This window comes from Tenrec ecaudatus, chromosome X, assembly GCF_050624435.1.
Source record: "Tenrec ecaudatus isolate mTenEca1 chromosome X, mTenEca1.hap1, whole genome shotgun sequence".
Classification (NCBI taxonomy): domain Eukaryota; kingdom Metazoa; phylum Chordata; class Mammalia; order Afrosoricida; family Tenrecidae; genus Tenrec; species Tenrec ecaudatus.
In genome coordinates, this window is record NC_134548.1 from 112727378 (window position 1) to 112799466 (window position 72089).

At 40.6% G+C, this 72089-nt stretch overlaps 1 protein-coding gene across 2 annotated transcripts; it reads left to right on the plus strand.

Moving 5' to 3' along the window:
• Positions 1–371: 371 nt before the first annotated feature.
• On the plus strand, positions 372–26801 carry FAM199X (family with sequence similarity 199, X-linked). Of its 2 annotated transcripts, none has more exons than XM_075539618.1 (6): positions 372–864; positions 5654–5873; positions 15782–15931; positions 16305–16466; positions 18018–18155; positions 19861–26801. In XM_075539618.1, the coding sequence occupies exons 1-6, from the start codon at positions 665–667 to the stop codon at positions 20029–20031; spliced, it is 1041 nt and encodes a 346-aa protein (XP_075395733.1). In that variant the 5' UTR covers positions 372–664; the 3' UTR covers positions 20032–26801. The 2 variants fall into 2 exon arrangements, with proteins under 2 accessions (XP_075395733.1, XP_075395732.1); XM_075539617.1 differs by having other exon boundaries at positions 373–864; positions 18018–18284.
• The last annotated feature ends 45288 nt before the right edge of the window (positions 26802–72089 follow it).

Here is a 72089-nt window from a genome sequence, read left to right on the forward strand (position 1 = left end):
CTCAAGTATGCTGGCAGCCAGGGCATCAGGATTGTTTCTCCCACACCCGCAGTGTGACCTTGACTACGTCCCTTTTCTCCTGGCTTCGGCTTTCTGCTTCGTAATTAAGCGCGGGTGGAACGGCGGAGCAGAAGCTGGGCCAGAAGCGACGGGCCCTTCCAGCGCCCAGAAAGTCAGCTTTGAGGCTTGGAAGGCTTGGAAGCGCGGGCGGGGAGGCCGGCTCAGGGCCGTGGAAGGTTCAGTTCCTCCTCCGCTCCGGCAGGGGGCAGGGGGTGCGGCTCCCCGCTGCCCTTCCGCTCCCGGCGGGCGCCCGCTGGACTGCAGCCTCGGAAAGCGGCGAGCGCAGTGGGCGGGGCGGGCCGGGCCAGATGGCTGCGGCGCTGTGCGGACTGGGCTGGGCCAGGCACTGTGGGAGGCGGCACGGTGGCGGTGGCCGTCTAGGCAGCTGCTGAGGCCACTGGGGCGCCGACTGGGGAGCCGGCGGGTCGTGGTGGCCTGGAGCAGTGTCCTCCTCGGCCCGCACTCTCTAGGCAGCGGCGGGCAGCCTGCCGGTGAGCTGCTGCGGGCACACCCGGCCGCCGCGGACAGGTTGGAGTGGGGGCAGGGACCAGCGCGAGTGCCTCTCCGAGCCACAGAGCAAACCGGGGCCAGGCTCTCTGCAGCCATGTCCGACGAGGCGTCGGCCACCACTTCGTACGAGAAGTTCCTCACCCCCGAAGAGCCCTTCCAGCTCCTGGGACCCCCTCGCGGGGTGGGCACCTGCCTGAGCGAGGAGCCCGGCTGCCTGGACATCATCAGTGACTTCGGCTGCCAGCTGTCCTCCTGCCATCGCACCGACCCACTCCACCGCTTCCACACCAACAGGTACCAGCCGCTGCCAGGTCAGGGATGGATTTCCTTCCCACAGCCCGGCTTCGAGCCAGAGAACTCCGGGACCTCCCAGATCCTGGTCACCGGCGTCCATTACCCCCCTCCCCCACCTTTCTCCGACCGTCGCTCCTTTCCGGGCTCCTTCCCGGTCCCTGGCCTGCTCCCCACCCCCTCCAGTTCATGTTCACCCATGCCCTCCGATTTTCCTTTCAACCGGCATTTTACCTTGGCGCTTTTCTCTATTCATCTTTTTGGCTAAAGTGATTCTTCCTTTCGCTGCTTCCTCGCCTCACCCCTGCCGCCATGGGTACCCTGCAAGGCCCAAACCCCCCGCCCTGGAGTTTTAGATGCTGCCCTGTTTCCATACAGTCTCCTGTTTCCATTCCGTCCCTAAAGTTTAACCCCTTCTGTTTCCAGTACCCTAGCTAGTAGATTTCGTACAGATCAAAATCCAGCCGGGGATCGTTTGAAAGGTGACTTTGAAATTTAGGACTTCTAATTTTCCCCAATCCACAGCCGTATTTTCTCCCTCACCTACCCAAGCCCCTTTCTTATTTCTTTATTTTTTCGTGCAGCTCTAGGAAACCAGACGATTTACACACACACACACACACACACACACACACACACACACACACACACACACACCCCACAACCCCTCACCCCCTTTCTTTCCCCTTTATGAACTTAGTTCTACAGATCCTTCCAAAATGGATAAGCTTCATTGGATCTGGATGCTTCCTCTAGCATTCCCTTGCTTTGCTGCCCCAGTGGAGGAAAGGTGGAGGTGGCGGGTGGTGGAGTGACGCTAGGGTGGACTCATACAACGGGGCTTCAGAAAGGTTCGTGAAGAAATGAAAAGAGAATGGAATTTTTCCACCAAATTTTTAAAGGCGCTTGGTACAAATTTATTCGGAGGTGCAGCTCTTGCTGGCTGATATTATTGGCAGATAGAGCGTCCTGGAGAATTCGCTCATGCCAGCCTTGAAGTGTTAGTATGTAGGGTTGTGGAAGATTTTAAGCTGTTTTAGATGCAACCCTTACCTAGGTGGAGATTTGAGATATGGACACAAAAGACTGGGGCGGGGTGTGGGGTTGAGAAAAGATGGAAAAATCCTGGTGGGTGGAGGACAATGGCAGGAGGTCAGTTTTGGAGAATTTTGGTGGTCAATTATTTTTTCTTGTTCTGATTTCTGATCCACATTGTTGCTGTGAACTCTTTGAAGGCTTTAGCTCCTACCCAGGTATGAGAGAATATAAAACACAATCCTTACTGAAAGGGAAGTTGTAGTCTATGGAAAGCGTGGCCTCATAGTTAAATAATCACATGGAGCAGAAGTGTTAAGATGTTTCCAACGGACATGGTTGTACTGTTCCTAATTCTCCTGGTATAAGTGAGGAAACTGAAACATGGAAGAAAAAGGCTGAGTTGAAGGTCATCAAACTTAGGCAAAGCCAAGCCATTGGAGTCCCTGATAAAACTTTAAACTGATATTAGAAATGGTCCTTATCATTTTGCAGACCATCTCAGAAAAGCCTATTTATATTTAACCCTCACATAGCTGAAGTACAGAGCCCTAGTGGCACAGTGGTTATGCATTGGGCTGCTACCCATAAGGTCAGCAGTTTAAAACCTCCAGCCGCACTGAGGGAAAAGGATAGGGCTTTCTATTAGGATTAACAGTTCATCTCGGAAACTCAGCAGGGGCAGTTCTCCCCTGTCCTGCAGGGTCGCTATGAGTTGGCATCAACTCGATTGGCAGTGAGTTCAGGTTTTTTTCATTATAGATGAAGTACTCATGTGCTCAAGTGTGCTCTGGATGTTTTGCATGCTAAAATTATGTAGAAGCCTACTTTTGTACGTATTTGGTCTTTGGTGCTTTGCAGCAAAGCCAACCGCACACGCAGGAAAGCACAGTGATTTCAAAATCCACCTTCCTCAGATGATGGCGGCTAGAGGAAAGGACTGACCATACCAGTGTAGGAGATTGAGTGGGTGTTACGTTTCTTCGCGATTGTTCTGTTTCTCCTCCCCATTCCTTCCTTGTGTTTTGCCAGGACCCTTTCTTAGGAATCACAGTCAGGTCAAGGTTATATTCCAAAATGGGATAGTGAGGTGAGGCACAGGGACGTAGGTGGTTCCTGTGAAGTACCTGTTCTCCCATGTGAACCATTATATTTTCCTAGTTGCTATCTATCTGCTGGTTGGTTTTTTAAAGGTTCTAACCTACCCTGCCTTTTTTTTTCCTACCCTACTTTTTGCAAGACTTGGAATAGCAGTAGGGAGTCTCCTGTACCCTTTGTGGCAGAGATCAAGGGACACAAAATTAGGGAATAATTTTTGCAGATGTTCCTGTCGTCGACTAGCTTGCCTTTTTATTCCTGTCTGGGGTGTTTTCCCTTCCTACCTGTCTTCATGATGGCATTGCAGAGGACTATATACTTCTAGGCATTTTCTTTCCAGGGAGAAGCGAATGGCTAAAACATCTACATAGGCAAAAATGAGTTTAGGGGGTTGGGTCTTTTGTTTCTAATTTTAAGATTGTCCATATTGTGCATCCCCTCCCAGTTCATTGGCATTCACCAATTCTAGCAGCCTTCTAAAAATCAGATCTAAGTAGCCGAGATCGGCTTTCGCTTCAGTAACTGAAAACAAATTTCATGGAAAGTGGAGGTTTGTCAGTGGGTAGATATTTGCTTTACCAGCTTGATTTACCCATTTGCTTTCCTTTATCTTTTGCACCCTGCTTGATAGCTGACGAGAAGACTTTCGGAGGCTGTTCAAACAGTGCCTTCTGATGATGTCCACAGTTTTGTGTTTGCTCATGCTCATTCGCCTGAATCTGGGCCACATCGACAATCTCCAGTAACGAAACGAGTCAAATCACTAATACTTATGGCCTACGTGCCTTGTGAAAGGTTGGGTAGGAGAAAGGGAAGTATTTTTATTGAAAAACAAAAAGCAGATAGTAACTAGGGGAGAAATGCTTGCGTTGGGCAAAAACAGAGGATTGACAGTTTAATGCAGGCAGTGTTCAGATGAAAGACACTGGTGACTTCGGTTGGATGGTCACTAGGCTAGGTTCAGTGGACAATCAAATTACATGGACACAGCCAGTTTCCTAAGAATTCACACTGTCATAAGAGTGTCTTTTAGAATCTTAGAGCAGACTTAGAATTGTCCAGAATGATGAGAAAGTGAAAATGAAGAGACACAAAGAAATTTAAATAGGCAAAAAATAAAAGAAAAAAAAGAAATTTTAATAGGCTTGTAAACAAATGTTTAGAAAGCATAAGAAATACAGCACATTTTGAACTTGTTTTTGCTGGTTTGGGAGACAGGATTGTTCTGATGCAACATTCTCTCTCAGCTCTGTTTTTTGTACATCAACCATGTTAATCACCAGCCTGCCCTGCTAACCACCATAAACAGACAAACAAAACAAAATAAAACCATTGAACAAATTGAAAAAAGTGCATAATTATGGTAGGCTCAAGGATAAAATGACCAGGAGTTGAGGTCAAGGTCAGCCTGCTGCTCTTGGGGAGAAATGGGTATAATGAGGCTTTCTTCTCCCATAAAGTGTTCTAGTCTTGGCAACCCACAGGAGCAGTTCTGCTCTATCCTATAAGGTCACTATGAATCAGAATGGACTCATTGGCAGCGCATTTTGGTTGTAATAAAGGGATGAGATGAAGCAGGTTACTGCTGTCAGATGTGTTCTCATCGCCTTTCAGGAGTGCTTCAGTATCTTGACATTAAACAGTTGTGAAAAGTCTGTAGGAGGACAGTGTCTTTACTTTTTATACTCCCTATTTGGCAAGATATGAAATATACTATTGTATGAATCAATTACTCAGTGATGTGATTTGAAATCCCCATTTTCAATTACCATTAACTTAAAAAAAATCCAAGCCTATCATGTGTCTTTTAGAACCCTCTGACCCCCAATTTTCTTCTCTAGATTTCTAAATCAAATGTGTATGTATGCTGGCTGTGGATGGAAGTATCCCCTTCCTTGAAGAAAGGGTCCTTAGCAAAGTCAGGAGGGATTGGGGGACTGGTTGAGAATGGAATTAATCTTTGGAGAAATATCCAGGTTAGAAATGTAGATTTGGGCATAATCCTCCACTCCTATCATGCTTTTGGAAGCAGTATAGGGAATTCATCCTTAAAATAATGGTTCCGCCTTTCTGATACTAATAAGCTGCTGAAGTAATAACTTCCTGAAGAAAGCTTGTTATTTATTATTTAGTTGTTACTTATCCTTCATTAAATCCAGTTTTTCTCAATGTAGCCATTTAAAAAATTCCCCTCTTCTTTTACACAATTAGTTACTTTGTGCAGAGTACTTACTGTATTTTGTACTCATTACTCTTCATACAAAATGTGGGCTGCCTTAAACTGTTGATATCACCTTTTCCTTGCTGTGGGTGCAGTGATGATGAACAGACCATAAGATTGGTGGTTCAAACCCATCAGCCGCCCCACAGGAAAGATGAAGAGATGAGCCTGCCTGCTCCTTCAAAGATTTCCAATCCCTGGAACAGGCTTCACCTATACTTCTCCCCATTCCCAAACTGCCTTCCTTACTCTTTGAGCCAAATTCCAGATCTATTTCTTTCGTGTGTGTGTGTGTGTGTGTGTGTCATTAAAAGATAAGGACTCTTTAAAAATAATCACAACGTATCTTGGTCATATCTCAATATATAGACCTATTTCCCATTAATGTCTTAAAATTGTAGTTCCTCTTGTGATTTCTTTTGTGTTGTGTTTTGCCAGGTGGAACTTAACATCTTGTGGAACAAGTGTTGCCAGTTCAGAGTGCAGTGAGGAGCTGTTTTCATCCGTGTCTGTTGGAGACCAAGATGACTGCTATTCCTTGTTAGACGATCAAGACTTCACTTCTTTTGATTTATTCCCTGAAGGAAGTGTCTGCAGTGATGTCTCTTCTTCTATCAGCACTTACTGGGACTGGTCAGATAGTGAGTTTGAATGGCAGGTAGATATATATATATACATATATAAATGTTTTTTCTTTTATTGGCATCATTGCCACATAAATAGAAATATGTATTTGCATTTTAACATGTTCATCCCCAACCGCAAGCACATTGCTCCAGTGTTTATCCATTCCTGGTGATTTTTGGCAATGTGTTTGAAGGTTAAGAATTATAAGATGTAATATGGATCCTTGATTGTTGTTAATGTAGCTTTTAGGTTTTCCATATTACTGATGTCCTTTTGTAGCTTGTCGGGTAATTTAGTACTTGGATAATATTATTATTATTATATATATCATCCGGCTTCTCGGTGCAGGAAGCCAAGCAAATTTACTCGTCTACATCTGTGTCCTCATAGGCACAATGTACTCAGATCAGGGTCACTGTATCGAAGAACAGAAACCATGATTACCATAAATACATAATTTTTATTGCTCTTTGAAATAATGGTATAATTTTTCATTCTTTGTTCTCTTTGTACAGAGAGATGCTTTCCTTCTCTTAGTGCCCATAGTCCTGTGAAATGGCTTTGTGTTTGAAAATGGCAGATTGTTTGAAAATGCTGATTCATAATGACTGTAATCTTCCAGAAAATGTAGATTGTAGATTCAGCATGCATTTTCTGAATGGAAAAGACAGTAACATTTAAAGAAGCATTTCTAACACATAAAAAATGTCTTCCTTACCTTAACAGACATATGAGTGCCTACCTATTATGGTCAAAAGCCATCTGAATAGTCCAGGCTGTTTTGTTTAAAACCTTTTTATTATAAAATCCAAATAGCTCAGAATGACATAAAATTGATAAGAATAGTCTCCACGTTCCCCTTTGCCGCGGTTATCATGTTGAATGCTTGCACCCATAGAAGCCCATTTGCATATCATTGGCTGGGAGTCTTCTTCAACCCTTGGCGTTTTTCAACTTGTATATCTCATTCTTTTTGATTGCTGCATCATAATTTATTTCATCATTCCCTTAGTGACAGATATTTAGATGGGTCTCAGGGTTTTCCTTTGTTTTCTATTGTAATGTTGCACTGAAAATTAAGAGAAGTTTTAAAAGAAGTAAAAAATAACCTAGAGCCCCCTAGATTTTTCTAGTTTGTATTCCTTCAATTGTGCTTGTACTTGCCACACCATTTTATATTCCCACCAGCCTTGTATGAGGGTTCTAATTTCTAATTTCTTCACATCATTATCAACACTTGTCATAATCTGTGTTTTTTATTTTATCTACCTTCTGTAGTATGAAGTGGATTTGAATTGTTTCCCTAATGACCTGTGATATTAAGCATCTTTTCATGTAACACTTGGTCATTTGCTTAACTTCTGTGGAGAAATATTTATATTTTTAATTGGGTTATTTATCTTTATTGTTGACTTGTAAGGGCTAATTATATATTCTGGCTACTAGATTCCTATCAGATAGATGATTTGCTAATATTTTATCCCATTCTATGGTTTGTCTTCACCTTTTTCTTTCTTTCTGATGGTTTTATTGCCATATATTTCACATCATACAATTTAATCGTTCAATCATGTTAAGATTTGTGCAGTCATCACCACAATCAGGTTTAAAACATTTTTTCCTTGTATATATTGTTGTTAGCTCCTCATTTCCCTCCGATCTTTCCTTACCATGCCCCTGACAAATTATCAGTCCAGTTACTATCTCTAGTGATTTACCTATCCTGGGTTTCATATACAGAAAAATCATATAAAACACAAATAGGAAGCAAGCAAACAAACAAAATAAAACCACCAACAATGACTTGACAAAACAAAGAAAAACTTCAATCAAAAAGAAAGCATGAAATATTCAAAACTGATGGATTAAAACGATCAAGTGATAAGGGATTACCTTCTAACGTAACTACATCATCCACAATTGCTTTTACAACACATTCTATTGATAGCAAAGCTGTTCCCATCCTTTGACTGTGGTAAGAGAGGGTTCACCAGCGGCTTCATCCAGGTGCAAAACCTGCAGATAGATTTTGGGTTTCCTCTGTCATCTATAGCCTTATGCAAACCGGGTGTTCACCTCTGACTCACAGAAGTTTTACAGTTTTGATCAATCCCAATTTATCTATTTGTCTCTGATTGCTTAGGCTTTGAGTGTCATACTTAAAAATAATATCCAATCCAAGATCATGAAGATTACTTATATGAGGGACGATAAAAAAATTGATGAAAAAATCCCATTGTCTTCTAATTGATAGTTTTTCTATGACCTTTTTGAAGCACCCTGGTATTTTCTCCAAAGAATGTATCATTTTAGCTTAATTTAGGTCTTTGATCAGTGTTTACTCTTTTTCTTTATGGTGTGGGATCTGAGTCCAAATTCTGGTTTTTGCATGTGAATATCCAGGTATAATAACACCACTTGTGTTAGGCAGGGTTGTGTAGAGAAACAACGCCAGTGACACTCATATGTATGAGACAGAACTTTACATCAAGAAGTAATTTCTATCAAGAAGGCATTGCAGCCCAGTTTAAGGTAAGTCTGTGGATTTGATGCTCTCCGGAGCACTCTTCAGACTCATGTATCAGCAGGCTGATGACACAGAAAGGTGATGCAGGATCTAAGGAGATCACAGGTCAGTGGCTGCAGAGTTGTGAGGATCCACGGTCAGTGGAAATATGACAGGGTGCAGGCATCTCCCAGGTTTTTCCCAGGGCCTGGGAGCTGCCCACATGGGGCTGATCCTGGAGGCAGAGAGAGTCCCAGCAAGGATGAAGGTGAAGGGAGGCGGGCAAAGAGAGGATGGAGAAGTCCTCAATGTTTCTCTTATTAAAAGGCCACATCCCAAAAGGGGCATCTTCAGACTGTGACCTGATTGATAGGTTGGGCTCCACTGGTATACTTTCATATAGGTGGCAAGTTGATATAAAATTTAACTGCCACAACACTGTTCTTTCTCCATTAGATAGTCTTGGTATCCTCTTCAAAAATCAGACAAGTGTAAGTGTATGAGTTTATTTCTAAACTTGGTTCTATTCCATTGGTCTGTATTTCTGTTCTTGTGCTATTACCACACATTTTGCTTAGTACAGTTTTGTGGTAAGTTTTCAAATTGGCAAGTGTGAGTTTTTTCAGTTTGCTCTTTATCAAGATTGCTCTGGCTATTCTGGACTTTGCAATTCCATATAATATTTAGGACTAGTTTGTCTGTTTTTACAAAATAGAGGTAGTTCAAAATTTGATAGGCACCATGTACTACCTGAATATCACTTTGGGTAGTGTTTCCATCTTAACAACATTTAAGTTTTCCAATCCATGAACAGATGGTGTCTGTATCTATTTGGGTTTTGTAAATTTCTGTAACTGCAATGTCTTGTCATTTTCTGCTTATAACTCTTTCACCTCCTTGGTTTTTCATTCTTGCAGATGCTGTTGTAAATGGAATTGTTTTCTTAAGTTCTTTTTTAGCTTGCTCATTGAGAAACATTCATTTATTAGCTCCAGTACCTAATCTTGTAGAGTGTGAGATTTTCTAGATATGGGTTTATGTCATCTCTGAAAATAGTTTTGGGTCTTCCTTTCAGGCTGTGACCTGATTGATAGCTCACAGATGTCTTTTATTTATTTTATTAACACTTCCAGTAAAATGTTGAATGGCAGTGGTGGAAGCAGGCATCTTTGTGTCTTGTTCTTGAGCTTAGTGTAAAAGCCTTTGGTCTACCACCATGAGTTTCATGCTAGCTGTGAAGTTGATAATTAAGTTTTCCTCATTTACCATATAAACTCTTTCATGATCTTCACAATGCAATTTTTTAATGACTACCTCAGATTCCTGCTATTGGCTGTACAAGAACTTGTGGATAACTGTTTGAAGGTGGGGTGGCTCTTTTTCTATTACAAATGAGAATCTTTGCGTTTATCTTGGTATGCGCACAAAAAATCAGACAAGTACAAGTATATGAGTTTATTTTTGAATTTATTTCGGAGTTCATTTGATATTTAAAATCAGGCTACAAGGATTCTTAATAAAACATAATTACATGGAGTTGTAATTCCAAAATTATTTTGATGCATATTTCATGTGATTAATTTGGAGTCCTCATCATCCATAATGTTGTAAGGAAAAGGCACTTTGTTTTTAATTGCTCTCTTCTTCACTCATTTCATGAGTAGTTGGAGTGGAAAACTACCACCCAACCACTTACTGTTAATGTACATGAGTGACTAGAACATCGGAACAAAAATCAGGCCTGCCTCAGTAATGGGTTTTTCCACTTGTGAAATTGGAGTATGGGTACTCTGTTGCCATGGATATTTACTATTTAAATATGCTGAAAGCTTTAAAAATGCTCTCTTGTATTTGAGGGATCTCATAGTGACAAGCAGTAAATTATCGAAGAGGGTAATTATAGAGTATATGTTAGAATTAATATAAACTAAAAATCATTTACAATATTAAAAAAATATTTTTGTGGTAAAACAACATCTATTAAAGCCTTTTTAAAACTGATGTTTCTATTACTACAAAAATAAATATAGTTAAAAAAATAAATAAATAAAAATGATTTGTCGAATCTGGGAAGACAAATATTAACTACATGTAAGGCTGGAGTTTGATAGTTTTCTATGCCTGTAGTCCTTTTATTATTGATATGGCTGGCTAGTCTTGGAGCTTGAGATTTTTTTTCTCTGTTGTTGAGAAAGAAAGCACAGAAAATTTAAAGCCTGAGTAATTCAGCTGTCACAGTTGAAACCTAGAGGTACAATCTAAAATTATATATCAGCTGTTGATGAAATGAGCCTACTTGTAAAATTCTGCTGCATCCTGCAGAAAATATGGCAGAGGTTTGATTTAATCCCTCCTACTTGTCACAATTACTACTGATATTATAAACATGCCTAATAGTGTCCTGAAAAATGGGGGATAAGGGTTATGCAGCACTTTTTTTCTGAAATGTATTAGCAATTATGAAATGAGTAAATTGCTGGTCTAATAAATAGATAAAGAGCCTATGTAATTAATTCTTCTCTAATCCCATATCTCCAATTGACTACTTGACATTGCCACTTGGATGACCTTCTTATTTAATGCCAGCCTATTACCCACTGCAAGGAGCCCTGGTGGCACTGCCATGTATGCATTGAATCGGACTGCTAGATTTCTCATCCAAAAACCCAGCAGCTGCTCCCGGGAGAAAGATGAGGCTGTCTGCTCCCATACCCACTTACTGCCATCTATTTGATTTTGACCCCTTGTGACCCTATAGGAGTTTCTGAGACTCTTAACTCTTTATAGGAGTAGAAAGTTCCATCTTTCTCCTATGGAGCAGCTGGTGGTTTCAAACCACTGACCTTGAGGTTAGTAACCCAATGCATAATCACTCTGCCATGGTTTCTGAGTCAAAATTGACTAGATGGTAGGATTATGTTCTGCTGAGTCAGTCATTGATCAGTATTGAAATTTCCATTTACAGCAGTTTTACTTTTTGACTCACTCATTCACTGCCATTGATTCAATTCTGACTCCTAGTGATATCCCACAGGGCAAAGTAGAACTGCCCCCTTGTGTTTTCAAGGCTTTAAATCGTTATAGGAGCGGAAAACTTCATCTTTCTCCCAAGGAATGGCTGATAAGTTTGAACTGCTGACCTTGTGGGTAGCAGCCCAGTCCATAATCCAGTATGCATTTAGCATGTCTTCTAGGGTAGTAAAAATGACTGTTGTCTATTCAAAGGACACTTATGTTTGCTTCTGCCCAATATCCCCACAAACTCCCTTCTCCAAACTGATTCTTTTGGCATTCCAAACTTCCTGTATGACAAGACTGCATGACCTAGTTGAGAGCACTGGGTTGTGTCCTACTCTGAATTCTGTCAGACATCATTGTCCTTTGTAAAATGAGGGTGTTGGACTAGAAAATCTGTAACATTGCTTCAATTCTCTTGCTGTCAATATTGTGGATTAATTGTGTCATCCTGGGTGCATTGTATGACTGAAATGTCACAGGTGTTTTGGATTGTTTCTTTGTTCGTTGCTCATGATGTGTCTGACTCATATCCTTATTCATTCACTTATCAAGCAGCTTTGGAAATTTCTATTCCATAAAAACATTTCGGGAGCCTCGGGAACGCAGTGTTACACATTGCGCTGCTAACCACAAACAAGTTCAGCAATTCTGAAACCACCAGCCACTCTGTGGGAGAAAGAGTTAGTCTCAGAACCCCACAGAAGCTGTTCTACCCTGTCTTACAGGGTTGCTATGAGTCAGAACCAACTCGATGACTGTGAATTTGAGTTTGTGGGTTGAAGAATGTTTCATACCTGCTCCTATTTTTCTGAGCATTTTTGTTTATCGTAACCAACTGTTGTCCAGTCGATTCCAATTCATGGTGACCCATCCATAGTTATCAGAGTAGAACTGTGTGTTCTGTACTCTTTTCTTTTTGTTGTTGTTTTTTAATGGTTTTATTGACATGTAATTCACATGTCATACCATATCATAGGCTTTTCAATTATAGATTTTTTTAGAAGTATGAGGAGGTGTCAAAAAGTTCGTGGAAAATTTCCATTATGTTTTCCACCAACCTTTTAAAGCCCCTTTGTAGATAGCTAACCAGGAGGTCTGCCTTCCAAAGGGCCTCTGGGGTCTCAAATCTCCACCTTTCTGCCCCTCAGCTGGCCCCTGACCCATTTCCTCCTCCAGAGACTCCATCGTTCAGTTGACCCAAGGCAAAAATAGTTTCCCTCATTCCAAGGTCTTTTCCGCACTGCATTTTGCCTCAAGGACTTTTAAACTAATCTCACTTAAAATTTCATCAAGTTACTACTTCTACTTAGCATACTTAGCTTCTGATTCTTCTGTTCTGAGTATTCATTGGCTTGCCACAGAGTCTCCATTTTAATTTTATTGGTGTCTGTAACACCATTGTGTGCATTGGTTTGTCTACTGCTATATGTTTTTACTAAATTCTCACCTCAAGTCCCCTTTACCCTCTCCCCTGCTGCCATTCTTAAAGACTGCTTTGTGTGAAACCACCCAGTCACCCCAGTAACAAGTGGCATTGAGAACTTATAAAAATACTACCTTTTATAAAGAGTTTAAAACCATAGCAAGAGGTGGCAAAAAGAAAAAGCAGATCTACTTACTGAGCATCTCTTAAATGCCAGGCATGTCATTCCATTTAAAACTCTCAATATTCAGTAATCCTTTGAGATGATGGCATTACACATATTTAACAGAAGACACTAAAAGCTCAAACGGGAACTTACAGTGCTACTGAGAAAGGGAGTTGGGGTTTAAACTCTGGACTTCTCTCTTCTCTGAAAAAAATCGGCAAAGAATTGTTGCCCCTTTCCAACCCTGCCCCCACAAACAAACAATTCAAGGTCCACATTTATGTGCCTGGACAACTGTCAGAAAGTCACTGAAAGATTTTGATGAAATTTTACCGTAAACTTTGAAAGCATAGACATTTTGTGTTTTCCTTTGTCATTTATCAGTGGAACTCGAAGTGTAGGGGCAGCCTTGCATCTATTAATGGGAGTTTCATCTTGTTTTAGGAACTTGAGAGAGAAATTTTTATTAGTCATGTTGTAGTTTGAAGGCTTTCAATAGCCAAATTGCATCGCATTTTCTTTTGTTTGCCATTAAAGCCTGAAAAGCAATAGCTTTCACATCTGCATTCAGCAAAAATCCTTTCATTGCATCACCAAGGTCACTTTAGGGGAAAAACCCAAACCCACTACCATGGAGTCCTTCCAACTCATAACAATCCTAGAGTGTAAGACAGAGTAGAACTGCCCCACAGAATTTCCAAGGATGTAAATCTGTAGGGAGGCAGCTTGCCCCATCATTCTCCGACAAAGGTTCTCATGAGTTCGAAACACACATCTTTCAGTTGGCCACTGAACTCTTTCTTTAATCACTGCACCCCTAGGGCTCCAAGGTTAAGGCTAAGGAAACCATTCAAGTGGTGTTGGTTAATAGGAATATAAAGGAAGTCACACAAATTGATAGCAGTCACTTATGCAGTGGAATTTATCAATGACTGTCAAAGTGAAAATAGAAATTTTAAGCATCGTAGTTACTTATGGGGGTGGAAAAAAGCACATGCTTGCTCACTTTCACTCAAAATGCTCTGCGTCAATCTGGCATAGTGATCAGCCCCATTGTTATATCTTCATTCAACATTTCCATTTGCCTGAACCTCCACTTTGCCTGCCTGTTGTTCCCTTATAGCTTTCTCAAGCTTTGCTAGAAATTTCCATCGAAAACCTGCTATTTCAAACCTACCTTTTGTTATGTGCTATGTTGCTTAAACATATATCTGTGTTGCTGAGTCGAAAGTTCTTTGTAAGGACCATAACTTACACTCCATGTCCTCCTTATCTCTTTGAATGCTGTGTGTAAGGGTGAAGTCCAAATACACGTGGTGGCAATTGTTTTCATGCCTAAGGTAGCACTTCTGGTGGGGTAACTTCAAAAGCTTGGTTTCCCTTGCTACCTAAAAGTAGAGAATTTCTATCAAATCTGTTGTAAGCCAAAATGGTGTACAGAAAAGAAGTAGTTCCCATGAATTCACATGGGAAAAAATTTTTTGAGTGTTCCTAGGTCCAATATAACTTACCAAATCATGCTTTTTTTTTGAAAAGTGGTATTTCTTACAGAAGAAAAGGTTTCCTCTTTTTGTTGACACAAATACATTTATTTTAAGTTAATTCATTCTAATTGGTAACATTTATTCTTTTTAATAGGCACTATAGAATCACCACATATTTTTATTCATCTCACTTTAAAGTGATTTGATTTGCTAGACTTTTCCTTATGTACCACCTTTATTTACTTACATGCTGTCTTATTTTCAACTTTTTTCTTTCATAATATTTTTGGTCTGTGGAATGTTTTGCTATATGTTGACATCATCTTCAAATTAAAAATAAAAAGTGTGCTCTCAGTTTAGGTTCTCATTCAACAATTTCTACCCAACATTTTCAGTGACATTGGTTATAGTCTTCACAGTGTGTGAACATTCTCATAAGTTCCGTTCTGGTTGTTTCATTTTCATTAATCTAGTTTCGCTGACCCCTTCTCACCTTTGCCTCAGAACATCCATTGACTGCTGGGTCTCAGAAAGCTGATTTTTATTTTTTATTATCTTAAACAGATGATAATATTTCTTTTGGCAGACAGTCTGTTATTTAGCTAAAAGGTGACTCATTAAACTTTTGTCTTGATCTTGTTTATACAGACATGAGGACAAAGGACCACACTTTAGTTAGCTTTATATTGATGGTATGTAGCAGAGTTTGACAAAATTTCAGTTAGATCAGATCAATCAGATCCTCCTACGTTAGAAAATCAGAGCTCGTATTTGCATTACCAATGAAAAACTTAAAAAACCTCTCAATTTAGCATATTGTAACATATTTTTTGTGTGCTTCTGGAGAGTATGGTTAATTAGACGGAATGAATCTACAAAAAGATTATATTGACGTCGTTGCTTTGTGTAAAAAAGGCCTGGCTAGGAGCTATTGTTGTTGGGTGTCACTGAATTGACTCCAACTCATAGCAACTCTATGTATCAACAGAAGGAAACACCGGGCCCTGTGCCATCCTCACACATTTTAGGATTGAGCCCCTTGTGGCAGTCACTGTGCCAAGCCATCTCATTGAAGGCATTCCTCTTATTGGCTAACTTGCTGCTTTACTAAGCATGATGTCTTTCTCCAGGGACTGGTCTCTCTTGATACCATGATTGTTGTCCACATCCCTTAACAATTGGAACACAGATAAGAATTCATGCCATCAGATAAGAATATATTTGCCGTCAGTATTATTTTTAAAGTAATATATAACGAATGTAAAATATGCTACGGTCTTTGAAATGTATTAATGTTTTCTGCCTTCTCTACCCAATTCCCCCACTACCTTATCTTTACAAGCTACCAGGCAGTGACATTGCCAGTGGGAGTGACGCACTTTCTGATGCCATACCCAGTATTCCCAGTTCCCCCTGCCTGCTTCCAAAGAAGAAAAACAAGCACCGGAATTTGGATGAACTTCCTTGGAGTGCCATGACAAATGATGAACAGGTAGAAATCTTGTCATTTCTTTGTTTTGTTTTAAAACATTAATTTTTCTGAGTCCTCTTTATTTATTAAAATATTTTCTTGGTGGACTCTTGCAACTTTAAATCTTGTCATTCTCAACAAAAAGCATTATATGTGGTTGACATGGGAAGCTCACTGTTTTGCCCATTTAAAGTTACCAGACAAATATAAATTGCTTGGTAAATTGGAATTTGAGTTTTAATGAAATGCTTCACAGGGAACAAACATAAATATTAAATACTTCTGATAAGTAAACATTATAAATGGCATACTATAGGGTCAGAGGTGAATGGCATACTATAGGGTCAGAGGTGTTAGCATTGATCTTGTTTGTTGAAATTTATTTTATACACAGGTGGAATATATTGAGTATCTGAGTCGTAAAGTCAGTACTGAGATGGGTCTTCGGGAACAACTTGATATTATTAAAATCATTGATCCGTCTGCTCAAATCTCCCCTACAGACAGTGAGTTTATTATTGAACTTAACTGCCTCACAGATGAAAAACTGAAACAGGTATGTAAAAACAGCAATATCCGATTGTATTGTACAGCTATTGTGAATGCCACTGTCTTTAAAAACTATAGATTAAAATACACAATTAGGATCAAAAGCACCACTGTGAAATGTATAGTTAGACTGGAAAAAAAGAATGTTCCGGTTAGAGAACTCGGTATGGTTTTAAAAGGGTGTATATTTATCTTGTACCTGGCAGTTCTTTTCTGGGATCAGTGTAGGTCAAGAGCCTGCTCTTTTTGTTGTCTGTGAAACTTAATTTCACCATGTACAGGGTGGTCAGGCTAGGGTGGAGATTTATTCTAACACAACGTAAAAGAGAGACATCGAAGACATACTCAAAATAGTGAAGACATTATTACTGTGGCGACCATCTGAACTTTTGAATAGTCTTAGGAATAGAGTAAAGCTAAGCCTGGGTAGAGTAAAATGGGATGTCATCTGAAGTCTGCATTTCTGATGTCGTTTAAAAACAAGATATTTCTGATTTCTTTTCCTCTGGTAGACTTGGATGAATATTTATAGTCTTATATTCTACTTGTGCGGTTTGTTTTTGCATTTATTATTATTATTCACAAAAATTTGTTTCATTTCAGCATATCTTCCCAACAGACATAATACAGTGTTCTATGTTCCAGCCAATTTTCCATTAGTGTGGTAAGCGGATGTCCTGCATTTGCAGACAGGTTCCCTTGCTGCCCAGCTAAGATTGCTATAACCAGCAACTTATTCAAATCATCTTGAGTGGAGACTTTTGAAAATGTCGAACCTCATTCAGTTCGTTTTGTTATCAGCTTCTATTTCAGGGTGTTAATTTCTTATCATTCTAAAATCTAGAGACCACTAGCCTTTCATTTACACATTGTATTTTATATACTTAAAAAAATGAATTCTGCCTAAGAGTTTCCAGAATTTTGAACAAGGTCAATTTTGGGGGCACTTCTTTCTAAATTTACTGATTTCTTTTGCTCTTATCTTCTGCCTCTCTGCGCCTGCAGCCCTTTTTACGAAATAACTTAATTCATTTTTAGTGTTGAGAATGTATGTAGCAATACACTAATCTAGCAACTTCTATATGTATAATTCAGTGACACTTACTACGTTCTGTGAGTTGTACATCCTGCCTTTGCTGGGTCGCTCCTCTCCTCTTTACGGAAATTCCCTCCCCCTACATTTTCTGTCTAATTTTCCGAGTTGTTGTCAATTTCATCCCATGCCAATAGATCTTAAAAGAGCTCAGTGCGCAAGTTAACCTGTGTTTTGGTTTGAAGACAACATTAGGGGCTGTTTTCCGGTGTAATATTTGAAGATTAGCTCAGCAGTGGTTTCAGGGAGTCATCCAGCTTCCATAGCTATAAACTGTCTGGTTTCAGTTAGAATTTGAAACTCTGTTCTTCACTTTCTCCATTTTGATGAGAGTTCTGTTTCTGCAACACCGTTGACCATCTTGACATGGAAGTACAACACTTGTGTCCTTCTGTTGCCCTCCAGCATTGTGAAGCTAGAACATTGTGGTGTTCTACTAAGTACTTTTTGTCTGTGTGTTCCAAGGTCAGAAACTATATCAAGGAGCATAGCCCTCGCCAACGGCCTCCAAGAGAGGCCTGGAAGAGAAGCAACTTTAGTTGCCCAAGCACCAGTGGAGTGAGCGGTGCCAGTGCCAGTGCCAGCAGCAGCAGTGCCAGCATGGTCAGTTCTGCAAGCAGCAGTGGGTCCAGTTTTGGAAACTCTGCTTCAAACTCCAGTGCCAACATGAGTCGAGCACACAGTGACAGCAACCTGTCTGCAAGTGCAGCAGAGCGGATTCGGGATTCAAAAGTAAAACGTCTAATCAATACAAAATTTTACCTTTCCATATTTACATTAGTACTTCATATAAATTTCTTGAAGAGTTGAAATTTTTCTGCTATCTAGATGCCTGTGGGTTGGGGTTTTTAAATGAAGAAGCAGGATATGCTGCTGTTGAATGAAGCATTCGAAGTTGAATGCTTCGAGAGAAATGTGTGGACCCACAGGCATATTGTCTTTGATTTTTGATGTCTGTTTTAAGGGAGATATATTGCTGGAAATGATGAGTGATTCTCCAGATTGCAATATTGACTGCAACTCACAATTGAGTGACTCTCACTATGTTGCTGATGTTGCTGTCTAGTAGCTCCTATGAATGTTTTTTTGTATGCATGCTTTGTATGTGTGTTAAGCATTTTCCTAATGCTTTAATCCTAAATCCCTCTTCTTAGTTAATATAGAACCAATTACAGTGCTTTCTGTCATTTCTGTCTACTCTTTTCACAGTTGAAGATATTCTGTATAATATATTGCATCACTTAAGGGAAAACAAACCCCAAGATAATAGATGTATACGGAATGCCTAGCAATGTGTGTGTGTGTGTACACACGTGCACACATCTAGAACTTGGAAGTGGATTCTGATCCTTGTAGTGGCATCAAAATTTGGAACCAGTTAAAGAATGATCAAAGGACTTTCTAAGCTGTTTATTTATATAAATAATATGTACATTGTGTGGCTTTTTTGCAAAGCACACAAACCCCAATATGTTAATTTCCTACATGTGCTCTGTGTATGTGCATTATTTATGTGGGATCACTGGCAGTGCTGTGGTTATATGTTATGTGTTAAACTGCTAACTGCAATGTAAGCAGTTTGAAACCGCTAGCCACTCTGCAGGAGAAAGAGGAGGCTTTCTACTCCCGTAAAGAATTACAGTTTCGGAAATCTACACGGGTGGTGCTACCCACAATGACAGTGAGTTTGAGTACATGCACAAATTGAAAGTCTGATTTTGGAAACCCAGTGGTGACTTCCATATGCATAATGATTCCTTCCTTGGCTTACTGGAGCAGCCGAAACATAGCCAACATTAGGGATGGCCAAGGCATTTCTCGGGATCTGCCGTTAGCACTTCAGTAGTGACAAAAATGAGAGTACACACTAGGTTCCTAATAGCACTTTTAGGGGGTATTAAACTTTGATAAATATGAAAGAGGCATGATTCTTTGAGATTTCAGCCATGTTGTATGCATGCATATCCAATATTTTCCCTTTTATTGTGTTTGCTGTGCACTGATACTAGTGTCCCTTAATTTGATCAAAGTCTCCGAAAGAACTGGCTACACATAACTAGTCAAAGTGTCTCAGCCTTTCCTAATAAAAAGATTTGCTGATCAAAATACCATAAAAATATAATCTTGAGGAGTCGTTTTTCTCTCTGAGTCATTTGATTCACTTCCCGGAACAAAACGTGTGTTACTACAGCGGAATATGAACATCTCTTACAATTCCGAAGATGTAGACTTGGAAGCCCCAAAACACAATGGGGTGGATTTTCCCAGAACTTGAACCTCACTGATTTAGAACTCTTTATTTTGGCAGAAGCGTTCCAAGCAGCGGAAGTTACAGCAGAAGGCCTTACGCAAGAGGCAGCTGAAAGAGCAGAGGCAAGCTCGGAAGGAGAGGCTTAGTGGGCTCTTCCTTAATGAAGAGGTGCTATCCTTGAAAGTGACTGAGGAAGACCATGAAGCAGATGTAGATGTCTTGATGTAATAAGGGTGGGAAATTTCTCAGTGGTCTGCCTAAGCATTAACCCTTTCGTGACCCTGTCCTTTCCAGCTTTGAATTTTGTTGTTGTTGTTACCTGTGTTTTAATTGATGGAAGGCATGCAGAATCAAGGTGCAGTCCTGAAGTTCTATTACAAAATGGGGATTTTGTTGTATGGGACACATATGTCCCTTGGGACTCTATACACCACCTTTTTGAGTCTTTAACAGGTTATGTACAAGGTAGGGGCACCTGAAAATATGTCAGTTCATGACTATGAAACCATTGTGAGAAAGGCAACTTCCAGATAAAGCACAGGGACCCAACCCAGAAGTAACACTAGTAAGCCTTACCTGCTAGTAAAAAACCAAGAGACAAAAAGTTCTGCAATATCATACCTCCAGTATGCATCCCCATCATATAACACCCTATAAAAATAGTAATTTGTGACACATGCTCAATGTAGGTGAGTGCTCAGCATCCCATGGGTTACGAAAAGGCTACACTATCCTATCCATACTTATTTACATGCACCTTGACCAAAATTCTGATTAGGGTTGTGCTGATGTACCATTCATATAGGTCAGTGGTTCTCAGCAGGTGATTTCCAGGCCAGACCACCAGGATCACCTGGGCACTGGTAAGAAGTACAAATGACCAGCCTCACCCCCACCCCACCGCCTGACCTCATCGGGGAAGTACTCTGCATGATGTTTTAACTAGTGTTCCAGTTGATTCTGATACTAGTTTAAGAACCACTGATTTAGGTAAATGTTTTGACTATTTAAGCTTTATTGTAGTTAAATGGGCTTTTCCTGAGACTAGTGCTTTTGGAGTTTATAACCCTTTAAAGGTACCAACAGCAAGTAATTTTTGTCACTATATATACATGTGAAGAGATTATAATTCAATTCCCTTCTTAATGTTACAATTTTCTTTCGGTAGTGTTGGTTTACTTTTTCTGAAGGGCCATATAGTGTGATTCTTAGTTCCTAGTGGAAATCATTCTTTGAAGTGGGGAAGATGGCTTTGCATTTTATAAGTGCCTTCATTAGATTGGATTCTAGCTACTTTCATTCATTAGTAACTCAAAGGTCCAAGAATTGGCCCTAACATTTTCCCTGTCAGATGGTGTTTGTGTTTTTCCTTTTATGAAAACTCAACCTTTTCTGTCACTAGTGACTGCAGAGGAAACTGTGTTTCTAGGAGCATACTTTAGATGTGATGCTATGTGATTAATTTTCCATGGAGAAAGCAATTAGGCAAACCAAGCAATTCTGATTTCTCACTGCTTTCTGAAATTTTCCCAAAGGCACAATTTCTTGAAAGTCCTTCTTGTTGCCTCCCCCCCATGTATTTATTCAGCACAGCTCTAATTTTTAAATACTCGCTATAACATCTTTCGGCATGTAAACAAGTTCACATTCAACATTAACTGATGAAAACCCTTAAAATTCTGCTAAACGTCTCTATCAAGAGCTAGAAGTAGACCAAGCCATGGGTTATAGAAAACCCTCTAATGCATTGGTTATTAATAGAACTCTAGTGGAGTTGTTTTAAGTGTTTTCATAGAGAGTTTGTTATAATGAGTATTAGAAGTAGTATGTATGTTCTGCGCATCTTTGAACATTCACATGGGTTAAAGATGGAAACTGATTACTGACAATCAAACTGCTTTCTAATTTGCCTTTTTTGGGGGTAGGGGAATAACATTTTTGGGGAAATGATGCTTCTTTAGTAGGAGCTGTAATCACTGTCTTAAAATCCAGGAGCCCAGAGATTAATAAGATTTCTACCTTTTAAAAGAAAATTTTACCTTTTGATCTATCTAGTAGCTCATGAAGAAAAAACTGAAAGAAGACGAGGGTAGGGGTAGGAGTGGGGGTGGGGGGATTAATACCAAGGGCTCAGAAAAAAAGAGAAAAAGCTGAAAGACGCTACATTTTCAATTCATAGGAAAACTTCACTTAAGATTTAGAAGTTGTTTTTTTTTTTAATTTTACTTTAAATTTCACTTTCATCTTGGCTCCTTGAATGATCAATACTGGAAACCAAGGATGAAAACCCTATTTTACCTCTTTGCTGAGGTCTGTGGTATGCTTGTAACCTTTTAAAGACCACTAAATTCATACTTTAAAGTTCAAGTAAGAGAAAAGCATTAATATTTGTGTGGTTTTCAGTTTGAATACTTCTTCTGACTTTTCCTCCTACCCTGTTTGGTGCCCCCTTATTCACAAAGTTGGGGGTAAGATTCCACAATACTCTGAGGAAGGTTCCAGTTTGCTTTCCATGTGTAGGCAGAGTACATGGAGAGAAGAGTGAATGATATGGTGTGGTGGTTCCATGTTGGATTGCTAACCGGCGAACCCATCTCGTGGTCTTGGAAACCCACAGAGTTAGAACTGCTCTAGGGTTGCTATGAGTTAGAATCAACTCAATGGCAGCGAGTTTAGTTTTGGACCTTAGCAACAAGCAAAATATCAAGAGACTGATTAGCTAGTCTTTCCCTACTTTTCAAGGAAGAACAGCATTTATCTGTTAAATATTTGGAAGCATGTATTTGAGAATCATCAGTAGAAGAACATCCTGTATAGGACTGTGATGTAATATCCATTCTGCTTTCTCACACCAATCATGTAGTCTCATGACTTTAAGTTTAATTTCAGTCATCATAAACAGTTTTACCAAAGCACCACAAAGCCGATGTTGAAAGTTTCTAGGGGTTTGCGTGTTAATAGCTGTGTAAATCTGAATGACTCTGTCTATAGGGTACTATATGTTAGTAATAAGTACATAAGTTGATTTGGAGGAGATTTGAAATATCTTTTGATTAAAAGAAAAATAAATTAAGCCTATTTAGGCTTCCTTGTGATCCAAGTGGGAGATTGAGTTTTTCTTTACCTGTACCCACAAAACAAGAAAAAGAGAAAATGTTTTGTCCTTTGCTAATGTTAGAGTTATTTTTGTTATGGTTACTTCATGTAGTGGTTTTGAGCTCTTTTTCTTGGATCATGTCATTTGTTGTCTGTTTTATCTCTTGAGTTCACTTGAAAATAAATCCAACCCACTATTTGTCTTTAAAAAATATGAATCTTAAATATTAAAAAGGAGAAAGACTTACTTTGTTCTAGTGTCGATTTTCAACTATGAGAATAAAAAATAAACCTGGTTCACTAAGGCCACAATCAAGTTCCCACAGATTGACGCGGAAGCATTTCAGTAGAGATCTTGTAGTTTTCGTTTAAGAGTCCGTCACAGTGTTTAATATCACGAACCCTAAATAGAATGACAGAAGGTTTTCTGTGGTTGTGCAGCTAAGAAGAAGGCAATGCCATACAGCATATAGGTGGGTATAAAGGGTCAGTTTATTCTGTCTCCACAAGAACTCAGAGGAAAGAAAACCTTTGTGTGTGTGTTGTTAGCCATAAGGCTTGTTTCGTTTCTTGTTAAGAGTATAGATGTTTTTTCTAGTTCCTCAGTCCCGTGGGTAAAACATATATTTGCTGAATCCATCCCAGAAACTGGTCTTTAATGAAATGACTCTTTGTAGGTTGGATGGAAGTCATGTTTTATTCAACTTTTAGTCCTGAATCGCCCTTTAACAATATCCTTTAAAAGAAAACAACAGGAAACTATTGTATAGAGACAGGCTTCTGATTCTGATGAGCTTTAAAAATGTGAACAGCATCAACTCTCTTCACATTTAAGCCAAAAATGTCAGTATGTCACCAGTCTAGAAGTTTTGTTTTTTTCCAGGTTCTACAGCACAGACTCTGTAGCCTCATGTGCCTTAATGGTGACCTCTGAACTTTGTGTCAAAGGCTTTTTCAAACGCAAATATATTCTACATGTAACTCGTTGTTTAAAATGCCCACGGTCTAAGAAAACAGTAAGCAAAGTCTTTAAATTAAGCCCACCTATGGTTATAGAATGAATGAATATAAAACAAAACAGAAACCTTCAGATCTAATGTCATTTGCATAATTTTCCTTTTGGCCCAGGTAGGTCATTGAATAGTATAGAAAGTGAACTGAAAGATGCTTTAATGTATCCTCCCCCTGCCTCCTCCCTGCTTTAAAAGGTCAGAGGCTAGAATTCCATTTTAAACAAGATAACTGAAGTATAGGCCAACCACTTCAGGAACCTAGATCATATGGTAGCATGGTGGTTTTTGTTCACTTTAGGGATTTGTTGCTGTCATTTGAGCACTAATAGCTGGAACACTTCCCTCCCCATTTGTCCTTTCCCAAATTACCTTTAAATTTTTTATCTTTAAGAAAAATTTGGAAATTGGGAAGCCATTACTTAATATCAGCTTATAGTTTGAAGCATCCAATGGAGGAAACTGTCAGTTGGATTTAGCTCATGGTCTTCCCGATGAAAAAAAATCCTAACATTTCCACAAGTCTAAATTTAAACTTAATCCTCAAAAGAACTATTTATAAGAAAATAAGTATTTGTATGTATACGCATGGTGGTAATTATGGATTTCCTTTAAGTCTGGTTTCTACTTTGATCTTGAAAATCTAATTATGATAAGGGGGTGAGAACTATCTGCAAGACAGTTGCACCTAGGCATCTCTGTCAGCAGAGAATCTGGAACATGGAGAATGCTTCATTTTCAGTTCCGTGGATGATAATTTACTTATTCCAAAAAGGCTTAAAAGGAATGTTATAAGTTCCTGTAACTAGCTGGCTATTACAGGTAAGAAACTTGTACGATATAGCCAAAGACCTGAGTTGACAGGCTAAGATATTTTCATTTCTCTCCTAATATTAAAAATTTTGGGTTTTAGCTTCTCCCCTGATGATATTTTCCATTGAAATTTTAAATGTTTTAACCACAGTACATTTATTTTAAATTTGGCACTCCCACTGAACTCAGAAAAACTGGCTTAGGCTTCTGTGAATTCAACAAAGGGTAGTTCTCCCTTTAGTGTTAAATTGATTTGTTGCTACTTGGTCAATGGACCCTGTGGACATCCGGGCGCCTTTTGGTGGTGAAGAATAGGGTGAGAAAAGGGAGAATTGCTGGAACTATTCATATGCTAATTATGCATATGTATTTTGACTATTTAAAGGTAGGTATAGAATTCATGCATACAACTGACAAGTTACCACAATTCTGAATTGTTCTAAGGAACAATGGCGGGATGCCATGATTAACTTTGTGGAACTACTTGCTCTTTAATTGTACTTGACTGACTGGATTGAACTTGCAATTTGGGGGTTGGGTTTTATTTAGCTGAGGCTTTTAGGATGTCAGAAGATAATATGCATTCCTATGGTGGACCAATTTAATTTCCTATTTGGGTACTCTAATTTTGACATAAGTATTATCCATTCTTTATATATATACATGTGTAGGACTATTGTAAAAAAACTTAAAGATAAACACAAGTATATGTAAAACATTTTACAGATGGTTACATTTTTCTTTTTTTTTAGTTACAAAGGTGAGTTAGGTAGCCAAATATCATAACCAAAGCAAGTAGGAAGTCGACTGTTTTGGAGAATCTTCAAGTAGTTTTAAATATTGTAATATATCGGATTGTTAACCAGGATTTATTTCCTGTATTTCTGTTAAACGTATTACAATATTAATGCACTTTGTATATATAACCATCTTCTGTACATTCTGTACTTACTACCATGTATATAAAAGCTGTTTTTCTTGAAACTCTGAGGGATTAACAGTAGCTGTAACACAGTAGTTTATATTTTGAGTTCCTCCTGTACTTGAAAGTAGTTGAGTAGTTAAATCTTAATGGGTGTGTGATGGCTATAATTAAAACTGGCAATGTGGCAGAGCTGTCTATGGAAAGAGATCAGAATGAAAAGTGTTGTTTTGGCTATGAAGAATTATTGTGACATCATTTTTGTATATGTTGATGTACCTTGAGTTTTAATGACTTCCACTGCTGTTAACTGCTTTGGCTCCTTTTCCCATATTCCCTCCAAGATACTTGGTCAATACAGAATTGTTGTCTTTCCTGTTGCTCACAGTTTCCTCCAAATTCAAGCTTAGTGCCCCTGAGTTGATTCCGACTCATAGTGACCCCAGAGGACAGGGTAGAGCCACCCCTGTCCTTGGCTTTTAGAGCCTGCAACTCTACAGAAGTAGAAAAACCTCATCTTTATCCCAAAGTTTGGCTGGTGGTTTCTAACTATTGACCTAGTGGTTAGCAGTGCAACGTATATCTTCTATGCCACCAGCGCTCCATGTGGTCTTAAATGTGATCAGAAATGTGTATTTTTTAATGAAAACCTTGATTTCCTAAATGGCATTGGCAATATGATGTCTATCGTGCCCATGTTCCCCCCTGCCAGAGATCAGACAGATTTATAGAGAAGTGTGAACATTCCTAGTGAGTAAATTCATTCTGTTTCTGTTGTCAAAACAATCTGATTTGTGTTCATATTATATTGACTTAGATTTTGTCCAAGGGATAATTTTATAAAAGAAACACCTGTGAGCAGTTTTATATACAAGGGAGCTTCAAAATGTTTGTGTAAATGTTCCCTTATCATTTTAAATCCCATTTCCCCACAAACTTTTACTACCCTCCACTTATAGAGAGAGCGACAAGGAGCAATTCAGCTTTTCAGCAGTGCTTTTATCTCTTGCCACTAGAGGGAGGTCTATAGTTTCCCTTTACTCTGGAAAATGTCCTAGCTGCTTTTATTTTGTTTTTATTTGAAATAGACCTCACTTTAAAAATGTCCTTTGAGTGTAGTACTTGTCATTTAGTTATTAAAGAAAGATAAGCCAGTTTTCTGGATTCTTTCTGGATTCTTCGATTTTTAATAAAATGTGTTAGACATTAAGCAAACCATGGTTGTGCGTTTTTCTTCTCTTAGTTATTACTCTCGAGCAGTGGTTCTCAACCTGTGGGTCCCAACCCCTTTGGGGGTCGAATGACCCTTTCACAGGGGTCAGGTAAGACCATCGGAAAACACATCTCCAATGGTCTTAGGAACCGAGACACTGCCCCTCTATCCATCTCTTAGCAGGTCTCCCAACATGCAGATAGGCCCACATATGTGGCGTGAAGACTGTTACCCATGCTACACCATGTTTCAAAACAAATTTTCATTTATTTGTAATTGGAAATAAATATTTTACAATATATAATTATATATTGTGTTTGTGATTAGTCACTATGCTTTAAGTTCAATTTGTAGCAATAAAAGTACATCCTGCATATCAGATACTTACAATATGATTCTTAACAGTAGCAAAATTAGTTATGAAGTAATGATGAAAATAGTTTTATGGTTGGGCGTCACTACAACATGAAGTGTATTAGGAAGTTTGAGAACCAGTGCTCTAGAGCTATATGCAGTCCAGCATGATAGTCACTAGTCACATGTGGTTACATTAAAATGATGCAATATGCAGCTTAGTTCCTTAGTCATGTTAGCAGTAACGCCTCAAGTGCTCATTGTTGTTAGGTCCCATCTAATTGGTTAGGACCCATGGTGACCCTATGCACAAAGGAACAAATCACTACACAGTCCTGTGCCAGCCTAACAATTGTTAATATGCCTGAGCCCACCGATGCAGCCATGGGGTCAGTCCTTCTCATCAAGGGCCTTCCTTATTTTTGCTGCCCCTCCACTTTGCCAAACATGATGTCCTTCCCCAGGGAGTGGTCTCTCCTGAAAACATGTCCAATGTAATATGAAGTCTTGCGAGCCTTCCGACGTACTTCCAGAACAAATCAGTGTGTCCTTTTAGCCGTCCACGGTACTTTCAGTAGTCTTCACCAGCACCACCATTCAAATGCGTCCATTGTTCTTGGGTCTTCCTCATTGTACTTCCAATTTTCACACGCTTATGGGCTTTATTAGTCCAGGTTGACTACAGAAATAATCTAGAGACACATACATGTATATGTAAGAGAGAACTTTATATCAAGGAGTAAATATGCATCAATAAAACATCCCAGTCCAGATCAAGTCCATAAGTTCAATATTAGCCCAAGAATTCCTCTTCAGACTCACGCAGTACATGCAACGATGCCGAATACAGGAAGATCACAGGCCAGTGGGCGGAAAGTCCTATGGGTGCAGTGTCAGTGGAGGCATCTCCAGGGCTCTGGCTGCCATCAGCATGCGGCTTGTCAACAGGAATGTGTTGCAGAGAGTGTGTCCTGTCTCCAGGGAGACATAGAGGAAGTTCCCAGAGTCCTCATGAGATGCCCATGCCCACAAGGAGGAATCAGCTAGCTGTGACCTGATTGACAGGCTAGACTTCACTCCATTGTTATTTAGCAAGTTGATATGAAACTGTAACTACCACATGAGGTAATAAAAAATGCCATGAATTGAATCGCAAACCTTCGTCCTCAAGTGCTCGGTAGCCCATGTGATTAGAAGCTTATAAGGAGGGACTTCCAGGAAGATGGCCAATAAACATGAGGAAATGTTCCCAATCTTTAGCGATAAGAGAAATGCAAATTAAAACAATGAGCTACCACCTAACACCCTCAAAGGTAGCCCAATTCAAACAATCAGAAAGCAATGAGTGTTAGAGGGGCTGTGGGGAGACAGGAACTCTCATCTACTGCTGGTGGACCTGTAAGTATGTACAGCCACTGTGGAAATAGATCTGGTAATATCTAAAACAGATGGAAATTGTGCTATCATACTACCCAGCAATCCCCCTACTGGGCATATACCCAGAAGAGGCAAGAAACAAACCACGGCCAGACATCTGTGCACCAATGTTCATTGCGGCACAATTCACAATTGCAAGGAGTTGGAAACAAGCCAAATTCCCTTCAACTGACAGTGGATCAAAAAACTGGTGTGTACATACAACGGAGTACTACTCATTGCTACTAAGCAGTGATGAATGTATGAAGCATATCTTGCATTGGAAGAAGTAGAGGAAATCATGCTAACTGAAGTAAGCATAGCACAAAAGGACAAGTACAACATGAGTCCACTGAGGTAAGCTTTAAAAAGAAATACAAAAGGGGAATAGGAAAAAAACTGTATACAAATATTCCTGGGGTGAGGACCAGGTAGTATGGCAGGGACCTGACCAAATCCAGGGATACATATGGTAGCCAACAAGAAATGGGTGAGGGGAAGGAAAGAAAATAAAACAAATGGGTAGTGGGGAAACAGGGCACTAACACATTCATGGGGAGGATATTTTTTATATCTCCACAGGGAAAGAGGAACCAGATTTCAGCCAAATGATCCAAGATATGAATGCGATAGGCCAGCATGGAGTAAGGAACCAGTGGAGAGGCCTCAGGGGCCAGCCCCAATCCTAACTAGGTAGACACCTGCTCCTCCCCCCCAGAAGAATTTATTTCAGAGGATAGCACTGAATCTGCAGCCCCAGGAGAGGGACATGTCTGATCAGAGTGCATGGGAGCAAATGAAGGGGGAGAGAGAGGAGTGGAGCACATCCTGGCCCACCAAGCATTGAGGATGATATTCCCACTCAAAGCAGTCAATCCACAGAGAAGACCATATGGCTGGCCCCAATGTGAGACAGAACATCCATCACTCACCCATACCCCTACAGGGGACAACCCTGGAGACACAGTGTGGGAATTCCACCTGATCTGATCCCACCACATCGAGGCAAAACACTAAGGATGTGGAACAGAACAGCAAGTGGAGCAAAGCAATGAAATCCCTAGGGAATACAAAAAGTAGACTTTGGGGACACGGCTTGTCTCCACTTCAAACTCAACCTGAAAACACTCCTAAAGTCCAAAAATCAGTCCTTCAACAAACTACAAGCTTTTTTGTCTTGTTGTGTTGTGTTTTGCTTTGTTTTTGTCATTGATTGTTGTTTTGTTTTATTTTGTTGTTTGGTTTTGCTCTGTCTTGTTTTTGTTTATGTTATTATTTTCACAGGTCTGTCTAAATAAGATAGGCTGGATGAACAATCTGGAGGAGAAAACAATGGAACTGCCAGTTCTGGGGAGACATGGGAGAGGGGGAGGTGGGGGGAAAGGAAGTGTTTTAACAAACACAGGGACAAAGGAACAACAAATGATTCAAATCAGTGGTGATGAGGGTGTAGGACGCCTGGTAGGGTGAGACCAAGGGTAATGTAACTGAAAGGAATTACTGAAACCCAAATAAAGACTCAACATGATAGTGGGACAAGAGAAAATTCAAAGGAAATTGCAGGAAGAGCTAGGAGGCATAGGGCTTTTTATAGAGGTCTAAATATTGGCATGTATATATCAAATATATTTATATATGAGGATGTGGAAATAGATCTATGTGCATATATGTATAGGTTTAGTATTAAGGTAGCAGATGGACATTAAGCCTCTACTCAAGTACTCCCTCAATCCAAGAATACTTTGTTCTGTTAAACTGGTATTCCATGATGTTCACCTTTCCGACACAATTGTTATAGACAAAGCAGGTGCATAAGCAAATGTGAAGAAAGCTGCTGGTGCCTGGCTATCAAAAGATATAGCTTCTGGGGCCGTAAAGGCTTGAAGGTTAACAAGTGGCCTTCTAGCTCAGAAGCAATAAAGTCCACATGGAAGAAGTACACCAGTCTGTGTAATCATGAGGTGTTGAAGGGATCAGGTGTCAGGCATCATCAGAAAAAAAAAATGTATCATTGTGAATGAGGGCGTGTGCGGAGTAGAGACCCAAAGCCCAGCTATAGGTAATTAGACATCCTCTTATGGAAGGTTCGCAGGGAGGAGATGAGCCAGTCAGGGTGCAGTGTATCAATGATGAAACATACAATTTTCCTCTAGTTCCTAAATGCTTCCTCCCCACCCACTATCACAATCCCAATTCTACCTTACAAATCTGACTAGACCAGAGGGTGTACACTGGTACAGATCAGAAATGGAAACACAGGGAATCCAGGACAGATGATCCCTTTAGGATCTGATGTGAGAGTGGTGATACTACTGGGTGGGTGGAGGGAGGGTAGGTTGGAAAGGGGGAACCGATTACAAGGATCTACATATAACCTCCTCCCTAGGGGACGGACAACAGAAATGTGGGTGAAGAGAGATGTCGGACAATATAAGATATGACAAAATAATAATTTATAAATTATCAGGGGTTCATGGGGGAAGGGGTAGCAGGGAGGGATAGGGAAAAATGAGGAGCTGATGCCAGGGGCTTAAGTGGAGAGCAAATGTTTTGGGAGTAATGAGGGCAATGAATGTATGAGTGTGTTTTACACAATTGATGTATGTATGGATTGTGATAAGGGTTGTATGAGTCCCTAATAAAATGATTAACAACCAAAATCGAAGCCTATAGGAAAGCACATGATAGAGAACAAGTCCATCATCCCAGAAAATTCTGTTGGGCAGTGGTGCTCTAGAGATTTGATGTTTTTTCATAGACTGACCATTATTATTTTCCTGGTGTACTGTTAGGACTGATGCCCTGACCTGCGTTCGGCGACTGGCTGCAAAGGAGGGTAAGCTATTACTGCATTTAATATGTTCCTAAAGCCACTACTAAGGTTGGGGAAAAGAGACCGGAGGGTACAACAATTAACTTGTGAATACTTCACCCAATGCTTTGTAGTTTAAAATACCTAGTGGCTCTGTTGTTTCGAAAAAAGACTAGTGAGGTGCTCCTGTAAAGATTACCTACACAGCCACTGCTATTAAATCGATTCTGATTCCTCTCTAGGGTTTCCAGAACTCTGGTCTTATGGGGCGCATTTTATCTTTCTCCCATGGAGTGGCTGGTGGGTTAGCAGCCCCATACTAAACCCCGTGCCACAAGGGCTCTTGAGGTGCAGCCTAAGAGCTCTTCTGGGACAGTTCTGTTGCATTTGGTCATTTTGAATCTAGAACGGATGGCAAACAGCACTTGGATGGCAAACAGCAAACAAAAACTTGGTCACTCCATGGAGAAATCTTGCAAATAATAACAATTTCATGGGATTATGAATGAAGTTCATCGTTTAAATATATTGGGAATTTGGTGTCAGTGTTGGGTAAGCATTGGATTTCTAACAGCGAGGTCAGCAGTTCAAATCCACCAGCTTCTCTGCAGGAGAAAGGTGAGGCTCTCCCCTCCCATAATGGAAATCATAAATAAGATCTCAGTCTGATCTGATTAGATAGCAGTGGATTTGGTGTCCATTTTTAATGTTACAGAGTGCTGTCATTAGCATTCTGTGAGTTCCCCTTCCTTTCTGATGCAAAAACACCTGTCACAAGCCTAGGGCACAGAACCACATGTATACTCTTTTTTTTTTTTAAATTTTTTAAAACAATTTAATAGGGGCTCATACAACTCTTATCACAGTCCATACATATACATACATCAATTGTATAAAGCACATCCATACATTCCCTGCCCCAATGTATACTCTTATAAAGACTTCATTTAAGAACAAAATGAAACAAAACACCTGCGCTTATGAATGATTTAAAATGTGAATTACACATGATCTCTTAGTGATTCATTTATTTGTGTGATGTGAGAGCCTTAATAGTTCCTGGTACTTGAGCCTTGTGTTAAGCAGGGTAGAAAAAGAAAAGCAGCGACACACAGAATTTTATACCAAGGCGGCCCAGGCCAGTTCAACTAAAATCCATGGGTCTGATGCCAGCTGGAGTCTCCTTCAGACTCACATAGCTGCAGACTTGTGACTGCCAAGTGGTAAGCCAGGGCTGTGGATGGGAACAGGCAGGGCACAAGGGGCCGCCTCTGTAGACAGCATACAATCCAATCAAGCAAGAGGGTGAAGGGCCAGAGGCAGCTAAGTTCTCACTGTCTCTTTTATAAAAAGACCACATTCTCAAGGAGGCATCACCAGGCTACCACTTTACTAATAGGTTGGACTCCACCCCTACCTGCATACAGGTACCATCAAGTTGGCATAAAATAACCACAAGAAACTGGTTACAACCGATTTGGATTTCATGGTCAATGAGATATTTATATTATCCTTTAGTATTAGGTTGATAAATATTAGTTTTAGGTACAAAGTTATTTCTCTTCTCTTGATGGATAAATATCATTCTAATCTTTTCATTTCATCACCAGGACCCAATGATATGTTTTTTTTTTTGTGTTCTTGTTCTCTCTCTCTCTCGCTCTCTCTCAAAAAACAAACAAACACCAGCAGTTAATGGGATTTCTGTATTTTTAGCTTGGTATTATGAAAATTTTCAAGTCAATAAAAGGCAAAATGATAAAAAGGAGGGTGGAATAATGACCCTGTGTACCCATACTGTCTTCAGCTTTTACCTAATGGCCAATTTTATATACTGCCCACCTTTATCTACTGACCCCAATGATACTGAAGCTAACCAAAAGGTGACATTTCATTTATAAATATTTCAGTAGGTTATTTGTTATTTTTAAAAGGACACTCATTTTTACCCTGGTGACTATATGAATAAATGTCGGCCTTCTAATCTAAGCATTGGTGGATTAAACCCACCAGGCACCTTCGGGAAAAAGATGAAAGATGGGACTGTCTGTTCCTGTAAAGATTTATAACTTCGGGAACCCTGCATAGGCTTGCTTTGAGTTGGGATCTACTCAATGGAAGGGGAATTATAAAAATTTGTATTTATGTTACTAGGATCTCTCATCTTGCTTTCATAAATAAAAATACTTTATTATTATTAACTATAGTTTGGTTATCTAAAATCATAAGCAATCTTACTGATTTCCGAATTCCATATGTATTTAAGCTTGGTATTATGAATTTTTTTTAGTATTATGAATTTTTAATGTATATTTTTTATTTTGGTTTCCAACAAAACCATATCCCAATTGTTTATCTTAACAGTTTTTGTTGTTATTGTTATAGAATAATTCGGGTAGCGGACAGGCAAGAGGGGCAGTTCAAGATAAGCCAGATGTTTTCTTTCTTTTTTTATTGGAGGCTTATATAACTCATCACAATACATACATATATCCATTGTTTCAAGCACATTTGTACATTTGTTGCCATTATCATTCTCAAAACATTTTCTTTCTACTTGAGCCCTTGGTATCAGCTCCTCATTTTTCCCCTCCCTCCCCACACCACTCCCTCACGAACCCTTGATAATTTATACATTATTATTATTTTGTCATGTCTTACACTATCTGATGTTTCCTTAACCCACTTTTCTGTTGTCTGTACCCAAGGGCCTGGGTAATATGTACATCCTTGTGATAGGTTCCCCCTTTCTACCCCACTTTCCCTCGATCCTCCTGATACCGCCACTCTCACCACTGGCCCTGAGGGGTTCATCTGTTCCGGATTCCCTGTGTTTCCAGTTCATATCTGTACCAGTGTATATCCACTGGTCTAGCCAGCTTTGTAAGGTATAATTGGGATCATGATAGTGGGGGGAAGGGGAGGAAGCATTTAGGAACTAGAAGAAAGTTGTATGTTTCATTTTTGCTACACTGCACCCTGATTGGCTTGTCTCCTCCCCGCGACCCTCCTGTAAGTGGATGTCCAGTTGCCCACAGCTGGGTATTGGGTCCCCAATCTGCACTGACCTTACCTCTGAGTCCAAAATAGACATCAAAGTTAATGACATAATGAGAGACAAAGAAAGTCACTAAATAATAATGAAAGCTTTAATTGAACAAAAAACACAATCATAATAATATATACATATATACATATATACATATATACATTAAATGAAAGATCATCAAAATACATTAATCAGATTCTTACAAAAATGATGAGATAAATAGATCTTCATATGATCATACTAGCAGACTTCAATACGTCACATTTAAATACAGCTTGATGAACTAGAATAAAAATCCACAGATTTAAGAATAATAAATAACACTATCAATCCACTTTATCTCATAGGTCTATCTAGAACACTTCACCCAACAAAAATTCGCTTCACTTTTTTCTCTAGCACCCATAGTAGCTTGAATAGATGCGATTTTAGGTCATAAATGAAGCATCACTAGATTCAAAAACATTCAGATACTTCAAACCATCTTTTCATGATGTTGTGAAATTTGAAATCAACCATAGAACAATCAACTCTAAAAATACAAAAATATGGAAATTGAGCAACACTTTACTTAAGAACTACTGGGTAATTGAAGAAATAAAAACATAATTCAAAGATTCCTTGAAACAAATGAGAACAAAATACAACATATTAAAATTAAAACACTGAAAAAGCAGCAATCAGGGGGCAGTTTATAGCAATCTCTGCACCCATCAATAAGACAGAAAGAATTAAAATGAACACATTAACACATCAACTACAGCTATTTGGGAAAAGTGCATATATTATAAGAAAAGAAATAATACAGTATCAAGAATTCTCACTCACTGACATGGAATCCATACTGACTCATAGCGACCCCTCCCTTGTGGGTTTCCAAGAATGTAACTGTTCATGGGAGTAGAAAGATCAATGTTCTCCCGCAGAGCTGCTGGAAGTTTCAAACTGCCAACCATGTGGATTGCAGCCCAATTGGTAACCACTACTCCACCAGGAATACATGAATCAGAAAAAATTAAACTATAGGAGAAAAACAGCAAGACAGAAGTTAGTTCTTCAATAAGATTAACAACTGATCACAAGGATCAACCTAGAACCCCCTCCAAGGGGGATGAATGCAGAAAAGTGGGTGAGGGGCGACAGAGGACGATGCAAGATATGGTAAAAAGAATCTGTAACTTATCAAGGGTTCATGAGGGAGGGCGGGTGGGGGAGGGAGGGGGAAGATATGAGGAGCGGATATCAGGGGTTCAAGTGGGAAGAGAATGCTTTGAAAATGATGATGGCAGCATATGTGCAAATGTGCTTGACACACTGGAGAATGAATGATAAGAGATGTAAGAGCCTCCAATAAAATTATTTTAAAAAATGATTAACAAAATTGATAAACCACTAGCAAACCTAAAAAGGAAGAGTAGGGAGGGAGGGGGAAAAAAAAAGAGGACCTGATGCAAGGGGCTTAAGTGGAGAGCAAAAGCCTTGAGAATGATTGGGGCAGGGAATGTATGGATGTGCTTTATACAATTGATGTATGTATATGTATGGGTTGTGGTAAGAGTTGTATGAGTCCCTAATAAAATGTAAAAGAAGAAAAGAGAAAAATGATTAGGGCAAAGACTGTACAGATGTGCTTTATATAATTGATGTATGTATATGTATGAACTGTGAAAAGAATTGTATGAGCCCCAATAAATTGTTAAAATAAAAAAAAATAAAAAAGGAAGAGTAAAAAAGCAAAGCAGGTTATGAGTAAGAAATGAAATGGACAATATTACAACAGAACCAAATGAGATTATTTTAAAAAGCACATTAAGGAAAATTATACTCCAGCTATTTTGAAAATCTAGAAGAAATGTATGCATTTGTAGATATACATTATTTACCGAAATTGCCACTGAATGATGTAGAAAATCTCAAGCGCATAACACGAGAAGAAATATATCTGATCATCAAAAACCCCACACGTCAAAAAATCCAGGTATAGATAGTTTCATTGGGGAATTCTATCAAACATTAAGAGAAGACTTATTACGAATCTTATAATATCCACAACATCTACCAAACTCATTTTATGAATCACCTATAACTCTGATAATATAAACCAAGCAAAGGCATCACCAGAATAGAAAACGACAGACCAATATTTCTAATGAATATAGATTTCAAGACCTTCATTAAAATCCTAATCAACAGAAGTCAGCAAAGAATCAAAAAATAAGACATCACGATCAAGTGAGATTCACACCACATATACCAGGATGGCTGATTATTAGATAAACAATCTATGTGTTTCAGCGCATAAACAAAATAAAGGAAAAGAATCATATGATTCTATCAACAGATGCAGAGAAAGCATTTGATAAAATGCAACATCCATGTCTGAAGAAAAAAACACTCAATAACCAAGACATAGATTAGGCCTGTCAGTCTCGCCCTAACTGCCATGATCAGAAGGCCCTGGGACAATTCTATAGAGTCATCAGTGTGTGTGTCCCCATTGTGATGCTCTTCCTGCTTCTGTAGGCCCACCTGTCACTGGTGTATTGATCTGCTATCAAATATGAATTTGTGACAGTTCCCTTTTGTTCATGCCTTATTTAACTAGTCCCGACTGTGAATCCTGGAATATCACTTGGACCGCATGCTAATGGCCTCTGTCATCCAGACTCTAGAGGATGTGTCTGTTTCTTTGTGTTGGCTTTGACTCTTGTAAGACTTGATGTTCTCCTGCAATTTTGATTACAAACAACACTGGAGCTAAACACAGAATGAGAGGAGGAGAGTATGGGATGAGGAAGAAGATCATGTTCAAAAAAACCGAAACTGCTTCTAAGTCCATTCTGTCTCATACATGACCCTATAGGGCAGAGTAGAGCTGCTCTTTAGGGTTTTGGACGCTATCCCTCTTTAGGAGAGCAGATAGCCTCGTTATCTTCCAGAGCAGCTGGTGGGCTTGGGCCACGGATATGGTGGTTAGGGGTGGTTAACCCACTGCATCACCATGGCTCCTTCATATGAAGGGGTACCAACCCCCCCGGATTTCCTTTAAAGCTATATATTTTATCTATCTATCTATTTATTCATTTATTTCAAAACAATCCCATCACTTTCAAAGTACTCTCCATTACACTTAATATATTTGTCAAATCTGCAACTCCATTCTCAGAAACATTATTCAAACCCATCTGTTTGGATTGTTCACAGTGCCTCTTTTGTTTTTTCTTCACCTCTTCCAAGACATCAAATCACTGTCCTTTCATGTCCCTCTTCATTCGTTGAAAAAGAAGTGGTACAGAATGAAGTTAGGTGAGTCAGGTGTGTGGGGCAAAAGAGGCATGCTTCTCTGCCAAATTTGGGGCACTAAGATGTTGTGTGAGCAGGTGCATTGTCCTGGTGGCAAAAGAAATCCCCTGCTGCCAAAAATCAGGCCCTTTTTGCTGTGTACTGTTATGCAACCTTTTCATAACCTCTAAATAGAAAGCTTGATTAACAATCTGACCTGGTGGTATGAACTCCAAATGCACTACATCAACACTTCTGTCCATTCAGGAAGTTGATGGATATCTAGAACAAGGTTGTCAACAATCAACATTTCACCTTTTTTTGTTTTTAAAATTGTTTTATTGGGGGCTCTCACAGCTCCATTCATCCATTGTGTCAAGCACTGTGTTAGTCTGGGCAAACTAGTGAAACAAATCCACGAACACACGTATGTGTGTAAGAGTTTTATATACAAGAGGAATTGAAAACATCCCAACCCAGTGTAGTGCAAGGCCATATCATAAGTCTGATATATTAGACCATATGTCCGATACTAATCTATAAAGTCCTCTTCTGACTCACGAAACACATGCAATGAAGCCAAATGCAGAATGATCACAGTCTTTTGGTCCAGTGGTGCTGTAAGCATGTAAGCACTGGCAGGGGTCTCTCTGTGGCTTCTCAGGCTTCAGAGGTCTGGTTGTATTCTTGTGGCTTGTTTTCTGCAATATCTCCCAGGGAGTAGCAGAGAGAGAGGTGTCTTTCACCTCCAAGGAGGAAGTACCAGATTTCCCAGAATTCTCAGGAGAATGCCATGCCCACACTGAAGTCTCACTATCTCTAGGTTGACAGCCTAGACTCCACCCCGACACTCTTAATCCTTAAATTGACACCAGATTAGGTGACTACCACAAACACATTTATACATATGTTGCCATCATCCTTTTCAAAATATTTTCTTTCTACTTGAGCCCTTAGTATCAGATACTCATTTTTTCTTCTCTCTCCACCTTCCCACCCTCATGAACCCTTGATAAATTATAAATTTTTATAATTTTCATATCTTACATCATCCACTGTTGCCCATCACACGTTTCTTTTGTTCATCACCCTGAGTGTGTGGAGGGGTGGGGGTTATACACCAATCATTGCAATCCATTCCCCCCACCTTTGCCCAACCCTCATGGTATCTCTATTCCCATTATTGTTCCTGGGGGGTTTACCTGTCCTGGATTCTGTGGGTTGTGAGATCTTATCTGTACCAGTGTACATGTTCTGGTCTAGCCAGATTTGTAAGGTAGGACTGGGGTCATGATAGTGGGGGTGGGTAGAAGCATTAAAGACCCAGAGGAATGTTGTATGTTTCATCAGTGCTATACTGCACACTGGCTGGTTCGTCTCTTCCTTGTTACCCTTCTGTGAGAAGATGTCCAATTGTCTATGGATGGACTTTGGGTCTCCACTCAGCTTGCCATGCTTTCGCATCGAGAGGACTGTTTGTTTTGGATCTTCTGATGCCAAATATCTGATACGATGGACACCTGATGATCACCCAGGATGGTGTGCTTCTTCCATGTGGCCTTGTTGCTTTCAAGCAAGATGGACACTTGTTTATCTTCAAGCCTATAAGACCCCAGACACTATATCTTTTAATAGCTGGACACCATTAGCTTTTTTTTTTTTTACCATATTTGCTTATGCACCCACTTTTTCTTCAGTGATCAATTCAGGAAGGTGAACATCTCAGAATGCCAGGTTATTAGAAGAAAGATCTCTTGCATTGAGGGAAGGCTTGAGAAGAGGCCCAATATCTGTCTGCTATGTTAATACTTAACATATATGTACATAGATCTATGTCCCTATTGTTATATATAAATATTTTTACAAATATTAGCCTGAATGTATACCTCCATTTCACCTTTTGAGAAACAAGAAAACCACTCATACACTTGAGCTTTTTCCATAGCGCTGCCCTTGTAAGCTGTGTTCATCACAACAGTTTCTGCACCATTTTTCCCAATCAGGAAACAAAATTTCGTAGCTTCACGCTGTTCTCTTACATCAGCCATCACAAAAAAATGAGGTTTGTGCAAAACTGCTTTTATGAAAAAAAATTCACTGTGACCAGAGAGAATCTCCCCGGGCAATGCCACTGTGCACATTAACTCACAGCGAGTTGATAGATGCTTGCCTATTGGGAAAAATGTGTACTGTGAAAGCTCCACCCAGCAGAGCTCTTTTCCGTTTTTGTTTTTGTTTGGAGGGTTACCCTCTCATAGATTAGTAGGTCACAGTAAAGAATTTGAGCTTTGTTTTAAGGGTGATAATATGATTTCAAAATTTCCATCACATTTAAAATAAACTCAGAAATAGACTATTTGCCAAAAGCCACTCCAAAATTCATGACAGACCTAACACTTTCTTACTTATTTTGTTACAACCTTACTGGCTATTTCCAAGAAGCAAAGCTGCCTCTTCCTTCAGGGTTTTCAATCTTGCTGCTTCCTCTCTCCCAAGAGTGCTTTTCCCCCAGATCTTTTCATGCCTGGTTCTTCCATATCCTTTTGCTGTCAGCTCACATGTTACCTCTGCAGAGGCTTACTCTCACTATCCCATAAGCAATCACTCTCCTTCATATCACAGTGGCTCACCTTTTCATGTCACTCATCCCCTTTGAACGTTTTGTATCTACCTATTTAATTGTTAGACAACTGTCTCCCTCCCATGTTTATCACATCCATGAAGGCAAGAGGAAGTGTTTGAACTAAATACTCTGCCAAAAAATAAGTTTTCACCAGAGAGGTATGATCTCAGAGTTGAAAACACTATTTCAGAACTGCTGGGGTAGAGGCGGAAGGTAAGGGAGATAGGGACTATTGGAAGATAATGCGTTTTTTTAAAGAGATGACTTTGGTTGAATCGCAGTGAGTGAACAGTGAATGAGGATAAATGAAGATTCATTCAAGAATATGTATTGAAAGGGGGGAAATGAATATGCATTGAACAAGCACCATCAGTTATAAGTGAAACTAAACAAAATGCCTTACCTCTGAAGAGTTCCCAGCTTTCTGTGGGCCAGCTATGAAGTTATTGCAGAAGATGATGAAAGGCTTGCATTAGACAGGTGACAGTGGAGATAGTGAGAAGTGGAGGGACTGGGGAGGTGTTTTGGGGTTGTAAATAGAATTTGATGGTGGATATGATATGTTAAAATGCACCCCTCCCTTCAGGCAATAGACTGCCCCGAACCAGCGGGACTCAGTTATTCGAGAGGTTACCGAGTGGGACCCAGCCTGAAAGAGAAACGAGAGAGAGAGAAAGAGAGAGAGAGAGAGAGAGAGAGAGAGAGAGAGAGAGAGAGAGAGAGAGAGGAGACCAAGCAGATTTTTGTCAAGGTCTCTCTTTATTGCTACACAAGCCTCTTTTTAAAGGGTGAGGCAAACAAAGGAATTCCAAGGGAAGGTAAAAAAGGGAAGGGAGGGGGTGTAGAGCACACAAGGTAGGGAGACACAAATATACGGGTTGTAATGTCTGGTGCTGGAGTAAACAAAGGTGGGCCATCTGGTGTTTGTCAGGATAAGATAAGGTTGAGGTGAAGTGGCTTTAGCCCTGCCGGGCAGACAGCATGGAGTCGGTCTTGTCAGGCTGATTATGTCCGGTTCCCAACAATAGACCTTCCCAGTCCATCAGAACAGGTGGCACAACTTCCCCATGTTCACCTTATGGGTACATCCTGGGCTGTCATCGTTCATTCATTTGAATGAATTTGTTGGTACTTTCCTTAGAAACTCCTGAAAACTGCATGCAGGAGAAAATGAACTGCTTCACAGTACCTTTGGCCTCGTCTGTCTTAGTCTGCAAATTCAGCTAAAGCCCATTCGGCATCACAGCAGCGTGCAAGCTACCACTGATGGAAGGGTGGTCGCTGCACACGAGGGGCATTGGCCAGTAACGAAGCCTGGGTCTACACTGTGAAAGGCAAGGGTTCGACCACTCAACACCAGCTGCAAATGCTCACCAGGCCTCTTATTAGGATCATATTCATTGCCCATCAGGAGGGTGGCAATGGATCATTTAATCTGCTATGGTTTTAATCTGGTCTTTGATGAAAAGATTAATTTCTAGATTAATAGAATAAGAGCCTCTAGTTAAATTATGAAAACATTTGTGCAAAGCCTGGAAAATACATTGTCTCATTGTAACAGTCACACCTGATTAAGCATTGCACAGAGCCAGGAAGTCAGAAGCCCAAGATGATCAAAGCAGTGACACCAGAGCATTTGTAAGAAGGCGACTATTCCATCAGGCTGCTAACAGCACGCAGAGGTCAGTAGCCAAAAGTTCTCCAGCTCTTTGGCTAATGGTCCACAACACTGTATAACACCACTCAGCTCAGAAAATACATTAGAAATAGTTTGTAATGGAATCAAACTTAAGGGTGCCCAAACAGCTGAACAAGTCCATCAAAAAGGAAATACAGGGCCAGACTGCCATCAGGGTGCTTCAAATGGATAGTGAGCCTACATAGGGATGCTGAGGCTTCACATCTTTAAAGGAGCCCCATCTTTAATCCACACTGTGGTGGGGAGAGGGGGGTGTTGGGAGGAGAGTGCTACATGCAACCTAACACAGAAGTCTAGAAAGTAAGGACTCTGTCACTACTGACAAGTCACCTCTGAAAATTCCTAACTATAATTAGCTAGTGCTAAAGAACTTCTTCAGTTACCTCAAAGAAGATAAAGTTCACGATCAGTGACTGTATTTAGGTGCTTGCTTGCTGGTGCACATTTCCTTTGTAAAGGAATGCAAGGGGGCGTCAGAAAGCTTGCTCAAAATTAGGATGAATAGATCATGGAACTTCCCCATGAATCTAGAAGACCCCGCATATGTATAAAAGTCTCAGTGATCTCCAGCACGGATAAGTCCTCAGTCTACAGTTAAAAGCTATATAGAAACAGATTACATTAGATGATAGGAGCCAAGAGGCGCCTGGAGGAGCAAAGAGTTCAGTGTGGCAACACGATGAGTCTGGTTACTGAATACTCGTGTCTTCTCCCCATTTTTCTAGCAAAAGCTTTCAGACAATGCTCCCCCATGTCACTTAAGTGGCCAGTAAAGGATACCAGCTGGTTGTTCCCACGAGTCACACAGAAGCTGAACTGCAAATCAAAACTAAACTTGTTGCCACAGAGTGGATTCCAACTGATGGTAACCCTACGTGTCATTGAGTAGAACTTGCTTGGCTGTGGTGTTTAGAGAAGCAGATTATCAGTTCTTTCTTCCTTGGTATCCCTAAGTGGACACAAACAGCCAACCATAAGGTTCGAGGTTGAGTGTTAATGGTTTGTATTGCACAGGGGCCTTCTTTGAACCTACAACCAAAATATCAAAACTAACATCATCAAGTGGAGGCTTTTTGAGAGCAGATACCCTCATCTTTCTCTAAAGGAGTGGCTGGTGGGTCCAAACTAGTAGCTACTTAGTAGCCCAACCTCTAACCTGCTCCCCCACCAGCACCCAAATGATCTACATTGCTGTTGTACCATCAAGTCAATTCCAACTCATAGTGACCATGTGTCAGCTGAACCAAACCCACTGCCATCAAGTGGATTCTGGCTCATAGAAAAGCCTATACAGGGTTTCTGGGGCTGTTCATCTTCATGGGGGCAGGACAGCCTCCCCTATCTCCAGAGGGCACGAACCACTCACCTGGCAGTTAGCAGTCCCATGCCTACCAGACAGTGCCATCAGCACTCCAAAATCAAACTCCATGAACCATAGCTTCCAATTTTCAGGAAGAGATCAGGAGGGGAGGATATGGGGATTTGGTACCAAAGCTCCTCATGTATCAAAATATTTCTGCCAAACGTCTGCTTGTCTCGACATGATGGGTCTAAAATCCTACCCCCTCCACATAGCATTCTTAGATGGACCAGAGGACGATAATTTCCCCCATATCCCTGCTTTTGCTCTGTGCTCATGGACAACCTGAACTGGATTTTCATGTGTGGCTTTCAAGATTCACAATTCTAAGCTCATGACCAACAGAGACACCCTGTGAACTGAGAAGGACTTCTAAATTATTCTTACCCAGAATTCTTAGTCTGTGTCTAATCATGAAGAAGGATCAAGCATAAATTCAGGGATTTTAGACAAAATAAGTTTCCTGAATGCTTTAAAAATGCCAACATCATGAACAACAGACAGTGTGAGAAACTATTCTAGATTTAAAAACAGTAAAGAAAGAGGACAAGGAAATGAATGTTACTAGATTATAGCCTGTATTTAGATTTTCCACAATGGATGTTCGTGAGACCATTTGCACAATTAAAGTAAAGTCTGTGGATTAGAAAACTGAGTATGCATGTCATTTTTCTGATTTCGATCATTGCCTTATGATTATGTAAGCAAATGTCCTTGCTTTTAGAGAAAAAAAAGATTGCTGGATCTTCAACATATTCCCAAACAAATGGGGAGGGAGGTATCTGAGTATTTAATAAAGGAGATGATAAATCAAATGTAGTTTAAGACATTAACTTTAGAAAAATCTGGATGAATCACATGTGTAAATTCTTTGTATTACTTTTATAACTTTTAGTAAATCTGAAAGTATTCCAAGAATTAAAAGCATAAAATATAAAAGGTCATCCATACTTCACCCTAGAGTCTGTTTAGAAGGGAAATCCATACATGAAGCATCCCTAGTTCATCTAGACGTAGCTCCACTGAGCTAAAGGGGAATATAATAAGATTTAAACCTAAGAAATGATTCTTTCTTTGTCATTGAATCTGTTCTATAGATCAGGGTAGGACTGCCCCTGTAGATTTAGGAGACTGTAACTCATTACGGGAATAGAAAGCCTCATCTTTCTCCTGCAGAAATAGTTATTGTGCACTTTGATTTTGAAAACAGACTTCTGTCACACAGCAGTGAAGAGGAGGCAGGCAGATAATGCAAAATGAATCTGGAGAGATGATTCCAGGGCTCCTATGCCATGTAGAGAACTGGTACCCTCAAGGGCTGTGGGGGAAAGGCCAGCCCCCACAACTAATCATGGATTTGATAGGCACAATTGTACAGTTGAGATATATAAAGATTATAATAAAGGCACAGAGAGCATGAGAGAGAGAAGAGAGATTGAAATAATGGAGTCAGACACATTGCATAGTAACATACTCACCTGGATCCTGCTTGGTGGTCCACGTGGAGATGAGAGACCTGAAGGCAGGAGAGAGGGGGAGGGGAAGGAGGACAAAAGGAAAGGGAACAGGAAAGGACAGGGGAGAGGAAGGGGGAGCCAAGGAGAGACCAAGGGGAATCTTTATTGCTAACCAAGGCTTATTATCTTTGGGAGGTATGCAAGCCCACTATTTACAGGTAAAGATGTACGTCACAGGAAGGGGTTACACTATAGGTTATACAGCAATAAGATGGGAAAAATCTAGGGATATACACGCAATAGGAAGGGAAGGTATTGGGGGCACACATGTGACAAGATGGGCGGATCCTACATTCAGGATGGCAGCCTAACTTTGGATGTCACTGAGCAGGTTTGACTGTTCTCTGGCTCACTACAGAAACCATTATCAGTAGGGACCAAACCAATGGCCTCAAGCCTTTAGGGAGAAGTAGCCCATTGTCCTTATCAGCAGGGAGTGGGCCCCTCTTGTGGTGGGACCAGACAGTTGTCTGGCAACTGACTGCCTTCAGGGAGGATGTCTCTAAGCATCTGACCTCCCACCATATGCTGGGAAATAGCCTCTCATGTTTGTCTTATCTTTGGGGGAGACAAAGCTGGGGGAAAGTCTCTTTATAATCACACAAAAGGCTTCGAACCTTTTCTGCACAACAAGGACTACTGTCTACTTCTAGAAACTTGTCCAGGGAACCCAAATTCTACGCAAAGCCACTGCTGCAATATTTATTGTGACCATCGGAGGGCGGAATAGGATTACTTGTTCTACCTCGGGAATTTCCAGGTGCCAGGGAAGAAGTTATCCTTTTTCAGACTTCTGATGGCACAAGGGTTTAAACATTGGGCAGCTAACCATGAAGTCAGTAGCTTGAACCCACCAGCTGCTCTCAAGGAGTAAGAGAAGGCAGTCTGCTTGTTCAAAGATTTATGCTCTCTGAAATCCTCCACAGCAATTCTACTCTGACCTATAGAATTGCTGTGAGTCAGAAGTTACTGAACGGCAACAGACTTTAGTGTAGTTGCATGTGATGGAACAGAGGAGTGTTAGTGATAGGAGGTGACCTGAGGAATCAATTCGCTATTATATTAGGATGGAAATATAATCGAGTTAGTAGAATTATAAACTTTGTTTAGATGTCAGTTAGCTAGAAATTCTCCGCAGCTGTGAGCCTGGGCTAAACTCTATCCTGTCTCAGAGTATCCTGTGATCTTGTCCATGCTTCCTCCCTCCCCTCACTAAGGGCCCAAACCTGAATATCCAGTCAGTCTCTTCTCAACTGAGGGTCACTATGTAATGGGAAGCTCTGCAACGCAAGACCGTTGTTAAAATAAAACTTTATTTTCCTAGCTAATACCCATCATTCTGAGATTTGTGTCTGTCTGAAAGAACTGTTTCACTCAGCCTGTAGATATATCCTTTGAGAACAAGGGGATGGGGAGACTGGCATTTGGAGTAAGGATCCCCATATTCTCCTTCCCCATGCATGTGAAAAGAAAACTTAAGAGTCTTTGGAATCCACCTGGTTTCTGTAATCTGTCAATGGTGACCGGGCAATGTGGGCCTCTTGGTGCCTACCCTACACCGTATTGGAGCCCACAAGAAGGGACAATTGAGGTAGACTTACAGTAAGTGGACAAACTCTGGTAGGGAACCTCTCCCTGTTGGCTGGAAGGTGGCTGTAATTTGCCCAGACTAAGGAGGCCTGAACAGAAGCCCAAGAGCCCTTTAGCCATATATGGAACACCAACAGCCCAAACCATGCTTAATGGAGAAAAGCTAGAAACATTTCCCCTGAAAACCTGCACAGGACAAGGATGTTCCCTATCACCACTTTCATTGAGCATCATGCAAGAAGTCTTAGCTAGAGCCATCAGAAAACAAAAGGAAACCAAGGAAACACAAAGAGACAAAGAAGAAGTCAAACTGTCACTACTTGCAGATGATGTGACCCTATCCATAGAAAACAAAAAGTCTCTACAAAAAGCCTCCTTGAACAATCGAGAGATTAGGCAAGGTAGCAGGATACAATATTAACAATGAGAAATCAATTGGATCCCTGCATAGCAGTGAAGAGAGCCATTAAGAAAACAGTATCATTTACAAAAACTACACAAATGATAAAAAACTTAGAGAAAACCTAATGAAAGAAACAAAAAACCCACATAGAGAAAACTACAGGACATTACTTCAAAACACTAAAAATGAGGTACCAAAATGGAAGAATGCCCCATGCTCATGGACAGGCAGACAATATTGAGAAAATGTCAATACCACATAAGACAACGTACAGATACAACACAATCACAAACCACATCACAACTATATTCGTTAAAGAAATGGAAGAACTGATTACAAATTTCACATAGGCCAAAGGCCCAGGATAAGCAACGGACTTCTTCCATAGAAGAAAGTAGGAGGCCTCACACCACCTGGCTTAAAAAACCCATTACACAGCCACAGTTGTCAAAACAGCCTGGCACTGGGACAATGAAAGCTATATAGACCCGTAGATGAGAACAGAAAACCCAGATATAAATGCATCAGCCTACAGGCAACTAATCCTCAACGAAGACTCTAGAAATATCCAGTGCGACACGGACAACCTCTTCACCAAATGGTGTTGGACAACCTGATTTTCCACATGCGGAAGATTGAAACAGGACCCATATCTCTCCTCATGCCTAAAAATTAACTTCAGATGGATTGCAGACTTACATGTAAAACCCAGGGCTATCAGGATCATCGCGGATGTTGGAGCAAACTTAGGGGTCCTCATGCAGGACTTTCAATGAAGTACAATGAAGGAAGTACACACAGTAGAACACATGATAGATGACCGAGACCTGCTGAAACTGCATCACTTATGTGCATTCAAAGACTTCATCAGGAGAGTAAAACGAGAGCCCACAGATAGGGGAAAAAATAAAATTAAATGACACATCAGAAAATGATCTACACCAGGCCATGAGGATGATGTTCCTGATTAGAGCAGCCAGTCCACAGAGAGGACAACATGGCTGGTCCAACTATGAGACATGATGACCCTCAGTGACCAATGGCACTACAGGGGACAGCACCGGAGACACAGTGTGCGAATTGCACCTGACCTGATCCCACCACACCTAGGCAAAGCACTGGAGGAGTGCAGCAGAACAGCAAGGGAATGGAACAGCAAGGTCCCCAGGAAATGCTGAAAGTGGACTTTGAGGCCAAGGCGTGGTGCCCCAACAGACTGGACTGGAAAACACTCCTAAAGGCCAACAAATGATCCTTGAACCAACTACAAGCTTTTCTACCTTGATGTGTTTTGTTCTTTGTCAGTGGTTTGTTGTTGCTGTTTTGTTGTCTGGTTGTATACTGTTGCTTTGTTTTCCTCTGTCTTATTTTTGTGCATGTTATTATCTCCACAGGTCTGTCTAAATAAGACAGACTGGATGAACTATCTGGAGGAAAAACAACGGGACTGACAGTTTTGGGGGGACTTGGGGTAGGGGGAAGTGAGGAGAGGTGTAAGGAAGTGGTGTTAACAAACACAGGGACAAGGGAACAACATGGGATCCAAATTGGTGGTGAGAGGGGAGTGGCAGGCCTGGTAGGGAATGATCAAGGGTAAGGTTACATAAAGAAGAGGTATAGCTGTAACCCAGGTGGGGATGGAGCATGATAGTGGGGCAGGAGGAAAGTCAAGGGAAATAGAGGAAAGAGCTAGGAGGCAGAAGGCATTTATAGAGGTCTGGACAAAGACATGTACATGCAAATATATATGAGGATGGGGAAATAGATCTATGTGTCTATATTTATAGGTTTAGTATTAAGGTGGCGGAAGGACTTTGGACCTCTACTCAAGCACTCCCTCAATGCATGAATACTTTCTTCTATCAAATTGGCATTCAATGATGCTCATCCTCCTGACACAACTGCTGAAGCCAAAGCGGGTGAACAAGTAAATGTGGTGAAGAAAGCTGATGCTGCCTGGCTATCAAAAGAGATAGTGTCTGGGGTCTTAAAGGCTTGAAGATAAACAAGCGGCCATCTAGCTCAGAAGCAACAAAGCCCACATGGAAGAACACACTAGCCTGTGTGATCACGTGGTCCCGAAAGGATCAGTTATCAGGCATCAAAGAACAAAAAATCATATCATTGGCTGCACACCCCCATGATACGATCGCTGAGGACAAACGGGTGTATAAGCAAATGTGGCGAAGAAAGCTGATGGTGACCGGCTATCAAAAGAGAGAGTGTCTGAGGTCTTAAAGACTTGAAGGTGAACAAGCGGCCATCTAGCTCAGAAGCAACAAAGCCCACATGGAAGAAGCACACCAGCCTGTGCAATCATGAGGTGCCAAAAGGATCAGCTATAAGGCATCATCATAAAAAAAAAAAAAACCCATAGTGAATGAAGGGGGAAGTACAGAGTGGAGATCCAAAGCCCATTTGTCGGCCACTGGAGATCCCCTCACAGAGGTGTCTAGGGGAGGAGATGAGTCAGTCAGGGCGTGATGTAGCACCGATGAAGAATACAGCTTTCCCCCAGATCCTGGATGCTCCCCCCCCCCCAACTACCATGATCCAAATTCTTCCTTGCAAGACTGGATAGAGCGGAGGTTGTACACTGTTGCATATAGGAGTTGGAGGCACAGGGAGTCCAGGGCGGATGATACCTTTAGGACCAGGGGTGTGAGGGGCGATACTAGGAGGGTAGAGGGAGAGTGGGTTGGAAAGAAGGAACCGATTACAAGGATCTACATGTGAACTCCTCCCTGGAGGACGGACAACGAAGAAGGGGATGAAGGGAGACGCTGGATAGGGCAAGATATGACTAAATAATAATTTATAAATTATCAAGCTCTCATGAGGGAGGGGGGAGCGGGGAGGGAGGGGAAAAAAAGAGAACCTGATGCAAAGGGCTTAGGTGGAGAGCAAATACTTTGAAAATGACTAGGGCAAAGTATGTACAGATGTGCTTTATACTATTGATGTATGTATATGTATGGATTGTGATAATATACTGAAATCCTTGGTAATCCTACAAATGTGACATGTCTCTCTGGTTATACAGAAGTGTATAGATGTGTTTTTATTTGTGGGGATAACTCCTATTAACATGACTTTAAAGTTTCGGTGTGGCAAAGGAAAGAATATTTATTTAAAAAGCAAGAATCTAAGGAAGACTTTTAAAAATGATTTGTTAAATGAAAATTAGTTTTTGAATGAAGATCGAATATAGTCATTTAAAATATAAATTCTGTTTCTCAAGGTCAGGAAATTAATTTCCAAACTCACAGGTAAAATAATGTTTATGTAAATGATTGGAGCTAGAAGGCTATGTATTCTGACTAATGAGAGATGGGTTGACCTTTAAAAAAGATTCAGATTCCAAAAATATCTGTGTCCTACCTTTTTTACAATATCTGTTTTGTTTGTTCAGAACAAAACAATTGATATAGTTAGGAGCAAACTCAAAAGGGAATAAGGCTGGGAGCCAGGGGACCCAAGTTCTATTCCTTGGTCCTTACTAGATCCATGTGTGACCTTCAACAAATCACTTAACACTCCTGGGCTTCAGCTCTGTCATTTCCAATGTGAAGGGGGTCTAAGGTTCCTTCCAGCTTTCACACTTTGTGACACTATAATTCCAATTCTTAGCTTTTCTCTCACAGCATTTGACACTTTGTTGACACACTGTCAGAATACTTCACTCATTTGTGTAAAGTCTTAGCAAAATATTATCAGGCCAGTACCAGAAAAACTTAAAAAGAGGAACTTTAGATCTTAAACCGGATTTTTGTGATAGAAGTTATTCTTAAGCTATTTGATTCCTCAAAGAAGGTAGATAGATAAATGGGTAGGTAGATAGACAGGTAGGTATAAAGATACTTTTAAAAGGTCAACTTTGCAAAATTCATACAGCGTGAAGATCAAAGTTGTGACAGCTAGATATGACAATTATGGAATTATACCAAGAAAGATGTATAGATAATTTATTTTACTCTATGTACTTCTGTGTAATTTACTTTTCCACAATGGCCATATAAATGCACAATTCACATATTTAAAAAGAAAATAATTACGTCTGTCTAGCCCTATGTAAGGAGCCCTGGTGATGTAGTGGCTAGTGTTGGGTTGTGATCTGTGTAGTAGACAGTTTGAAACCACCAGCAGCTCCTCAGAGAAAGACTGGGCTTTCTACCCCCATAAATAATAACCGCCTCAGAAATTCACAGGGGGTCACTATGAGTCAGCATGGACTGCAGGGCAGTGAGAGGGAGAGGCCATGAAAAACTAAGATAATTGCTTCTGAAATCAGTTGTTTTCTTCAGCCCTCCGTAAGTAATTAACCTATTTACGCAGGCCTTTCACTTATACTTTGTGTTTGAGGAGCACCGACTCTCTGCCATGCACGGGTCTAAGCTTTACCTGGCCTGAGCTGTTCATTTCTCAGGACACCCAGGGTGGATTCTCTTCACTGCTGCATGCTTACCCAGCTGTGGCACTGAAACCTATTCTCTATGTCATGTTTCCCCTTCTCCTTGTTCGCCTTCCCCTCTCTCCTCTTCTCCTTGTGATTTGTTTCATGTTAGCACTGGGTCTATGGTGGCAGGTTTTGATAATTAGACATTGACTCCACCTCAGGTAATTCCACAGACTTCCTTCATCCTTTGGCAGATCGGTAATCATCTTTTCTTCTACTCATTGGGCAAACTCAGTGAATTCTTTTGACCCAAACCTCTGCACATATAATTTACTCAGTTTAATATACAGCATGTCAGAAGTTTTGGGTACACATGTGTGAGAATGAAAGTTAGTATGCATCATACAGATCAAGAGATCAGTATGATCAGTTTTGCCATTCCTTTCAGTATTTAGTTTAAAACTCAAGCATATATTTGGAAGACATAATTTTGGGGAACAGAGCTACTACTATTTTCATGTGGAAGAGAATCAGTGTACAGATTTATCCATTACTAATGAAGCTCATACAGGTAGCATAAGCTAACGATGCAGCATACCTTTCAGAAAATATTCTAGAATGCCTGCACAGGCTATGTACTATATATACCAGCTGTGCAGAAATGAATTGAGACCATCAGACTAGTCTGCCATTTTCTTTTGAAATCTCAAGAAAGTGATTGCCTTATTTTCATAGATGCATTATCTTAGTGCTTGTGTGAAGGCTATGGTCTTATTCAAAAGCTCTTTAAATAGTAAGCGAATTTAAATCTTTTAAGTGATTTTATACATTTCACCTTGAAAAAATAAAATAAATAGAATAAAGCAGAATAAATGAGTCGTGTTGTTTTATCTTGCTGATTTTTTAAGGCTAGACTGAAAATTAATGAGCTGATGGAGTTGGGGGTTGGTGGGGGAGCAAGGGCCTAAAATACTTAAACTGGAAGAGACCAATGATAAGGGGGATGAAAACAACCCTAAACACCATTTTTAGTAGTCTATTGAATGAAAACAAGATGTTTATTTTATTTTTCAATACACTCCTCTCCCCTTAAACACTGCCACCTAGTAGGGGTCCTTTGAGTGGCAGCCTTGGTCCCTGGAATGGACCTCTGGCTGACACCTTTCCCGGCAGGCCTCTGCCCACCTGTGGGCCTGCAGGAGTGGCTCCTGCTGAGGAGGTCACACACAGTTTCCCTCCCTCATCCCATAGTGGCCATGCTGTGCTAGTATGAAGGAAAATACGGCAGAACTAACAGAGGCGCATCTTACCCAAAGCACTAGACCACAATTGAAGTGTCAGAGATGTCATTGTCAGTCAGTACCATGTTCTCTTCTCTGTAGAAAGCCTAGCACAGAGAATCTGGACACCGCTACAAGTCAACTAGGTTTACAGATACAAGCCTACACATTTGAAAAATCTAATAATCCCCCCAATAGGCAGAAGGCTAGCATAGTTACCCGTTCCTCCATATTCATACTTTCCAGTTCCCATGTGGACACATGACAATGCGTGTTGGAAAGATTGTGGCAATTTCCTTTTAAAGATATATATATATATGTTTTAAAATTAGTACTGTTACTAACATTTATGAATTCTATCATGTTAAAAGAAAAATAATATTAGCATTTAAAAATGCAAACTTCTGCCTAATGGTTGTGCTCACAGTGTGTATTTTTAGGAAATATTCTAGCCTTCCCTCATGTTGCAAATCTCTCCAAAAAATAAAACGTGCCAGTTAATGTGAACCTGATATATCCTTTATACTCAGGTCAGAAACCCTGAATATGTGCTGCTGGAGACAAGTTTATAGGAAATGTATGAAAAACACAGAGTTAAACCTTACAGTGAGCTCTAAATACTCCTAAATACACTAAAATTTATAGTTTATTATGCACTTGTTTTTTCCTTTTAGCCAAAGTAAAAAAGCAGTTGTGCTTTCATTTTAAGAGAAATTTACTATACATGAGGAAGCAAGCCACATGGGAAGAACTGGAAGAAATTATGCTAAGAGAAATAAGTCAAGCAAAAAGGACAAGAATAAGATGAGTCCACTGAGGTAAGCTTAAAAAATCCAAAAGAGGCATAGGGAAGATGGTACCATATACATATATTCCTCGGTGAGGTCTACATAATATGGCAGGGGCCAGACTAAACCAAGGGATACATATGGTAGCCAAGTGAAATGGATGAAAATAGAAAGACATGGGTAGCTGGGGGTATAGGGCACTAACCCACCCAAGGGGAGGGTATTGTTTATATATGCACAGGGAAAGAGGGACCAGACTTCAACCCAGTGCTCCAAGACAAGAACGCAACTCGCTGGCACGAAGCAGAGAACCAAGAGAGGCCTGAGGGGCCGGCCCCAACTACATGGACAGTCCCCTATTTCCCCAAAAGAATTCATTTCAGAGGATAACACTGAAGATACAGTTGAAGGATGGGGACGTGTCTGATCAGGGCACACAGAAGCAAAGGAGGAGGGAGGAAAGAGTGAATCACATCGTGGTCCACCAAGCCCTGAGGACAATATTTCTGCTCAGAGCAGCCAATACAGAGAGGACCATAGGGCCGACCCCACCTCGAGACATGGTGTTCCTCACTGACCCATAGCACCATAGGGCCAACACTGGTGACACACAGGGGGAATTGTGCCTGTCATGACCCCACCACACCAAGGTGAGAGGCTGGGGGTGTGCAACAGAACAGCAATGGGAGCATAACAATGAAATCCCCCAGGGAACACACAAAAAAAGGCTGTGGGCCAGGGTGTGGCACCCCATCAGACTCAACTGGAAAACCCTCATAAAGGACAACAAATAGACCTTCAACTATTTATAAGCTTTCCTTTTTTATCCCCCCATTGGCTTTTGTTGTTGTAGCTATTGTTTTATTTTCTATTGCTGCTTTGTTGTGCTCACTCTTGTGTTTGTGCATATTGTTGTCTCTGCATGTCTATCTGCATGGGATAGGCAGGACAAACAATCCAGAAGCGAGACCAACAGGATGACAGTTTGAGGGGTACATGGGAGAGGGGGAGGTGGGGGGGGGAGAAAGGCAGTGGTGTTAATAAACCCAGGGACAAGGGAACAGCAAGTGATCCAAATTGGTGGTGAGGTGGGTGTGGGAGGCCTGGTAGGGCATGATCAAGGGTAATATAACAAAGAGATGTTCCTGAAACCCAGGTGGGGACTGAGCATGATAGTGGGACAGGAGGAAAGTCAATGGAAATAGAGGAAAGAGCTGGCATTTAAGGTTTTTAACAGCTGTGAGGAGCAGGCAGCGTCAGCCTGTGAAGCCTGGTTCCAGCAGAAGGTAAATTTTCAAATCCAAGCCTTAGTAGCAGCCCTGCAGGCAGTGGTCCCCTGAGGTTCCAAAAGGGAAGCGTGGGGCAAGGGTGTATGGGAACAAAGACTGCCACCTGGCGTCTGCTTCAAGTGCAAAGAAGGACAATAGTTTCAAAAGTACCCCAGGCCTAAAGCTCCAACCAAACCCTGCCTGGCGTGCAGTCAAAGTGAACACTGGAAGTCGGACTGTCCTTGGAAAAGTGACAGGCCCTTTTGCATCTCCACGTGGGGGAGGGAAATGCCCTTCCAATTTCTGACCTGCCATTGGCCCTGCTAGGATTGGCTGAAGACTGAGGAGACCCTGACTGGACCCCCATCAACCTCACCCAGCCTGGGGTATTGCTGAAGGTATTGGGTGAGAAAATTTCCTTCTTACACAGAAGCTATCTTTTCTGACCTGCCCTCCTTTTCAGGGCGAGGCAGTCCTTCCTCAATATCGGTCATGGATCTTGATGGCATGCCTACTAGCCTTTTACTCATTCCTTCCTTACCACCCCGTCGTGCCGGTCCCTCTGTTCAGGAAAAAAAAACACACTTTAAGTAAGTTAGGAGCCTCCTTATACCTTACATTTGGTCTCACAGCACCTCTGCTCTGTCCCCTTTTCACGTGACCAGGAAGAACTGGCCCTAGAGACCTCGTTGCTTCCCAGTGTTAACCCATCATACAATGCCTCCTTTCTAACAACCTCATTACTCCTACCCACTCTCCCTGCAACACTCCAATCTTACCAGAAAGAAACCAAATGGTACTTATCGCTTGGTCCAGGACCAGCACCTCATTAACGAAGCTGTTATCCCCATACACCGGGTAGTTCCCAACCCCTATACACTTTTGTCCCACATTCCCCCCTCCACTATTCCTTTTTCACCATCCCCCTTAACTCAGCTTGTCAGCATGTATTTGCCTTTACCTGCAGCCCTTCCTAAAACAGTTCTTAAGCAGACACAACCCAACTCCCTTAACTTCTCTCTCCCTCCAAGACACACTTATCTCATTCCACTGCTCTCTCTTTAAACCTGTGCCCCACCCCCACCACTCAGGGTTTAACTGTAAATAAACCCCCAAATCATAGAGAACCTCAGATTACTGACTTTGAGTGAACAAACCATTTACATTAGTTATAAGGAAGAAATTGGGGACCTAATGTAAATGGTTTGTTCACTCAAAGTCAGTAATTCTCCCTTATAACTAAACGATTAAACTCCCCAAGAATGGTTGCAGCAGCCTTTATGCAATGCAGCAAAAGCTACTCCCAACAGACCTTTAAGCCTTTGCTGACACTTAGATAATTCAATTTTCATTTCAGTAAATGTTTAAGTCTACATGGAAACAGTAAGTTTCAGAAGGTCAGAGTAAGTTGCAAATAATCAGAAAAAGAGTTGGATAACTTATTATAGAATGTCTGGCTGTCCAGAATATGAAGAAATTTGAAAATTACGGAAAGCTGTTTGCTGAGAAGTTAATGAAAAAAGTGAATGTGTTCATGGTAAGAAAGATTAAAATCTGAGAAATGTGAAGAACAACGAGCTGATAGCTCCCCAGAACATGGGGAAGCGACAGAGTAGACAAGGTTGCCCGCAGCCAAACTAATTCAAATCACTCTCTCCCATCTTCTCCTTATCACTGCCCAATGCCCAACCACAGCTAATCTGTTACTTCACAAATCAAGATGAGGATGACTTTTCTCTGCATGGAGTTTGCAGACTGTTAATCCCACTCACACTCATTGGTGCAAACTCGTTCACTTGCATTCATGCATTCACATGTATACGTCTGCACACTCACCCATTAGGGCACAGCATACTCCAAACATAAAACTTTAACAAACAACTCCAGCTGGTCATAAACTCCACCTCAAACTCTCTCTCCTCCTCACAGCAACAAATTACATCCCTGGTACAGGTAACCCTTCAAAACCGTCATGCATTAAACCTGTTAACAGCTAACAAAAATGTACATACTCTACATCAATAAGTCGAAAGTAGTTAAAATGTTAAAGCGCTCCGCAACAGGCCAAAAAAATAAAATAAAAACATCAGTGGGGCATCATTAGCTCTTCCTTGTGGTTTCAAAGTCCTGTCATGCTCCTCATAAGACATTTGATATTAATCTGTGTACCATTACTTTTAGCTCCGTGTGTGTTAAATTTTTTGCAGGAACAAATGAAAAATATCTCCAACCTGACCTTCAGTCAGCTTCTTCTCGACTCTTAAAGTCCACTGCCAACGGGCCGGGGCCTCAAAAGTTCCAACTCATAATCAATCCCTTCTTCGCCCTATCTCAGCAGGAAGTAGTTAAGACATGTTACATCACCCATTACCACTATCAAGAAGTTAGAAATGTTGGGCTGGATCCAAACTAGGCAGCCCTGTTTGGACTAAGCTGAAGCAGGTCTGGGCCCTGCACGTGCTTCCCTGCACACCCCAATGTTCAGCAGCAGAGGGCGCCAAATAAGATAACCAGTGAAACCGGATACTTTGGGTTCAAAGAAAGCTGCAAGGAGTAGACAAGCAGTTCTCAGAGTTTCTAGACCCCATATGCTAATTGCCATAATTGCCATACATTCCTCACCACCCCTTTAAAAACCTGCGCCCCCAGCTGCTAAGCAGGATGACTTCCCTGTTGGCTTAGGTCACGGAACCTCATCCAGGAGCTGCCCCCCTAATAAAGCTATTTCTGTTTCTGCTCTCCCTTGTCCTGTCAGTTATGTCTGTCTCCGTGTACCTCAGTTTCACCTTTACACTATAAATAACCAGAACTTTGAATGTATGAAGTATGGATCTAGGAAAACTGGAAGTTGTTAAAAAAAAAGAAAGAAATGGGATATATGAAGATCGGTATGATAGGTGTTAGTGAGTTGAAATGTACTGGTATTGAACATTTGGAATCAGAAAATTATACGGTTTACTATTCTAGGAATGACACGAGGGAACGGCATTGCGTTCATCAGAAAAAGACATTTCAAGAGCTATAGTGAAATACGGTGCTGTCTGATGAATCCAATACAAGTATTATTAAAATTCATGCCCCCCCAGCGATGCAGAAATTGTCTTTAGTCTGAAAGTAATCACACACACCTTGATAATTATTAGCAATTTGAATGCAAATTTGGAAAAAAAGGGGAAGATCAAAGTAGTTGGAAAATGTGGTCTTGGTGATTAAGACACCAAGCTGGAGATCACATAATATAATTCTGCAAGACCAATGACTTCGTAATGGCAAACACTGATTGTTTACAACCCAAAGGGCAATTATATGGGTGGGCCTCTCCAGATGGAATACAGAGAAATAAAACTGAGTAAATCTGTGGGAAGAGGCTGGAGAAGGTCAATTATCAGTATCTAAAATATCCAGGGACTGACTGTGGAACAGACCATCAATTACTCATATGTAATTTCAGGTTGAAATTGTAGAAAATGAAAGTAAGTCCAGAAAATGTTACCCAAGGATATCCGACCTGATATTTGAGAATATCTCAAGAACAAATTTGCTGCATTGAACACTAATGACAGGAGACCTGATGAGCTGGGGAGGACATCAAAAATACAATTCATGAAGAAAGCAAAAGGTCAAAAGACAGGAAAAGAAAAACGTGGAGGTCAGAGACTCAAACTTTCTCTTAATCATAGAGCAATTAAGACAAATAGAAGAAATGATGAATCAAACAGCTGAATAGAAAATTTCAAAGAGCAGCTAGAACAGTCCAATATTATGAAATGTGCAAGGATCTAGAGTTAGAAAACCCAAAAGGAAGAACATATTCAACATTCTTACACAGAACTGAAGAAAAATCAAGACTCCGGGTTGCAATATTGAAAGGGTCTATACATAAAATATTTATATAGATATTTGGTATTCCTTTTATTTAAATGATCATTTCATTGGGGGCTCTTCAAACTCTTATTACAATACATACATTAATTGTATCAGGCGTTTTTACATTTGGTGCCCTCAGTCTTTTCTAGACAATTGCTTTATATTGATCCCCTGGTATCAGCTTTTCTCCCTCCCTCCACCCCTTGACCCCTTCATTATATTTTCCTATCTCACACTGACCAATGTCTCCCTTCCCCCCATGGTTTCTGTTGTTCTTCCCCCTGAAGGGAGGGGTGTGTGGGTGTGTGGTTGCGTTTTCATCATAATGATCGGTTCCCCCTCCCCCCCACTTCTCCCTATCCTTCTGCTATTCCCATTCCTGCTCCTGGGTTGCATGTGTCATGAGCTCTATCTCTACCTGTGTACATGTTCCAGTCTAGTTTGAAGTGAGAAGCAGCACTGGGGTCATGATAGTGTGATAGTGGGTGGGGTGGGGGTGAGGAAGCTTCAAGGAACCAGAGGAATATTGTATTTCATTGGTGCTTTACTGCACCCTTTGACTCATCCCTTCCCTGTGACACCATTGTCTACTGATGGACTTTGGGTCTCTGCTCCCACCCCCCTCATTCTCAATATGTTTTTTCATGTTTTTTTTAATGGATCTTCTTATGTCAGTTACCCGGTACCGATGTCACCTCATGATCACACAGTCTGGTGTCTTTCTTCCATGTGGGCTTGTTTTTCTGCTGGATGGCCACTTGTTTCACGTCAAGCCTTTAAGGCCCCACACACTATCTTTTTATAGCCGGGCACCATCCACTATCTTCATCACATTTGCTTATGCACCCATTTTGTCTTCAGTGATTGTACTGGGAGACTGGGCATCACAGAGTGAGTTAGAACAAATCGTTCTTGTATTGAGAGGGTATGAGCAGGGCCTCAAAGTCTATGTTCCACCTCAGTGTATTGCCATACAAATACATGCACATAGGCCAATACCTCTATTTTTAAAAACATTTTATTAGGGGCTCATACAACTCTTATCACAATCCATACATATACATACATCAATTGTATAAAGCACACCCGCACATTCCCTGCCCCAATCATTCTCAAAGCATTTGCTTATATGCATCAGTGTACAACCTCTGCCCTATCCAGTCCTGTAAGGTAGAATTCGGATCATGGTAGTTAGGGGGAGGAAGCATCCAGGATCTGGGGGAAAGCTGTGTTAATACCTCTATTTTTATGGGTTAATGTATTTACACATGGATGCACCTATGCTTATACCTCTTTCCATAACTTTGCTTCCTAGATCATTCCTGTTTCCTTTTACCTTCACGATTGCCCTACTTCTGTCTCATAGTACTTCCTCTCAGCTATATTGCTGTTGTTCCAACACCCCAGGATCCCTATATACTTCTTGTTGTTGATTTTAATTCCCTAGGTGTTCCTCTGTCTATGACATTGTTTTCTCACCGCACCCTTCCCCCACCCACTTCTCCCACCAAGTCCCTCTGGGACCTTTGGTTCTGTTGCTTTCTCCTTGAGCTTGCTTCCCATGCCTGTCTCATGTTAGTAGCAAACCTATGATGGCATAGAGCAAACAAAAAGAAAACAAATGATTGAAAAAAGACAAGAGAAAAATGTACATAATTCCAGATCTGTCTGCTGACCTTTATTATGACTATCCCACCACTGATCCTGGGGAAATTCAAGGAGCTGTCCTCCTATGTCGGAAACAGAAATATTTTCCCCAAGTCGTTTCCCCCAAATATATGTTAGATTTAGGACACTGCTCACAACCTATGGTAAATGATTGTCAAATTATCTCCCTGAAGACTCTAGGCATCCAGAGCAAGCAGAAACCGTTGTGTTTCTTCCACAATATATAGGGCTTATTCCCTGCTGTTATGGTCAGTGGATTGCTTACCCTAAAAGCTTAGGCTAAATAATGTTTCCAACTATAGGGAAATCTAGGTTAGGCCGCCATCATGAATCTAAGGTCTGCCCATCTTGTCACATGTATACCCTTATTCCCTCCTCTTCCTATAGCATGTGTACCCATAGATCGTCACCCCCCTCCTTACTGTAGTACCTATAATGCAATCACTTCCTGTCACATGTTTTCACCTTTAATTAGGAGGCTTGCACACCCCCCCAAAGATATATAAGCTTGGGTGTCATGAGCAGGGTGCTCAATAATTACTTAACACTTTTAGACATGCTTGGTTTATTCACTGTAAACACACCCCAAACAGTCTAATAATTTTAAAATTACCTCAAACTACTAAGTGTAAGAATATCAGGGCAAGTATGAGTATAATAGCAGCACACAACACACATCATCGTCCAGCATCAGAGTCCCAATAAGCACTGCCTTCATTGATGTACTCACCCTGGGTAGAGGTGGAGTGAGCAGGAGTTGATGTATCCTTGATTCCTAGCTCGCTGAAAAGGCTGTGTCTCCACTTGGGTTTAAATAGGGAACTTGGATGGCTCTTTGACATCAGTCAAGTCCAGCCAAGTCTTATTAGGGTCCCCCAAACTTTTGGGGGTGGCTCTTCTGACCATCTGTTGATACTTGGCAATGGTCCAATTTTGGGTTAGGCCTGAGTGTCGCTTTATTTCTTCTTGAGAATGGAGTTTCTTGTGTTGCTTTTTGTAATGTGGCTCAACGTCTTGCAAAATAGTTCAATCATTTTGTGAGGCAGTTCAGCTGTCTTGCAAGGAAGTTCTATAATGCTCTCATCATATCCAACCCCTGGTTCCAGGGAGCGCAAACGTTAAGAACGCTTCTGGGAACTAAAACCTCTTAACATTGTTTACCCAAGAATACAAGTAAAATGAGAAAACATATCATACCAAATATATTAATAAAAGAAATGAACATCCAATGACCAAAATTAAGATTCCAAAAACTTACTTTGAATAAGCAGAGCTCTAAACAAGCTGCCAACATTACCCTTACAGATATATTTATGCGGGAAAAACTTCTTCCAGGCTGTCACCCAGTCACAGTCAGACAGTTGTGGAGTGACATCTAAAAAGTATCTAGTTCCACAAATATGATTTAGGATTTTAGCTTCTTTGAGATCTTTGGCAATATGTTTAACTAAATGATCAGTTTTATTTTGTAAGTGGTTTAGGGCTAGTTCTTGATCAGTTTCTAGGACATGTGGGTCTATGATGTCTTCAAAAGGTGCATCATCAATATTTGGAATGATGTGCTCTGATAAAACATATGGTGTCCATGTGAGAAGTATCCCTTGTAATGTTAATGACTTTATTCAACAATAGGCAACTGTCTATGCAATAGAGAAATGTATTGTTTTTTGTGACATGATCATAGTACATAAACTCAGTGTTACAACAAAGCCATTGGAAGTATCCTAGATTTTGGATTCCCCGTGATTTATCAGTTCTATAGGCTGTTATTACCAGAGAATGTTGTTTATGAGAACCAGTCACGCCCAAATTTATAAAGTATGGGTTTAGCTTAGAAACTATATAGGGCAAGCACTTTAATAGTACAGGTATGTACTGAGTCACATCCACTGGGTTGGGTGATGTCCAATTTCACCTTCACGTTACCTTTAGTGGAGAATCTGGTTTTAAAAATAACCAACTTTCTAATATCGTTCCAGGAGGCAGTCAGTTGTTGCTGCAAGTACTCACATCTGGATTTCACCTTAAAGGATTTGATGGCATTGGAAAGTGTTTCATTGAGCTCACCTGTCTTTTGGGGGAAGGTTGAATGTAACTAAATTCTTGTTCAAGATTAGCAACAGCCTTTTTGGCTTTTTCAAGGGAAGAGATAAGCAGTCCAGAGAAATCATGTAGGGTCTTCTGTAAATTTAAAATGCCGTCTCTTATGTGTTCCAGATTGGTCAGCTTAAATTTTTATATCTTAGATTTCTGCCTCTTGGAAAGCATCCCATGTTAAATCTGCAATGCCAAAAATTGCCCCTGCAAGCATGCCTAGAGATAGGAGCTTTCTAGATCCCCTTGGTAGTAGTGATTGTCTGGGGATTTCAGGAAGTTGGACATTATCAACATCGGAATATAATATTTTTTAGTTTGAAATCCTCAATTTTGAATGCATATTGAATTGTAAGCTACTCAGGTTTAACATAAATCACCTTTGGCTAGTCAAAGGTAGGCAGGGAAGCCCGGTGCTGTTGAAGCGAATGGCGGTAGGTTTGTATTACCAGTAGTCCATTCGTTTCTGTATGTTCTGTTATAAGGCAATGAGTCTGATTGAAACAGACTCTACAAATTCTGCATGGTCCAATGCTGTTGCTGGATACATAGCATTTGTCCCACGAAATCTGCACAATCTAGATGGGTAATATCAGTTCCCTTTCTCCAAGTCTAGTATTCTTAATTGTCCAGATTTCATGCATCCATTCACCATACAACAATGGAATATTTATATGATCATTAATCTTAAGTCTTTTAAAATTGGTTTTAAACCTCCAATCATTCCAGCATGCATATGTTTGGTGTTTTAATTTGGATCTAGGACCAACATAAGTCAATCTTGGGATCTTTAGCACGACCAGGTAAGTTTGGGTTTTTCCCATAGGTAGATACAAACTTGCTGTTTAATACGAGAGGGGTGGCATGACTTTCCTCAAAGGTTGCTCCATATATACAGGTCCAGTTGTGGTCCTGCTTACTAGAGGCACATCCCTTGTTATACTATTCCAGCAATAATTGGCTGGTAATTTGGAATCCACATTTACTAAGCCTACAAAAAATGAGGGTCTTCCAGCCTCATCCTTTATATTGAATACCTGAATTTTATCTTTTATATTCTCCCTCTCTTCATCAGTCAGAACATAAAACTGATCCCCAGTCGTGGTTGTATCTGCTAGTATTTGTGTATTTGATCCAGTTAATGTATTATCCGGTCCCCAGGTATAATTTTTGTTCCATTTTTCTTCCTAGTTATCTAGATCACCATATGCTATATATCTAGTAATTATCTCTACAGGATACCCCGGGGTTTTCCAATTTCTAGGCAAAGGGGGTGTTTGCGAAAACCATTGACAATCATTATAATACATATCCATCAGCTTAAATTTTATTTTAGTATTTATTTCTGCACATATTTTGACTTTATAGACTTGCAATTTGTCCCGGGGCTGCGTCCCTCCACCTTTACTAACAGTGATATTAAATACTCTTTTATCGATGAGGGCGCCAGTACAGATGTGGCTGAGGTTAGCACATGTATATATGCCTGGAGGGGGGGTGTAAAAAGTTTGAGAGATTTCATGGGTGCTATGGTCTGAGACTTTGTGAATAATCATGTGAGGTACAATTTCAGTGGTCCAATTATAGTATAGATCCTCCTTATAATAGTCTTCAGATGTAAATGTATCATCCCTTTTCAAAGTGGGACGTGTGTCACCGTGGATGCAAAGTTTTGAAAGGTGTAGAAGTTGGGGAACTCAGTCAATTTAAAGGTGGTGACTTTTATGTGTCTGTAAATAATTGTATAATCCTCAAAATATCCCCAGGGCATAGGTACTTTTTCAAAGCCAAAGTGAGGTTTGGGATCAGGTATTTCAAACTCAGTGGTAGCACATGGTGTGGTGGTGCTCTCTTCAGTTACCTCATCTCCTCCTTCCGTATCCATGGTTGTTGGAGAGATGCTCTCATGTTCTGCCCCTTCTTTAATGTCCATGTTTAACATTTTAGGCATATAAGTGGACCAAAACAAATGGTACCTGTTAAAGAGTCCTAAGGATGTTTTGTGGATGAAATCTAAGCAGGTGTCCGGGGAAACTTCAAATTTTACATAGCTGTTGTTAAACAGTGAATATGAGAGATGTGGGGCACATAAGCTGGGCATTTCTTGGTAAAACTTCTGAACATGTTCTAAGAAATGTGGTAAGCTACATTTATTGAGGCCCACTTGGCAGTCCAGTGTGGAGAAACTTTTATAAATTGGGACATTACAGTACATATGTACTTTATATCTTCACAGCACGCGGTGACACCATTCTTTCCACATGGACCACGTACATGACTGCCGATGGTCAATATCCTCAGTGTTCCAATCAGTATCCATAGTAGCTAAAGTCTTAGATAAAATATCGTCATCCGTTACCTTCATTTCACTGGGATCTTTAAAGTTTTCAAATGACATTACTATTCCCATGGGTGATTTATATACTTTGTCTTTTGGGGCTGGGCTCTGGTCCTTCTGAGTCATCCCAGATTCATAAAGTGTAAAAGATCATCAAGTTTGATGGAACATAAAAGTTCATCAGCATCAATGGGAGACAGGAGGTCATCAATGTCCAAGTCAGCAAGCTTGGGAGGTGTGGAAGAGCCATCATCGTGTTCTTCTTGGTGGGTTTGCTCCTGGGTTAGTTGTTTAATTTTTTGGAGATATAGTTTAGCGCCACGTGAGCAAATGATATGATTGGATATATCCTAAAGTTCTACTGAATTTTGTCTGGTCAGCCACACGGCAAAGAAAAGAGTCACTAGTAGATATTGTGGCTAGAAGCTGTATATCATGTAACGATTGGTCCAGTTCCTGGAGAAGGTGAGTTTCGAAGCTTTCCAAGTTGATGCTGGTTTCCAGGGAATCCTGGCTCTCAAATTGGTGGCTACACGAATCCAGGATCGGACATCGTTCAAAGGTCTTAACTTGAAGATTCCAGCCAGGTATCTATGATGCAAATGATATACTTGGTAATAGGGCGACAGTCAGGAGTGGTTGTGCTTGGGCACTGTCAGCTGTGAAAAATTGTAGTGCCCGGTGAACAGCAGGACCAAAAGGAGTGCCAAGTAGGATCCCCAGGGGGAGGATGACACACCTCAGCAAGTACACAGCAAAGTAATAGGACTATGAGCACTACAAAGTCTGAGTGCCAAAATTCTCAGTAGGCCAGGCCAAAAACCATCGGTATTACAATGGGAATAAGTATAAGTTATATGTCATGAAGCACTCTGTGGAAGTCCCTGCAAGAGAGGAAAGGTATATTAACTCTCTAGGGTAGACCTACTTCCATATAAATTTAGGTTTCCCTTAAAAGTTATAGTCCATACCGTGTCATTATCACTTTGGGCTATAATTTCATCCTTTATAACATTATTTCTATTCAATATCCAGACCTTGTAGGGTATACTTTTAATTTCTGTAAATGATAGTGAAATATCCTGTGGTTTGGTGAACATTTCATCTACGGATGAAGGCCTATCAGTTCTGGGGGAAGCATTGATGCTTCTGCCCACGAGATCACACAGGTGTCCCTTATTCTTGATTTTCTGAATTTTTAATTTTTCTTTTATCAAGCCAGTAATCCTTTCTACAAGGCCTGCCACTTGTGGATTATATGTCAAGTGGTAAGTCCATTATATATCCCAATTCATTGTCCATTCTATTATTTTATTTTTAAAATGGGAGCCCTGGTCAGATAATCCACTCACCCATGGTCCATAAGCAGCATACCAGTGATCTAATGATCTCTTTGTCATGTGTGTGTCAGGGTGTTTCCCTGGGTTTAACATTACTGAAGAGGTAAATTTGTCTATGAGTACACAAATATAGTGATTTTCTAAAAATGTAAGTGACCCTTTGTAGTCTATCTGTAAGCAGTGATTAAATCTTGTCTCTTACACGTCCCTCTCTTCTAGCTGATTTAGATATTTTACCTTTACATGTAGGGCATTTACTTATAGCTCCCTTTACTTAGTGCCAAGTGACCCTTAACTTTCTATTATCCAACTATATACTGCATGTGTCCCTGCCTGTTCCAAGACTTCGTGAATGCTTAATATATCAATCTGGGATTCCCCTAATGGTGCCTCTTTCTTCTAAGGGTGTCACTTTCTGTTTCTGGTGTCATGTATTCTCTCTCATTAATTAGTTCTCAGGGCTCATCTTTGGAGTATGTATCTTGCCTCTTGTAACCACTGAGATTTTTTATGCCTGATCTGCCTTATTATTCCACTCATCCACCTATTTTCCTTTTTACTGATGTGCAGATATATGTGCTTTTAATGATTATTCTATCCTTTAACACATATAATTCTTCCCAAATTTCTTGGCCGTTGATTTTGAAATCTCTAACGGCCCATTTTCTGGACCAAAGGGCAATGTCATTAGCGACTGCTTGAGAGTCTGAAAACAAATGGATCACACTTTGATTTTCTTTTATGCTTGGTGTTATTGCCAATTGCACTGCTATTAGTTCAGCATGTTTTGCTGATTTAATCTTACCCTTTCTGGTTAGGAGTTTGTTGCCTTCACCCTCATCACTGCTGCCTCCTCCATAGTGTCTCGTGATTTCACATGATGGAGGATCAGTCCGTGTACCAAGAATTTGTGAGTTTGGGAACAAACTCAGGACCCCATTGCCCAGTGTTTGGACTGGGATATTCTGGTTCTCCTATGTCTTTAATAGAGGGCTCTACTTGGAACTCTGCCAAGGTTTTGAGGATCATACTTGGAGTTCCTGTGTTCTTAATAGGGAGCTGTTGGAGATACCATCCCAAAGAGATCTGTTTGGATCCAGACTAACGCCTTTCATGTGTTCAGGGGTAAGGCTAATTGTTTTTGCAATGGGTATGTGTGTCCCATGCACCCATTCCCGATCTTTGATCCTTGCTTCAGCCTGTTGGGTGGCTGTGTAGGAGGACCATATGACTTGTTCTGGTAAATTATATCTTGTTATAGAACATGGGAATCTCTAGGTATAAAATCCACACGGTTTATAATTTGCATCTCCAGTTGACTTTTTGAATACCCCCCATTTGGCACATTATGATACCTGTCCTTAATTTGTCTTGTCCCCATGGCTTTTCTAAATTTGATGAGTTCTAATGTATTGCTTTATTTGTTTCAAAGCCTCTTTGTTCTGTTTCCCAATGAAAATCCTCACTTCAGGGGAGGGAGGGGAAAAAAAGAGGACCTGATGCAAAGGGCTTAAGTGGAGAGCAAATGCTTTGAGAATGATTGGGGCAGGGAATGTATGGGTTGTGATAAGAGTTGTGAGTCCCTAATAAAATGTAAAAAAAGAAAAGAGGAGAAAAAATGATTAGGGCAAAGAATGTACAGATGTGCTTTATACAATTGATGTATGTATATGTATGGACTGTGATAAGAGTTGTATGAGCCCCTAATAAATTGTTAAAAAAAATCCTCACTTCTTCTGACTTTATACATTGATCTCAATAGCCATTGTAGAAAGGGGATGTGTGTTTTCCAACATCCAAATATTCCTATTAATTTTTGGGCATCTTTTTTGTTCTTTGGTTCAGGTATAGTGGTCCAGATCTTCTAAAATTTTGTCAGGTACCTTGTGTCCCGTGCTGCTCCATTCAATACCTAAAAACTTCTCACTTGTATTTTATTGTCCATCCTTTATTTCTTAGTGTTAACTGCGTTAGATTTTCCTTTAGGTCTTCTAAGTGTTCGTTGGTTAGTAATATGTCATCTATATAGTGAAATTTTGAGTCATTTCTTACTTTGGGCATGTGGGAGGCTAGTGTCGTATGGGCTACTGCCGGCATGTTGATATTCCTGTGATAATCTTAAAAATCTGTATTATTTGCCTTCCCAAGTAAAGGTAATGTATTCCTGGCATTACTCTGCTAGGGGTATGGATAAGAACATATCAGACATGTCTATGGCTGCATAATATTTATTCTTTACAGCTGATAATAAATTTATAATTTCCAATGAATCAGGAATATTACTTATAAATTTAGGTGATTTCTCACTCAATTGCCTGTAATCTATGGTTAGTCTATATTGCCTGTCCTGCCAGTTTGGTTTCTTAACTGGCCAAATGGGAGAATTATATTTTAATGTAGTATGTTGTTTCAATATTCCTTCTTTTTCTTGTTCCTTTTGTGTGTGTGATCTTGCTGTGGCCCCTTTCTAATGGGTATTGTTTGACCTAGGCTAAGCCTTGGGGCTTTGGGATTATAATAGGTGTGGTTTTGGCTTCACTTAACATGATTGTATCTTGCCAAATCCTTTTGATTTTAATCCATTCTGAAAATATTTTGGGTATAATATCCATTCCTACACTATTTGGTAATCCTATACTTCCAGCTATTTGTCCTTTAATGTCTTTGTTATATAGTCTCCAAGTCATATCTGTTACATCACAAACACATTTCCTGTAATTCCTCTGATATCTACCAGTTCGTTTCCCTTAACGCTCCTATTTAGTGTACTAATTTGAGAGTCCATGTCAAGAAATTTATCCAAATATTTCCCCCCTATCATATTAGTTTATGTATGGTCTATTATCGTGGAACACCCAATTTATGCAAGGTTTGTTTCTTGGGTAGATTTTGTTATCCCGTAAAGTCCACTGTATCTCCTTGGTTGCTCGTTTGTTTGACTTGTAGCCTTGACGGTTTGGGATTCTGGATCTCCAGGGTGCCGATTGGCCTGTTCAGAAGCTTGAATCCATCCACCTTTGGTCCCTTGTTTCCTCAAGGCTTCCCCGGGGGCCTCCCTCGTTTTTTGGAGGTGGAAGCCTCCTACAATGATTGCAGGTCCCAGGTGGCTGTGTATTATATATGGGCTTAAATTGTGGAGTTTTCTTAGGACCACCCCTCTGAATTCCCACCGGTGGGTTTGTCCTTTGTGCCCAAAATGAGCGTGTCAGCTGTTCTAGACATAGGTCTTTTTGTAGCTGCAACACTTGCATCATTTCTCCCACTGTTCTGCATCCTTGCAAGGCAGAAGCATAGATTAATTTTAAGTTCTCAGGTGCACCTGTGAGAAAATTCCATTTAATGCCTTAATTAGCAGGGGTGCTGTGGGAGTTTCTATAGTATTTTCATACATCATTTTAAGCAGGGCTAGTTTTCTTAAAACCTGTGTCCTTTCTTTGGGAGTATGCCACCTTAATTTCTCGGTATACCGTGACATCTATGTAGGGCTCTACTGTGCGGTAGGCCAGGCTCGCCCAGGACCATAGGGAACCCAGGTCCTGTGGGTCAATTTCCCAATAACTCCTCAAAGTGACTTGTACCTCATGACTCTCACAAATAGAAATAATATTCAATATCTCTCTTCCAGCAAGTTGTTTTGTGCTTGCTGCTTTGTCCCAAAGAGTAACTAGGCGGTCTATGTTTTTCCTTTCTGAGCTAAGTTCGGTCTCTTTTTTTTTGCTTTTTTTTTTTAAGTTCGGTCTCTTATTGACATACTCATGTCTGGCATATTCTGACACTTCTGTTAGCCTCTCTTCCTGTCTGGTTGGATTTCCCCAGCGGGCTAGGTTTTCTTCACTTTTGTGACAGTACTTGGGCTATATTCTTTAGTGTCTACAGGGCTTGAGTCTTTAAATGGGCTGTTATCACCTAGGCTCAGTTTTTGAAAGTGCTGGGTGACTAGGTTCTTGCCTTTTTTTTTGTAAGTCACTGTGCAATTGTCACATGCCTGTAGTAAAATGGATGTCACTTCCTTAGGTTCAACTCTTTCAATTATCGGTTTGACATTCTTAGGGGTTCCAAAGTCTATTTTCAAAGATCTAGGTTTGTAAGCTCTCTTATCCTTAAGTGCTTGCTTCACTTCACCCCATGGGATGCTAAGAGGCAGGTCCTGAGGTTTATCCTTTTTAAACATGGAAATCATAGTTGTGCAGATTTTGAATCCACAACCACTTCTGTAATTTCCTCAAAAAGTGATATAATAGTATTAGATTGTTTGGTGGCATTGGCCTAATAGTGTGCTGGTAGTAATGGATTTTTGCTTCAAATTTATACCTCATTGACCGGGTCCACACACACAGGCATGAGAAACTGACCTCATCGTCGCCCCCTTTCGGGGAAAGGCAGTTATTTCCAGCTCCTCTTAGTACTAGAGTTGGCGAATAACCCCCGCCAGCGGCGCCGATTTCTCGGACTCGATGTTCCCATATGAGTTTGCTGGTCCTCTGTGCCTGGGGTGACTACAGCTCAGCTTGGGCATCGCTCCCCGGGTTGGGTGCCACTGGAATCAGTTGTCTTATGGATGGAACGTAGCCACCAGCGACCTTGCAGTCTCAGAGGCCCCTTCCCTCGGTGGGTCACGTCCCGTGAGTCTCGGCCCGGTGAGGCTTGATTGCTAGGTTCGAATCACAAGGTTAGGATCCTGCCGACTACGCCATTGTGTCATGAGCGGCACAATCAATAATTACTTAACGCTCTTAGCCATTTTCGAGTGCTCTGTTTATTTACTGCAAACACATACCAAACAACCTAATAATCTTAAAATTAACTCAAACTACTAAGTATAAGAATATCAGGGCAAGTATGAGTATAAGGGCAGCACACAACACACATCATAGTCCAGCATCAGAGTTCCAGTAAGCATTGCCTTCATCGGTGTACTCACCATGGGTAGAGTTGCAGAGAGCAGGAGTTGATGTCTCCTTGGTTCCTAGCTCTCTGAAAAGCCCGTGTCTCTACCTGGGTTGAAATAGGCAACTTGGCTGGCTCTTTGATGTCAGCCAAGTCCAAGCTAGTCTTATCAGGTGTCCCCACACTTTTAGGGGTGGCTCTCCTGACCATGTGTTGATTCTTGGCAATGGTCCAATTTTGGGTTAAGCCTGAATGTCACTGTATTTCTTCTTGATAATGGAGTTTCTTATGTTGCTTTCTGTAATGTGGCTCAAGGTCTTCAAGGTAGTTCAATCGTCCTGCAAGAAAATTCTATAATGCTCTCATCATTGGGTTAGCAATAAAGTCTCTCCCTCTCCTTCTCTACTCCTCCTTCCTCACCCCCTGGTCCTCCCTCCCTGTTCTTTCCCCTTGTCATCCCACCCTCCACTCTCTTGTCCTCTGGTCTCCCTTCTCGATGTGGACCACCAGGTGGGGCTGAGGTGAGCATGCTACCCTGAAATGTGACTGACTCCATTATTTCTTTTTTTTTTTTAAATTTTAACAATTTATTAGGGGCTCATACAATTCTTATCACAGTTCATACATATACATACATCAATTGTATAAAGCACATCTGTACAGTCCCTGCCCTAATTATTTTTTTCTCCTCTTTTTTTTTACATTTTATTAGGGACCCATACAACTCTTATCACAATCCATACATATACATACATCAATTGGATAAAGCACATCCATACATTCCCTGCCCCAATCATTCTCAAAGCATTTGCTCTCCACTTAAGCCCCTTGCATCAGGTCCTCTTTTTTTCCCCTCCCTCCCCTTTCCCCCCTCCCTCATGTGCCCTTGGTAATTTATACCTCGTTATTTTGTCATATCTTGCCCTATCTGGAATCTCCCTTCCCCCCTTCTCTGCTGTCCCTCTCCCAGGGAAGAGGTCACATGTGGATCCTTGTAATCAGTTCCCCCCTTCTAACCCACTCACCCTCCACTCTCTCAGCATCGCCCCTCACACCCTTGGTCCTGAAGGTATCATCCACCCTGGATTCCTTGTACCTCCAGCCCTCATATGTACCAGTGTACAGCCTCTGCCCTATCCAGTCCTGCAAGGTAGAATTCGGATCATGGTAGTTGGGGGGAGGAAGCATCCAGGATCTGGGG

Bases quoted from the DNA above. Each gene is read 5' to 3' on its own strand.
- FAM199X (XM_075539617.1), top strand. From the start codon at position 665: ATGTCCGACGAGGCGTCGGCCACCACTTCGTACGAGAAGTTCCTCACC. The intron at 15,932-16,304 runs GTAGAAATCTTG...TTTTATACACAG, and splicing joins CCATGACAAATGATGAACAG to GTGGAATATATTGAGTATCT. The intron at 16,467-18,017 runs GTATGTAAAAAC...GTGTGTTCCAAG, and splicing joins CAGATGAAAAACTGAAACAG to GTCAGAAACTATATCAAGGA.